Source organism: Rhododendron vialii, chromosome 4a, assembly GCF_030253575.1.
Source record: "Rhododendron vialii isolate Sample 1 chromosome 4a, ASM3025357v1".
NCBI lineage: Eukaryota > Viridiplantae > Streptophyta > Magnoliopsida > Ericales > Ericaceae > Rhododendron > Rhododendron vialii.
In genome coordinates, this window is record NC_080560.1 from 16,263,586 (window position 1) to 16,335,674 (window position 72,089).

Consider the following 72,089-nt stretch of genomic DNA (forward strand, 5'->3'; position numbering starts at 1 on the left):
TTTATATTTGGACATTGATTTACCTGAGTTTGGATGTTGTGATATGAAAGGATTTGGGCTTACTAAATCTAAGTGAACAGGTGGCTCTGAACAGAGCTTAATGGAAAAATAGGATTTATGTAGCCGAGCCTAATTGACTAAGACACAAGGCACAGTTTGGTTTGGTTAGGTTTGGTTTGGTATTTGGACATCCATTTAGTTACAGAGTTTGTTTATTCAAATTAGTACTTTATTAAGTGTCTCTAGGTTTATTCAAATTAGTACTTTATTAGTACCACGTGAAATTCGCAATACAGACACATCAAAGCCTTGGTTACAACTTACAACAAAACATGGATTTTTGTAAAGACTGTTTTGATGGCTGAATGGAAGGAGATCTGAAATAAGGGGAGGGCAGATTCCATTGCTCGAAGAAGTTGATAAAGAAGATGGAAAGGAGCTATGAACAGTATATATTGAACAACTAAATCCAGAGAATGAGAGACATGTAAAAGTCTATACTCACCGTAAGCAACATTCAAATGAGAAAGGAGAATTTCTAAAGGAAATTAAGTCATTAGTAGGCACATATTATAGAACAATAAAGACATGATTAAACAAAATCACGACAAACAAGCTCTACATCAGGGGCTGATAACCTTCGGGACAATTGGAGTCCACCTCCAAAAACACTAATTCACGAACGTACTTGGTCCATGTCGTGCTTGTAAATCCTAAATAAAGAACAGGGAGATAAATTTCCCAGACACAATATGTTTGTGGCAGTTGATAACTCAAAGATCTATAAATTGGAACTTGTCTTGGAATATTATCCGATCAGAAGCCTATTGAAAAGTTTAGAGTGAGAATGTTCCAAGAACATGGAAAGAACATAAATTTTCTGAGAACGTGAAAAAAACATAGAATTGAACCTCTTATTTCAGATAAGGCCATGGCCGATAAGGAAACTTGGTCATAAACTGATTGTGCAATGATGAGCACCATAAAACAACTTGTTAGAAAAAAGGGAAACCGTATGGTTGCCAATTCCTCTAGAAACTAACCATGTAAAAAAATCCTTACGTAAAATACTCTTCAACTCGCTTCAATGCTAATTTATCAATATCATTGACCCCAAATATTGAATATCACCTGCATGAATTTGAGTTGACCATGATATAACTTCACTCAACACACCCCAAAACCTAAGTTTGAGAAATTTATGCTCAGGTTTCAATTAAAATTCTCGAGAAGAGTAATTAACCCGTGCAAGTATGAGGAAGACTCAACGATCTCGGAGGGAGTTACTTGCATTATCACCATCTTATGGGAATTATATCCTGGGAGGCCGAAGGCCTTATCCACGGCCCATGGGCTCATACAAATATCTAACATATAACATGTATATAAAAACACACAACCATAGTTCCATACACAACATGAGGTGAAATTGGAATTCCAAACCAACAAAGATTTAAAAGATTATCAATTTATCAGGCAAGTTGTACTAAAACTTCGATTTTACACCAACATCAAGTTGAGACCCAGTTGAACAATCCACACTCCAGTAGAGAAAGGAAGATGCATTATTACCAACGTATTAAATAATTTGAAACTCAAATCATCAAGGCACTCAACTATTCAGATCATGAACACCAACCTAGTTTTTGTATATGGATTGGACAGAAGGAAAAATTAAAAATCAAAAACTAACCAGAGAATTTACAAGGAGAAACCAGAGCATGGGCTTAATTGAATGCACAAATCTCTCCAAATCAACCAACATGAAAAGGACCTATACCACCGGATCGGAGGGAGATAGCGATCTCATCTGCCACAGACAAGCATGATGTGACCCACCCAATTAGGGCCACCAACACCATTCTAGCCACGAAAAGGGTCATACCCAACAGCACTGCCATGGCCTACTATCTTCTTCTCCCAATCTTCGAATTCCTTTGTCTGACAGCGAAAGTGATCAAGACCCAGCAGGGGTTTTTGGGTTCAAACGAAACCCTTTTGAGGATCAAGGCTCAGTTTTCAATTTGGATACACGAATGGGTATGAAAAACAAAAAAGCCGAAAGGATGTGTACAAAAGTACAAAATGGGTAGAGCATATCTTTCTTGGAGTAATCGGTGACTGGGTTTCGTTAGTTAACCTTTGTTTGGTACAAGTACTCATCTTCACTGAATGATTGTGCATTTGCCGATCAAAAATAAAATTAATGAACGTCAGATTGCCTTTGGCCTTTATCGGTCCATTTTAAGGTTAGGCCGCCATGTTTGGTAAGTGTATTAGGCGTTTGAGATAAGATTGCTAAGATAAGATTGCTAATTTCATGGGGATTAATAATCCCACACTTTTGCCGAATTAGTAATACCATGGGTAATAGGTATTGCCAATTCTGTTCCAAGCTCCCTCATGCAAAATGACCATCTTGCTAGGGGTGTGCACTAGTCGGACGGGTCGGGTTCGGCCCCAACCCCGACCCGACTGGTTGGGTATCGACTTTTTGGCCTCGAACCTGAATCGAATGAGTAGGAATAACCGTCCGCGTGCCCGATTTTTTTGGTCGGATCGGGTTGGGTCCGACCAAAACCGAAGTAATCTATATGAATTTGTCGTCTTTTAGTCTGGTTTGGTCGGGTCGGGTAAGAAAAACAGCACCTCGAGCCCCCGAACCAAAAACTGATTTTTTTTTCATAAAATGGACCCATACCCGACCGAACAACATGTTCGGCCCCGCCCAAAACCCTTCATGTCGGGTCGGGTCATGGGTTTTTTACGCACCCCTACATCTTGCCCATGGTTTTTTAACTCAATACCAATAATACCCTCCATTACACACCTCACCTACCCATCCAACCAAAACCCTACTTCTATTTTGTATCTCTGTAGCTGCAAAGGAGAGGACACATCCACGGCTGCTGGCGAGTGGCGACGTTCGACTTCATTTCTGCTGACGGCGACACCTTCGACCTCGTTTCTATGTGTTGTTGTTCTCTCTCTTCTTCTTCTTCTTCTTTTTCTCTCCTATTCTTTATTGTTTTCTTTTCTTTTTGGAATTGAAAACCTACAAAAAGTCCTAATTTTCCCACTAATTCAGTAGATAGATCTTTTCCATGGCAACAAGATATGTTCGTTTGTTACCGCTTTTTAACAATAGGAGAAGCACAATAACCAATTCCTACCTCTGTTTTTGCAGGGGTTTTTTTTTGCTCTTTCGAATCATTCGATTCGAGACAAACCTTTTTTCTTCTTTCATTTTTTTTTTCCGATTAGAAAATGGGTTGTTTTGAGAGAGAGAAAAAGCTTGTATCATATTTAAAATTGATAGAGGAATAGGTTTTTGGAAAACATAAAAAGAAGGAAAATGTTCATTATTATTGTCTTTGAAATCAAATTCAGTTTGCTAAGAGAAGGAAAAATAAGTGCATGAAGTTAGAATATATTAACAACTTTGTGTAGTTTGGTTATTCGGCCTAAATGATATTAACATGTGAAATGAATATATGCAAGTAAGTCGTAATTTATGTGTTTTAATTTTGTGCAAACTTAAAATTAATCTTCCTAAATATCTCTTCTTTTTTCTCATTTATTTAGGTTGTTCCACGAGTAAGGAACATGAGGCACATGCAATTTTCATATTTCGAGGACTGGCGCTTTTGCTTTGGGTGTGAATAGGTTGAGAAGAAAAAAGTTTGAAAGAATAAATTGCTACTTATGAACTTTTGTCGCCTACGTAATGTAACTCAAATAAATAATTATATTTATTTGAAAGTTTAATAGGATGTTATCTGTTTTGTTTTTTCATTTTCCTCCTTTTATGGTACTTGAATAAATAATATATGCTTGCTTTATTCCAAATAAATTCACAATGCTGTAGGGATAGTTGTCCAAATAAGTATCTGGAAATTGATTAGATGAAAAAAAATGCAAATTGTTCGAAAATGATTGGAAAATGCACCTTCTTCTTCTTCTTCTTTTTTCAATGCAATTCAATAGACCCTGTTTTCATCCATGGGTATATTTCCTATCCCATGGTATTTCAATCAAACATGGGATTGGGATTGGGATTGGTAATCACAATCCCATGATTTAATCCTTACACAATCAAACACCCACTTAGGATTACACTCGGTATTACTAATCGCTTCTCTTTACTAATCTCATCTCCTTACTAATCATATCTAATCCAACACATTTATCAAACATGGCCAGGAGGCAAAGAGGATTTGGGGTTCCCGACGTTCCGTAGTGCCCTGCTTCTGTCGCAACCCAACCTCTTAGAAAGGTTCACACCCCAAGCGTAGGGCTAGGTCGTTGAAAGCATAATAACCGGTAAGACCGGAATCGTTCCCACAGAGAAATCTTCTTTAGCGAATTTGGATTAGATGTTGCGTAGAGAGTTGTGGTGTTCAAGCGGCCAACTTTGGTTTTTGATTGAATGACGATATTAAAACTTGGAATTAAACTAGATTAGAAATGGTCGAGTCAAAGGGATTGATTTACCCACGACTTAGCCATCAAACGGTTCCTTCATCTAACTCATGAGTGAACCGAAACCGTCCGGATTCCACTAGAAGAATTAAAAGCTGAAGACTACTTATAACTTAACTCAAAGCCCTAATTCAAATTGAACTCATTTAACGCAAGTGAGAGACGAAAAAAGATCGTTCGCGCGCGTAGGATTATCAAGCTCGTAGCACAAGGCGATAAACTTCATTGATCAAAGAAGCCACCAACCCCATGATTAAAGCTAGAAATCATGGGTTTAATTCATTCAAAACCTTGAGATTAAGCTAAAGTTAAGAGAAACCATTTAATGGACTAATCCATAGGGTGAACCTCACCCTATGACCGAACCGATTAACTACTCACTCATAATAAAAAGACTAGAAAGCATGCTAAGAAAGGTAAACGTAATTAACCGATAAAAACGAAAATAAACTTGATTTATATAGAGATCTATACAATAGCTACAACATTAATAAACGAGAATTTAACATAAGACAATTACCTTAAGGAGTTCTTGAAGGAAACACAAACAAAAGCTTGAAAGACTAACAATGGAGTCCTAGGAAGAAAGAAAAGACTTAGGCCTAAAAAAACTAACTAATGGCCTTCTCTTCCATAAATGGCATACAAGACTATTTATAGGCCTTACAAAATCAGCCTTACAATGGACAAAAAGGCCCCCAAAATATCCCAAAAACATACTAGAAGTAGAAACTTTCTATTAATAGAAGGTTGAAATGTTCGGCACAAAAAGCTGCTGGCCGAAGGGCATTGGTACCAATACCTAAAAAATGAGGTATTGGTACCAATCCAACTGTCTTCTAATTCGGCATGATGGTACTAATACCTAAAAAATGAGGTATTGGTACCTTTGTGTGAAAACAGCAGACAGGGTCAGCTTGGGCCATCATGCCTTGTCGTGCCTCGACGGCCTTCCGATGCTTCATTTCATGATCAACGGGACTTGGCGGAGGTATGCCTAGTGGCCTTGGAGTCTCGGATACCCTCGAGGGCCATCCTCGATGCATATGCCTTGCTTAAACCACTTTGGCACGTTCCTTGCCAACCTTGACCTCCGGCCAATCTCCGAGGCTTCTTGTGGCACCGTTAGGCTTCGGTGACAATAAAATGAGTACCGGCGGGCATTTGGACACTTGGTTCATCCCGGAACGTTTATCGGCATCAAAATCGCCTTATTAGCACGTTTTACCTGAAATACACAAAAACGTACCTTACGTGCAATATCGCATAAAAACGACAATATATATGTACAAACACAACATACTAGAGGACTTAAGCACCAAGAATATGCATTATTGGGTGCTTATCATGCCCCGAAGCACTACACTCTTGTAGTGCCTTCGGTTGTAGGGTCTCTACAATTTATAATAGTTTTTTAAATCATTTTTTTCATTTTTTTGCTAGGATTGTTAAGTAAATTATTCATGAAAATAATTAAATTGATTGGATATTGGTGGCCATATAGTCGAATACCATTTATTTTACAAAAAAAAAAAAAATGGAAGGACAATATGATTTGAAGTTCACAATTTTTTTCCTAACCGGAAAGTCTTAAATATTATTTTTGAAAAGTTTAGAAGAAATTAAATAGACATCCTGTTTACAAGACTTATTTAGGTGTCCATCCTAATAAATTCGGATACTTATTTTTCATCCTCAAATTGTCATGTTATCTCATTATACTTATTTCTATATATTACTAATATAATTTAATTTTCTTTAATTACCATGCCCCACCCCCCATTTCACGGAGATGGATTAGTTCAAACCAATTATGTTACTGGGCCACCGTTCTCCCACTTCGGCAACCCTCATCCTCAACATTTTTTCCATCACTGGTAACCACCCATCTCTCTCTGTCTCTCTCTGTCTGTCTCTGGCCGGCCCGAGAGAGAGAGAGAGAGAGAGAGAGAGAGAGAGAGAGAGAGAGAGAGAGAGAGAGAGAGAGAGAGAGAGAGAGAGAGAGAGAGAGAGAGAGAGAGAGAGAGTCTTGTACTGGCAGTTATGACCGCAGCCGCCATGGCCGATCACCTCCACCATCTCCGCACCACCATCTCCGATCAACCTCACCATCGCCGTCAACCCCATAGTCGCTGACCGACACAGCCAAACCCATCATCATTCCGATTTCTCTCTCTTGATCGATGACCACTATCGCCACGAGGTCATTTCGGAAGATCAAGAGCGGTGGTACTGGTGTTGATTTTTGCATCAAGCAAAACAAAAACGAAAAAAAGAGAGAAAAGCTTGTATTGGTAGCCGTGGCCACCACCGCCATGGTCGTCACCATCCTCACCTATGAAAGTGACGGATAGGATTCTTCACAAGGTCGTTTTAGGAGGATTGTTTTCTAGGATCAAGAGGCGGATGCAAGTGGTGTGGGGTTTTGTGTTTGTCGTGTCCCCAGTGACTCCCCATCACCACCGATCAGACCTCTCCCCTTTTATTGGGTAATCAATAAGGATCTCAAATGTTGTAATGTTTGTAGCCGATAAAAAAAATTTGTTATCATGTTTGTTCATAGTATTTGCAAATTCATCATGATCAGTAGTGTTATGCAAATAAGGGTTATCATGTTTGTCACTAGTGTCTGCAAATTGATCATGTTCATTAGTATTATGCAAATAAGGGTAATGTTGGTTTTAGAAATTTGTGTTTGTTTGGGTTTGTTTGAAAGTTATCATGATTTTTGAAGTTTCAATGATCGAACTTCAATCAAGAATCCATTTTTTATTCCATTTGGTTTGTTTGAATTTCATGGTAGATTGGTTTAACATGAAATAAAAATATTTCATGATAGTACATTTGAATACGTGGTATTAATTTTTTTTCGAAATATGTCATTATAATTAATGATAGATTATTATAGTTTTAACCTAATTGTATCATGTTTGTAATCTCATTATCATGTTCAGGATACTCTAGGTTTATTTGTTTGAAAGTTATCATGATTTCTGTTTTTTAATAGTTTGATATTTTACGACTTGGTACTATTTATTTATTTTTTTTTTTTTTAGATTTTAGAAAATAAAAATTTGAGAGAAAAGATTAGGAGAGATAAAGAATTTGAAATTAGGTGAGAGAAATGTTTGAAAGGTTGGAGAGAGAATTGTGATAATTAGAAAAGATAAGGAGAGAGAGAGATTTGGAAGATTAGGAGAGAGAAATGGTAGTTTAGGATTTATTTGAATTTGAGGATGGAAAGATAAGTTTTTAAACCCATTAGGATGAAGACTTAAATATCTAAATTGGGGAGGACCCCTATTTAAGCTCCCAAAAATTTAAGGTAATAGTATTTGTGACGGAGTCAAAATTGTAAGGTAATATTATTTTAAAGTAAAATTACTCTAAGGTAAATTGAGAAAGAATAATGGCTAGGGCTTGATTATAAGACGAGGGAAACTTTGGATATATCATAAAAAGGTAGGGGTAATTCGATTTTTTCATCTTTGGAGAAAATCAGAACACAAAATGAGAATAGAAAAACTCTTCTATTATGTGATTTTAACAAACATTCCCACCTAAGGTTCCCAAACACCTTTTATGCCAAAATGCAAAAGGGAGAATCCGTAATCTTGCCCCAAATAGCCCCAATTGTTTTCTTAAGTTGTGGATTATAGATTATATAGGTTTTTGAATTACAAAAAAAATCTGTAAAAAGCGTTTGAATGATAAGTGGAGAATACATTTTGCAGAAGAATTATATGAGTGAAAGTATAATCAAGGAACTCGGTTTCTCTGCAGTCAACTGCAGAAAAGACCGTGTAGTTCAATCTGAACCGTTCATCTTAAAAATCAAGGGTAATTTTCAAAAAACCCCCTCCATCTACCTCCAAAAATCAATGACCCCCCTTCATCTACCAATTGAAACAAGGACCCTCCTCCATCTTTTTTCAATTTGAATTGTCCCACATTTTAACAATTCTGTTAACAAAATTAACAGGAAAGAATATTTCACATTTTAACTCCCTTAAATGCCCCTCTCCCCCATTATTCTTTTTTGGGTAAAGGAAATATATCTATTCTCATATATCTACATATCACAATCTTCTTCCTCCATGTCTCTCCCCTTCCCCCACGTCTTCTAATGCAATCTGTTTCATTTTCAGACACGCTCGTCCGGGCCACGCCAACTCCGGTTCGAACCAGGTAAACCGAAAACAGAGTATGGGTTCAGTTGGATGAATTTTGATGCATAAGTCCAAAACCGAAAAAATACTGTACATGCAACTAAACTATAATAAAACACTCTACATGCAATTGTTTTCATGTCCAGTCACGACCAAAACCGAAAAACAGGGGATAGCTACGGTAGTTTGGTTCTTGATGCATGGGGTTTGATTTTTTACTATTCTAAACATTAAACAACATACTAGGGACTAAATATACTTAGGGGACGTCAGGATAGGGATTATTCTACCTTGAATTTTGTAACGACTCGGAATTTTAATAAATAAAAATTTTGTTATATATTGAAATTTCTTTTTAATTACTTGGTATTACTTTTAAAAATTCTATTTTAATCCCTATAATCCGTCATAATTAAATTTAAGCCCTTTAAAATTATATTTCTTGACTAGAAATCTTACATGGCAAGTAGAATTAGCTTTCAACCGATTAGTTGGAGAAACCGAACTACCAATTCACCTAGTTACAATCTCCTAACTCTAGAGAAATCTTTTTGACCATCTTTGAGCCTTGTGAACCCCTCCCAACCCTAATTGAACCATTAAACCATTAGAAGTAATCATTATATCCATGACTAGTCATTTCAAGGCCATACCTATCATCATTTCCTCTCTACCCATTGGATAATAATTGTTAGGAAAATTTTTATCCCTTGGATAATGGACATTAGATTGCCAGTGAATATGTGATTTGATAAGACAAATCATGGACCATAGAAAGCAATCATTTTGCTTCCAAAAGAAGCAAATTTAGCCTTGCCATGCATGCAACCCTAAGACTAATAGCTTTAAAACTAAATTGCCCACCAAAGTCATTTTCCTAGATTCTCCAAGTACAATATGTGCTTTATATATATATATATATATATATACAAATTCAATCAGGTAAGGGCGCCCTTACCTTGTTAAGGTAAGGACCTCCCATTTTCCGATCGAATTTCGATGATCCGAGCCGCTCAATGTGTTTAGAACGTGATTTTAAGGGTACTCGCAAGAAATCGGCAAAAAAAATGACCGGGAAGGGCTTTATCCGAGCAGTTTTTGTATGTTTTTTATCGAACGGTTCAAATAAAAACTGTTCGAATGAAGCCCTTCCTAATATTTTTTTTTGCTGATTTCTCGCGGGTACCCTTAAAATCACGTTCTGAACACATTGAGCGGCTCGGATCATCGAAATTCGATCGGGAAAAGGGAGAAAAAGGGAAGCCCTTACCTTGTTAAGGTAAGGGCGCCCTTACCTGAAGGGGACTGTATATATATATATATATATATATATAGGTTTATACACCTTATAGCCTAATATAAGCATGCGTATATATGTCTATATATCCATATATGCACTTTCTAGGAAAATTGTTGACCAATGGGTAATACAATGCACTTGAAAGCCTTACCATAATCATTTCTCTTTTCATTGACTTAGTAAGCTAGACCATTTAGCACTCAAGTGTACTTATATATATATGCATAGAGAGAGAGAGAGAGAGAGAGAGAGAGAGAGAGTGGGAGAGAGAGAGTGAGGTGTGTGTTGTGTTTTGGACACTCTTACAAGCTACCTATTAACCTTAAGCCTAAATGATACTTTACAACCCATTTTTAGGCTTCCTTGAACACAATCCTAGCCATCATTTTATTCTTTCTTGCAAGCAAGCCATCTTAGGACATGACAAGACTAAAAACCCTTCATGATCACCTAGGCTATGGCCTAAAATGGACATGACAAGAGAGGGAAGGCTAGGGTTTGATTAAAGTCTTGATTTGACAAAACAATGGAACAAAAAAATGAGAGAAAGAGGGAGAGAGGGAGGCCGGCTAGAGGGAGGGAGAGGGAGTCCAAAACTTTGCTATAAATAGCACCCCACCCTTGCCTTGAACTCATACCTACAAATCCTCCAACTTCTCTCTAGAAATCTTTGTGTTCTTACCTTGTTCTTCTTGTTCTTGAGTTCTTCAAGAAACTCATCCTAGGCCGCCCCCAAACCACCACTCGACCACCCTTTCAATCCAAAAAGTTTAGTAGCTTAGTCAAGATCTAGTTTCGAGAGAAACCTTTCTCTTTCAAAACTACCAGAAGCTTACCGTAGGAAGTTACTCCGTCCGATAACCAACCCACTTTCCGTAGCCATCCTACCGCCAAAGAAGAACGGTAGAATCTTCTTATCCCCTATCTCTAAGTATACATAGAATGTCCTTACTTTCTAGTTCTAAGTATAATGTAGAATATCCCTGACCGTTTTCTCTAAGTATAATAAGTTGTTTATCACTTATAAAGTTTGGAATGCATAATGGTTAACAAATTTATTTTGCTAATGGAAGTATGAGCATGTCGGAATAACTAACTTTTACTCGAATAAACATATGTTGTTTTGAACTTCCCACAAAGGAGGAAAGAACGGCTTTCGAAAGATAAGACCTTATTGTGTGATAGAAGTATTCGTATTTTGATCTTTAGGATGGCCATGAGCGTGTATATATGAATTGTTTGTATTACTTATTTTGTTATAAAGCATACGTGATTTTCACTCCAAAGGCGTCCGTACATGTGGCGTTATGCTTTAAGTGGTGATTTGAGCATAAATAGTAATATAGAGTTGGATGATCTTGCTAGTTTAGTTTCAAGATTACAATGAATGATTTATGTTTACTTATGTAAAAAGTCCTACCGCGGAGTCGTTGCATGATATGAGACACGAAAATCGAGAAAGTAGAAACATGACACTTAGAGTGTGGTTAATGACAAGATGTGTTTTGGACAAGAGAAACAGTTTGAAAACCGCAATGTGGTCGGACATGGTAGCCCATTGTATGATGTGTGTGCCAATGAGAACCTGGTGCGGCGGAACCATTGTGAGGATACTTGGGAGACCGGAACGGCGGAACTGAGGTTGGGTGTATAACTTGGTTATCCGCGGAGAGGAGCCAATGCAAGTTTTGTGTGCCAATGGGAACCCGGTGCAACAGAACCATTATGAGGATACTCGGGAGACCAGAACGGCGGAACCGAGGTTGGGTGTGTAAAAATGATTTTTGAAATGATGATTTGATTTATGAAGTGGGGGAAAATGGTGACATAGTCTACGAGAAGTTGCGTATGAGAAACTCAGAAAATCATGAACACCAACGTTAGATTGGATAGTTAATGTGGACGTGTTATTGTTAGCTGCTTTGTCAAATATACATGTATTATGTGGAAAACGTTAATTTTATGATTTATTGTTCATAAGTTAAGGGTTAGTGGGTATGGATTATTCTATTGAGCTTTTGCAGCTCATGGTGTTACTTTTGATGATCCTGACATATTATATTGGTGGCGACGCTGGTATAATATGTCAGACCTTATAGATGAATAAGGTGAACTCTACACTTTGGAAGCTTTTGGAGCCGAGGAGCCGACTAGGATGGAGGAACGGACGGAGCAGTAGATAGGAACCGTAATTTCCCTTCCATGTTTGAATAAAAGTACTCTTGTAAGAGTTATGTTGTAATATCGAGTCAGACTCTATTTAAGTTTCAATGAAAACGTTTATTTAACGTTTCCAAAATTATGGGCGTTAAAAATTCGATCAGAAATTACGGTGAACGGTTTAGGTAAATTTTCGGCAATCGGAGAAGACGACCGGAACGGGAGACTTCGGGGATGACTCGGGATGAGTGGGGAACGGTTCCGAGATGCTCAAGGTCGTGCTAGAAGGTTGGAAGCTTCAATTCGGATGGTGAGGTAGTGTAGGTGAGAAACCCGTTTTCACTCTCTTTCTAAAACTCCATTGGAGGATCTTGGAGCTTCTCTCATTTTTCTTTCTTTCCCACTGATTTTCCAGTGGGGGTGGGGGTGTTAGTGTGTAGAAATTTTCGGATTGAAGAAGGGGTTGTATTAGGAGGGTGGAGAGAGAGGAGGTGAATTGGAGAGGAAGTAATATAATGGAGGCACATGGCCCGCTGACAAAAGTCAAGAGGAGTATGGGAGCTGCAAAAATGGCAGAGGCCAAAGGGGGGAGTTTTCCCACCCAAGGATTTTAGGACCTTTTAGGGTTAATGAGGGTAATATGGACCTTTTATGTTTTCCATTAACCAAATCTGTTAAAATGTGGGGCATTGTAAACTGAAAAAAAATGGAGGAGGATCCTTGTTTCAATTGGTAAATTGAGGGGGTAATTAATTTTTTGTGGTAGATGGAGGGGGTTTTTTGAAAATTAAAAATAAATGGTTCAGATTTGTTGAATTTGTTACCGGTTATAAATTAAAAACAAATCTGGACATTTAAAACCTTTATCCAACATCTGCGATTACTTGGATCGCACCTCTGCAGTCTAAAACTGGACTGCAGACAAGCCAAATGTAATCAAAATCCAAAAAGTTCATCCACAAACGATTGTTTGAATTTTGAATTTTGCAATTCGTTTTAGAAACTGCATTTTTGTAGAATTCATTTCATTATCAACTCCCAAATAACCGAAATAAAAAAGAATGTAAAGAATTAGGCTTATCTACGGTATGTGTTTGGAAGTTTGGATTGCATAGAGTAGTTTGTGTAATCTCATAAATTTAATATCCTTAATGGTTAGATATTGGGCGCTGCTATTCGCAGCCCTTTATTTTCTCCCATAGTTTGTTAAAAATTTTCAATTATACTTGACAGTTAGTTACCGAAATTGAGATATATTTTCAGCATCCAATTACCGAAATACAATATTTTTTTCAACAATTATTTACTGAAAATGTATGTTCGGCAGTTGTTTAACGAAAGTTGAACATATTTTTGATATGTAGTTACCGAAATATAATCTTGTTTTCAACGGCTATTTACCGAAATGTTATGTATGATTTTCAACAACCATTTACCGAAATGTAGTGGGTTCTGAAAGAAAATAAAGGATTGCGAATAGCAGCGCCCTAGATATTTTGTTGAAGAGAATAAATTTTACACGGACCCTCCGTGTACACGGGAGGGTCCGCCCAACCAATTAAAAGTAAACAACTCAGCTTTTCTCAGCTTTGCAAGGACAGTCGGCAATTTTTTTTTCCATTTAGGATCCTATAGAGCAGAAACTCGATTATGAAAGCTTTAGAGACAAAATTTAACTACGACACTTTAGAATAATATGATCAGAATGACAAGATTTTGTACCGGTTCAAACGGATTAAAAATTGGAGCACTTAACTTTTTAACCATATTTTTTAATATAGAAATAGTCGACAAAAATTAAGTACTCAAATTTTTAATCCATTTGAATCAGTGCGAAAATCTTACTATTCTGATCATATTATTCTAAGGGAACATAATTAAGTTTTATCTCTAAGGCTCTCATAATTAAGTATAATAGTGTTTGTCCGTGCCTACGGCACTATCCACACCGGCCCGTGCCTACGGCACTACTCACCCCAATTGGAATTGAAATACCCTTTGAATCTTGATAGTAGCTCAAAACATTATTTCAATTTTTAGATAGCTACAAATTGCTGGAATTAACCTCTTTTTTTTGAACGGCGAAGAAATTTTTTTTTATTGACATGAAATAAGTGAATACGCAAATAGTGTAGTGAAGAAATTAGCAACTCACAAAATTATGAAGAACGTCGTTCAAAAAGGGGAAAAAAAACCCACAAAGTCACTACAGCTCTACAAAACAGAAGAGAGTATTTAACAAACACATGGTAGGCAATAGAAAATACCTCTCCAGATTTTGGAAGAAGTTTATACAAAATAGAAGAAAGCATTTTAACAAACACATGGTGGGCAACAAAAAATACCTCTCCCAATTTGATTTCTCTTGAGGGGTTTGGCTGTCGATGAGGAGTGGACGGTCCCAGTGCTCGCCAGTCCAAGGGAGGAACCCCTTCCTCGAAGACAATCAACCCGTAAGGGAGGAAAGGTCTCGTAGAAAGGAAGTAAGGAGAATTGCTTTCCCCCCTTCTTTTGTGTCACAGAGAGAGAGAGAGATGTGAAATTTGAATTCCGATTCTTTTTTCCTCTAAGACAACAAATGTCATTTATGTAAATGATGAGCAAATGTGGATACTTTTATAAAATGTGAAAAAATGCATCTCAACCCTTGGATTAAACAAATCTAAGCCGTTGCAACAATTTGTCCCCACACTCTTCTGTTTTATAATAGAGATGCTTTTTTGTTTGGAACTCTATAAAGCAAGAACTTGATTATGAGAGCCATAGAGACAAGAATTAATTATGACTTTTTAAAATAATATTATCAAAATAATAATATCTTCGCATTGGTTCAAAAAGATTGAAAACTGGAGCACTTAACTTTTTAACTATATTTTTAATATATAAACAATTTAAAAAAATTAAGCGCTCCAGTTTTCAATCCTTTTGAACCAATGCGAAGATCTTATTATTTTGATAATATTATTTTAAAAAGTCATAATTAATTCTTGTTTCTATGACTTTCATAATCAAGTTCCTGCTTTATAGAGTTCCAAACAAAAGAGCATATACTTAATTATGAGAGCCTTAGAAATAAAAGTTAATTATGTTCCTTTAGAATAATATGATCAGAATAATAAGATTTTCGCACTGATTCAAATGGATTAAAAATTGGAGTACTTAATTTTTGTCGATTATTTCTATATTAAAAAATATGGTTAAAAAGTTAAGTGTTTCAATTTTCAATCCGTTTGAACCGGTACAAAATCATGTCATTCTGATCATATTATTCTAAAGTGTCATAGTTAAATTTTGTCTCTAAAGCTTTCATAATCGAGTTTCTGCTCTATAGGATCCTAAATGGAAAAAAAAATTGCCGGCTGTCCTTGCAAAGCTGAGAAAAACTGAGTTGTTTACTTTTAATTGGTTGGGCGGACCCTCCCGTGTACACGGAGGGTCCGTGTAAAATTTATTCTCTTTGTTGAAAGACTTTTTTCGAGAGCCTTTTTAAAATTTAAACTATTGATTATTGAGATTGACGGTCGAGAAGGCCAATTGCAGAGAGAAGCTGAATCCAAATGTAAATACAGAAAAATGATCCACATCCATTTTCCCGCCTGTTCATTTCACTTCGATTTCGAAATCAAAGCACAGAAAACTCTTCACCCATCTCTTCACTTCTCTCTCTCTTTCTCTCTCTCTCCATGGCTCCACCCTTCATCTTCCCCCCAACCCTCCACGCCCTCGAAGCCGACCACGACGACGGCCGCCTCTCCACCCAGAACCCCACCGATGTCTCCTCCCTCCGCCCCTCCCAACTCGAAGACTTCGTCAAAGGTACACTGCTACTCTCTCCTCCTCTCCACTCCCCCAATTTCCCCTAAATTCACAACAACAAAAAAAACCCTAATTCCCCACTTTGTCCTCTTTCACTCAAAAAATACAGGCCTCTCGTTCGACCTTTCGGACAAAGAGCTCTTCTGCATCGAAGAGCAAGACGTGTTCGACCGCGCCTACTCGGTCGTCAAGGGCTTTGCTGCTCTCCCTCCCGCTTGTAAATTCAATCTCGTCGAGAGCCTCCGGTCGAACCTCAGTGTCCTTCTCCCGAACGTTGATTCGCTATCGAGGAATTCTCGGGCTTTGGAGGAGGAGGAGGCCCCGGTTGTTGATCGAGTCGCTTCGCACAGAAATACGTTCAAAATCTACACATTTTTTCTTATCCATGTTGTGCTTATTGAGGAGTCTAACATTAGTTCCAATAATAGTTCCAAGGTAGTCTGTTCTTCGGGTTCAATTCCTCAATACCGAAATTCCTTTGTACCGGTGCATTTTTGGCTGTTGGATCGCATAAAAGTTTTAAAACATTAAATATTCTCATACAATCTAACGACCCAAAATACATTGGGTACACCAATTTATCGGTAGAGAGGACTTGAGGTGCTGTTTTTCAGGTGCTTTGGATTGTGAGAAAGGAAGAGAAAAGAAAAGATTGTGGCTTCTCACTCGTTTCACCTTTTAGTGAGAAAAAAAATGGACCAAGAAAAATCTTTTGTGCTTTGTTCTTTATCTTTCAAACGTTTGTATTTTCCTTTCATTTCTTTTCCCACCGTATCCTCACAATCCAAAGAAGCTATATGGTTTTGTGCACATGTATTTGCTAGTATTTGTTGCCGTTGTTTGGTTATTTTTTTGTAGGAATTTAATGACATGGATGGTTAATGGTTAACTAGAATGAAGCTGGAAGAGAATACTCATTTCTTTAGAATGCTCATTGGGATGTTTGGTTCAATTATAAATGATGTAATGGTCATTAGACTCATTACGAATGAAATCACCATTCACTAGTTTAGGTGAATGACGATTCTCATGGGAGGCCAAGGAATGGCGTGTAGTCCAAGTGCATTGCATGTCTGTTAATCCAAGTGCATTGCATGCGTAGATGGAATTTGAATTGACTATAGATATCTCTTTTATGATATTAGGTGGCGGCAACTAGTCAGAAGAAACAAGGATATATCTAAGCAGTCGTACTGTACCCGTGTGACATACTTATCCTCCTCGTGTAGTCCTAGATACGTGTATAACGTATCTGACACCTTCCAATCTAACCTTAATTTGCAACATAATTTTTTATATTTTTGATGTATTGGTACTTGATACTCTAGGTCCCATATCCAAACTTCCATATATGTGAAATAATGGAACCTCTTTCATAGTATTAGGTCTATAGTCTTCCAATACTTTCCTTACTCTTTTGAATTATGTACGTATAAAACGTAGTGGTCTTGACTCCTGAAGTTATTCCTATCATCTAAAGAATTAGAAATTTCATGGTTTAGTTGCATTCTTGAGATCGATTGTAATAAAATGGTAAAAATTTAATAATGTTATAGTTGTTTGAGTAGCCCATTTTTATATATTTCATACTATCGCATTCTAGTTGATTCTCTGATCATGACGTGCTGTATCCTATATGCATCTCATGCTTCTTAAGCTAAAATGCTTGTTGCCAATGTTTGACGGTTTTGGTATAAATTTATGAGGCTAATGCTGGGTTTCTTCTACATTTGTTTGAGTTGAGTTCGTTCCTGTATGTGCATAGCTGAAATTTGCCTGATTTTTGATGAGTTGTTTATGATCTTAGGTGGTGGCAAGTAGTCGGAAGAAACCGCTCACAAATTCATGGAATTGGGAATCCCAAAGGGGTCGAATACTAAACTTGATTGCCAATTCGTTAGAGATCAACCTATCCTTGCTCTTTGGATCATCAGACCCGGATGAAAATTATCTGTCTTTCATTGTCAAGTGAGTTGTTTTCATGCACTTCCATTAAGTTCGGATCATCTGTTATCTTTCAACTCGCATTGTAACTCAACTTTTCTCATTGGTTTCTTGTAGAAATGCTTTCTCAATGTTTGAGAATGGGAGTCTGCTAAAAGACTCAGAAACAAAAGAGGGTTTGTGTCGTATAATTGGGACTTGTGCCACCAAATATCACTATACAGCACAATCATGTGCTTCAATTTTGCACCTCATTCACAAATACGACTTTGTGATCACCCACTTGGCTGATGCGGTTGCCGGGGCTGAGAAAAAGTATGCTGATGGAAGCCTGGCCATCTCCCTTATCAGAGAAATTGGAAGGGCTAACCCGAAAGACTATGTGAAGGACACTGTTGGGGCTGAAAACATTGGGCGTTTTCTGGTGGAGCTTGCCGATAGGCTGCCAAAGTTGCTCTCAGCTAATATTGGTATTTTGGTCCCACACTTCGGTGGGGAATCATATAAGATAAGGAATGCTCTTGTTGGGGTATTAGGGAAGTTGGTTGGAAAGGCTTTCAAGGATGTTGAGGGTGAAGTGAGTTCCAAATGCATTCGTCTTCGAACTAAGCAAGCAATGTTGGAAATTTTGGTCGAACGGTGCCGAGATGTTTCGGCTTACACCAGGAGTCGTGTTCTTCAAGTCTGGGCCGAACTATGTGAAGAACATTCCATATCCATTGGGTTGTGGAATGAGGTTGCAGCAGTGGCTGCTGGAAGGTTAGAGGACAAGAGTGCAATTGTTAGAAAATTTGCATTAAATTTACTGATAATGATGTTGCAGCATAATCCTTTCGGTCCACAACTTAGAATAGCTTCTTTTGAAGCAACATTGGAGCAGTACAAGAAGAAGTTAAGCGATCTTGAACCAAATGCTACTTCAGAGAGTGTTTTGGATGGAGTTACATCAGATAATGATACTTCAAATGGAGATGGCGAGGTTGATAATGCAGATGCTGAAGTGGTGTCCAAGGAGCAGCATGAGAGTTTAGCTGATAGCTGCTTGCCTCAGGAGGATAGTTCGGTTCCAGATCTTGGGAATCTGGAGCAGACTAGGACCTTGGTTGCTTCGCTGGAGTCAGGCTTGAAATTTTCAAAATGTGTATCTGCCACTATGCCAACTCTAGTTCAACTGATGGCTTCGTCTTCAGCAACTGACGTTGAAAATACCATTCTCCTATTAATGAGGTGCAAGCAGTTCCAAATTGATGGGTCAGAAGCCTGCCTCCGCAAAATGTTGCCTCTGGTAAGACGTTACTTCTAATTGTATGTTAGGAGTTCAAAAGCTAGTCAACATTCTACCATGCAAGTGATTTTGTCTTTCCTCCATGTTGTTTGCTTACTTTTGAATCTTAGGAGATGTTTCATCCCATGAAAGGTGAGTTATGCATATTTGTTTCTGCCAACAGGTATTTTCACAAGACAAATCGATTTATGAAGCTGTGGAGGATGCATTCATCACGATATATGTTGTAAGGAAGAGCCCCACAGAAACTGCAAAAAATCTTTTATATCTTGCTATAGATTCCAACATTGGGGATCTTGCAGCTCTGGAGTTTATAGTGGGTGCATTGGTATCCAAAGGTGATATAACCACAAGCATGGTATGTCTCGTTTCTCGTCATTGAATAATCTCTCACAATTTGTGAGTTAGTTTAAAGTGTATAGTTGAGCAAATTCAGATCAGGAAAAGAATTCCTTTTTTTCCAAATTATCATGCTGCTGCATGCTTGGGGCCTAATTAGCCCAGCTCTTGCCAAGATAGCGCACGGTTGCAAAAGAACTGAGATGAACCAAATTTTGATTCTTTGAGTTGGCTAGAAGTACTTAGGGTCTGGGCCAAGCTTGAGTTGATTTGAGTTTGTGATAGGTTTTCCTGGGTAGAAAAACAAGAGGGCAAACCCTGGATCTATGCTACAACTGATATATGGCTCAACTTAACAGAACAGAAATTTAAAGAAACAAATAAAAACAAAAACAAATATTAGATGTGAGTAATGAAGACAACAAGGAAGGGATGAACTACACCATACTGAAATACTTTCATCTTCTTTGACGAGAGATGAACTAGAGAGAAGGTAGAGTTTGAATTCCTGATACAAGATGAGATGATGTCTCGTGAATTGATCCATGGGCTCCTTTAAGTTGTCAAGTTGTATGCTAAACTCAATCTCAATTCGTCTCTTAAATTTACTTTCTGCTGGGCTCGATCTTTTGCAACCCTAGAAAAGACTGCAGTATCTTGAAACCTTTTTTCCTTTCTCAGGATCCAGGTGCAATAAGTTACAGAAAGAAACCAACCCCACACTTTCATCAGACCTCTCCATTTTGGGTGAAGATAGGATCTGATGAACATGAAATGAAGAAAAACCTTTGATTGCAGAGAAAATGGTTCAGAAGTAACGTAATAATGAAAAAATGCTTACCTCTATTACGCATGCTTCAGGAATGATTGTCAACAATAAAGTTCTTTGCGGAGAATATTACCTTGAAATATTTGAGGAGAATGATGGTTCTTGTTTTACTGCGGTTAAACTTTATTCATTTTGAAATCAACAAAACTTGGCTGAGCTACAGCCATGGAAAAAATTGTTTGTTACTTTATGCAAATAAATAAGACACCAATATTACTCCTGTAGTTAGCTTTAGTACATCCTGCCATAGTGCCATTGATAAGGAGTGGAGCAGGCTGTATACTGTGGTAGTTGTAGAAAATGGACGTATGTGACGCTTATCAATTTTTTGGAGACATAAGGATAAGAAAGCACTTAACAGAGAAAAATCACAAGAAAAAACATGCTGTTAAGCTTGCCTGTTGTAGACATTATACAAGGGTTTTAGACGTATTTAGTGGAGATCATGTTCAGAAAAATGAATTTGGATTGGGTGAATGCATTACATAATTGAAGGTTTTCCGGAAACCCACAATTGTAGTTGCGGTGCTTGTGAGAACTGCTGATGAGAAGGTTGGACTGTTATGAATCCCAGTTTGATGTGGGAACATTTGTCTGCCCTTGGGTTGCCCTCTGCCCTCTACTTAGAATGGAGCTGCATGCTATTTTTCTTTATATCTCAACTGTCATTTCAGCTTTTTATGAATATCATATGTTAGTCCTTGATTTCTGTCTTTTCTTTCTTTGTTTTACTTTTTCCCATGATCTCATGGGTAAAATCCCTTTTTGTTTATGCAGATATCCGCATTATGGGATTTCTTTTGCTTCAATATTAGTGGAACCACTGCAGAGCAAAGCCGGGGTGCTCTATCTGTTTTGTGCATGGCAGCAAAATCATCTACTGCGGTTCTTGGTTCCCACTTACAGGACATCATAGATATTGGGTTTGGTCGTTGGGCAAAAGTGGACCCTTTGCTTGCTAGAACAGCATGCCTTGCACTTCAGAGATTGTCTGAAGAGGACAAGAAAAAACTATTATCAAGCAATGGCAGCCGGGTTTTTGGTATTTTAGAAAGTTTAATAACTGGCTTCTGGCTTCCACAGAACATATGGTATGCTGCTGCCGATAAAGCAATAGCAGCAATATATGCAATCCATCCAACACCTGAAACCTTAGCCGCTGATTTGGTGAAGAAATCTCTTACTTCTGTATTTAATTGTTCTGGTGGAGATGAGTTGCAAAATGACATTTCCAGTGGTAACACCAATTTCCTTACCACAGTACAAGTCACAAATCTTAGTAGATATCTATTTGTTACGAGCCAAGTTGCCATGTACCAATTGCTATATATTGAAACTTGTGTGCGGAAGATTCAAAAAGAGAGAGCAAAGAAACAAAAATCGGATTCTGAGGGCCAGAATGTTCAAAACAGTTGCACAATGTCTGTTGATTCCCCAAAGGTGAGATATGCTTTCAACAATACTTTAATAGAGATAGCATAGGGCTTTTATATTTTTTGCCTTTTCATTCAGTGAGTATTATTTCTTGCTTTAATATACATCCCTTTGGGTTTCGAAGGACAATGGCATCAATGCTGAGTTAGGTGTTGCAGCCTCTGAAGATACAATGCTTGATACCCTGTCAGAAAGAACAGAGAAAGAAATTGTTTCTGGTGGTTCCACTGGGAGGAACTTGATTGGACATTGCGCATATTTCTTGTCGAAACTTTGCAGAAATTTTAGTTTGATGCAGAAGGTGATTGCTTCAGTTCCTTCTCTATCTTCTTTATGTATCTAAAGTGTCTTTTGGATATCTTTTGTACCTGAAAATAATTCCAAAACAGGTAATAATTTCGTGTGAATTGAACCTTCAACACCCACGCTGAGTAATCCATTCAGAAACCGGCTAGAATCAGTAGGAATAACAAAGCCTACTCAAAGAAATCAATAATAAGTCTACCAGTTTGTTGTTTGGAATGCTAAGTGAATGGAAAAACAAAATTTTGATTAGGTACCTTGCTAGATATGATAGATTGAGCCCTTATTGTATCTCGATTCTTGTATATTGTGAGATGATTGGCCTGAGCTTATAAATGATGATTGTGAAATAACACGTGTATATGTCATAAACCTATTTCGCTTGTTAGCAAAAATCAGGCGAGAAACACTTGTTTAGATTTTGTTTATCAGAATGTGTTATTACTTAATTATATCGCCTTTATAGTACTGTCCGATGAACAACTGTATTTGTTTGTTGTCCAAATTTATTGACGAACTATTTAGCGTGATCCTTTTATTTGCTCTAGTATCCTGAGCTACAGGCACCTGGAATGCTAGCTCTGTGTCGGTTCATGATTATAGATGCAGAATTTTGGTAAGATCTGTCTCTGTTTATAGACTTCTTGGTGTGTCCGCACCTGTGTGTAGCAGTAACGACAGCTAACAGTCAATTGGTTTCCAGTGAAGCAAATCTCCAGCTTCTCTTCACTGTCGTGGAAAGCGCTCCATCAGAAACTGTTCGTTCCAATTGCACGTTCGCTCTTGGAGATCTAGCAGTTCGTTTTCCTAATCTGGTGGAACCATGGACAGAGAATGTATATGCTCGTCTACGGGATGCTTCTGTTTCTGTTAGGAAGAATGCTGTATTGGTTCTTTCTCATCTAATTTTAAATGACATGATGAAGGTTAAGCTCGCTTATCACTCCTCAATCTTTGTCATTTTTTTTCTTGATTGTTAAAGGTCAGATTATTACAATTTGTTAATAGGTGAAAGGATACATAAATGAAATGGCAATGCGCCTAGAAGACGAAGAAGAAAGGATCTCGAATCTAGCCAAACTTTTCTTTCATGAGTTGTCAAAGAAAGGTACATTAGCTCCCTTCTTGCTTACTATGTTCTTGATACTATTATGTGATGTGTATCTGTATTGGTTCGCATGAAATGGTCCTTAACTTGCTTTTGCATTCCTACAGGACACAACCCTGTATATAATTTACTACCTGATATTCTTGGCAAGTTATCCAATGAGAACTTGAAGAGAGAGTCTTTCTGCAACATTATGCAGTTTTTAATTGGTTCCATCAAGCGGGTATTTGAATTTTTCCTTAATCTTAGTGATAAGCTTCTATTCTTAGGTGCGATTGTACATTAATTTCTTTCGAATGTTCTTTAGGACAAACAAATGGAAGCTCTAGTCGAGAAGCTTTGCAATAGATTCTGTGGGGTTACAGGTATGAATATTTTAGAATGTTAGTATGTTACAATTATCTTCCATTGCTGAATTCTGCTCCCCTTGGTGTTGTGTCATCATTTAGCATAGTTGTATACTACGATCATAGGTAATATTAGATCAAGCATCATATCTTCAGTCTACGTTTTTGTGTTGAACAACTATATACTTGGAGCAAATCTAGTATAATCGACTGCAGTGTCACAAATTGGCAGAACAGCATCAAAAGAATTACACATGCATCATTCTCTATGAAATCCTCGCTTCATGATTTGTCTAGACAAATGTCAGATGTCAATTGAGGCAGATCACACTTGACAATTGCAGCTATGCCTCCTATGTACTATGAAATAGTACGAATCCATGTGCTGCCTAAAAAGCTTTGGATTGCAGGTACTTGCCCCATCATAATTTGGTCTGTCCAAGTATGACCCTGTTAGGGCAACGACAGCTCTCCTGAGTATATCATAATTCTTATTAGATGCTTTATGGAAATGTTTCTTAGTGATTGAAAAACTAGCAACGTTTCAATCAGCTTGCTGCCTTGCACGTAGATCAAAATTCCAGTCTATGATGCAGGCTTGGCAACTTTTTTTCCCGTGGAAAGTATCGAAGGGTTTAAATCAATTATTGAGATGAGGTTGTAAGTCTCCTGTAGTCAAGATACATATTTATTAAGGAGAAAAAGATCGTTTTAAGTTTTGAAGTGGAGAGGCTTCTGCACATTTTGCAATTACAAGGACAACAGGGGGTTCTATCCTGTTGAGCTGCTTCATCATTTAGACACATATTTGATATAAAACATAGCTACAGAAAGTTGCTCTTACATACGTGTTTTATGTTCCTCATAGATCTGCATTTCTTCTCTGCCCCTCTAATATTTTCTTTACTTTTGTTATACATATAAGTGGGTTACATACTCTTAGTTGTTTTCCGGTTTCAGTTGTGAAGAATAGAAAGAAAGTTCTTGATCACTGTGGGTTGTTTTTTGGTTCAGATGTTAGGCAATGGGAATACATTTCTTATTGCCTTTCTCAGCTGGCATTCACTGAAAAGGGTATGAAGAAGCTGATGGAGTCATTTAAATCATATGAACATATCCTGTCTGAGGATTCTGTGATGGATAATTTCAGGAATATTGTTAACAAGGTATTTAATTATTTTGTGCTTTGGCATTCACTGAGGTTAGTTATATGTTCGTTTCAATGCTTTGACACACTCTATTATTTCATGTCATCTTATGTCAGACAAAGAAGTTTGCCAAACCAGAACTGAAATCATGTATTGACGAGTTTGAGGAGAAACTTGTTAAGTTTCACTTGGAGAAGAAGGAACAAGAACGTACTGCCCAAAATGCGCAAACTCATCAACAAAAACTTAGTAGCTTAGAAAGTTTTGTGGTCGTTAAAAATGGAGAGGAAAGTGCAGAATCTGAAATTTCTCAAGGTCGGTGCACAAAATCCATCTTTTAATCATCATTTGAGCATTTTTTTTCCTGTTATTCATTTTCAATGTAGAATAAGGCATATATTGCATAGTGACTTGCGCAACTCCAAGATTTAAGCTTCTCTCTAGCCCTAGGTGAATTGTTCCAAATGAAATAGTCTCTTGGGGGATCCCATAGATCATTTATCATGTGGCCTTACAGGAGGCCTTAACATCTGGAATTTGTTAAAGAACGGATAACAAGCTTAATCGCACGAGACTGTAAATTTAGTCACGGATGGGATGTGGCTATGCCCAAAGGGAAACTGAATTTGCAGGTCTTTCTGCAAAGTTTGTTGAAGGTTACAGGATGTTTTTGTCCCATAAACTTGTATAGAGATTGCATTTCATGCATTTAATATTCTGCTGCTGTATCGGCTTTACTTGAAGATGAAGCAGATTCTGAAGTCACTGATCCATTAATGGAAGGGGCAGCCCAGTCATCGAGTGATGTATCAAAGTCCAAAGTTGAGTTGGATGAACATTCTCAGGCTTCCAGTGTGGTGACAGAATCGGAGACATTTCAGGAGGAAGTTCAATCCCCTACAATACATCCACGAGGTAGATTAAGCTCTTAGGTCCTTTCTTTGTACAAGTAGGCATTTTGTTGCCTGTATTGAATCTCCTACCATTCATCTAAGAAGACACTTCTATAACATAAATATACTTGTTTGTTGCTGTATATGTGAATCTCCAGTGATGCTTTTCCTTTTGTAGGAACCTCTAAATCATCAAAAGCCAAGAAATCCAGCATGAAAGTTCAAACGGGTGATACTTCGGCCTCTGCTAGAAGAACTATTAAGTCAAAACAAAGGTGAAATTTTCTTGCCTCCTATATGTACTATTTTAGCCGTTTAAATTAACATTTGTGGCCATTCTGGATGCGCTTGAAGTCTTTGTGTTTCCCTCGAAAAGAATCTTTTACTCAAGGCATCAGCTCTTATCAGTTCAGAAGTTATACTTGCACAGATATTTTGACGTGGAACAATTTTTTTTGTAGAAACGTGTTAAAAGACTTTATTTTTACATGATTTTCTTTAGATGCGTCCAGTGCCAGGCTTCAAGGGTGAAGGCTGGACCCGTATCACAAAGCGTTGCCATATGCTAAAGATTTTCTTAAAGCAAGTTTGAGCTTACCATAAGGTGGCTTGGAATAATCTTCTTAATTGTGTTTAGTTTACTGAATTTGTCATAATGAAATGGTGAGATTGGAATCTACAAGCCGTTGGCCGACTCCTCTGCCTTCGATGCAGTGGAACCCACATAAACAGTTGACCCTTGTAAAAAAAACCAAGAGGTTGATAAATTTTAATGTAGGGTGAATATAATTGCACTCATTGCTAGGGCTGGCTCCGACATTTGGGTTGCCCGAGCTCAGCTCCAAACTTGGTTGCTCGCTTATTATTAAATACTAAAAATTAAAATATATATATAAGTAAAAAAATACAAAATTAAGGTTATATTGTGCTTTTAGTTTAAATTACATCAAAAAAATAAAAAAAATCCCGGGTTATAGTGCTTTATGATTAGCACAATCCGATTTTTTGTTTTTGTTTTTTAAAAAATATCTTCTTATTAAGCAAATTCTTCAAATCAAACTACAAGAAAATTGACCTATATTGACATGCAAAAATTGTCATTAAACTATAATATTAGTTACAAAAAAAAAATTATCGTCACTAAAATATCATTACTAAAAAATTATTTAGTGACAAACATAAATTTTTTACTATAGTCTTAGGCTCTGTGTGGACTTGTAAAAAGAAGTGGAAAATTTTTAAAAATTTCCTTTCCTTGTTTGGTTTTTAAAGAAAAAGAGGAAAATTTTTAAATCTCAATTCAACTTTCTTCCAGGTTTTCTCTAATTTTCTTCTCAATTATTTCTATCCTTTCCCAAGGTTCGAAACAAAACTTTAGTTTCAGTTAGAAGGTTAAAAAAATTCCCATTGTTCGCAGCAAAAGTTGAACCTGTATTCAAAGCCTTTTAAGCATGTGGGAGTCGAACCTCATAAAGCAAAAAGAGAAAATCGCTTCTTGCGAGAGTCGAACCTATGTCTATTAGTTCCCAGCACATGCTGATGACCAACAGCACTGACGATTCCTTTCTGGAATGTCTTTGTCAAACAATATACTCCTTCTGTTCCTAAATAAGTGTTCGGCGTGCAAATATAAGCCTTTAAAAAGTTGCATTTGTATTGTTAAAAAAATTAATTTTTTTTAACAAATCAATATATAGCAATGAATTCTATTAGATTGTGAAAAAAATTTAAATTTTTTAATGAAAAACATGCATCTTTTGTAAGTTTTAGATTTGCTTGTCAGACACTTATTTAGGAACGGAAAGAGTATAAAATATATACTATAAACAAAAAAAATTTGGTTGCCCTAGTGCGGGGGTTGCCCAAGCCCAAGGGCTTGCAGGGCTTACTGGCCAGCCCTGCTCGTTTGGTTTCGGAGGGAGTTTGTTCCTCTGCAACAACAATTGTTAACATTGGTGTTAAGGATTTTGACCTTAATTTTTTTTTTTTTGTGATGCAGGTAGAAGTGGGGTCTAATGTTACCAAATTGATTTTGGCTTTGTTTCTCTCTCTAAGCAAAGGACGAAGCATCCTCTGTCGAGTTGAGTTGTATGCAAGTTGTCTGTTGTTAGGAAAATGGCTTTTTTTTCCTCCCCTTTTTCTTGTTCCTTTCTTTTTACTCCTTTTCTTTAGGTCTTGCATTATTACGTGCATAAATCTATTGAAAGGATGCGGATCAAAAAAAAAAAAAAAATCTATTGAAAGGATGAATACTTACGTAGTATGGCTGATTGGGATGAATATTTAATTCATCCATGCGTAGTGACAGTTGCATTGTACATGACAGGTTATTACTAACATTGAGAATTCTGTCAGTTGTGACTTTTGAACACATGAACGGATCAGATAACCATTGTACTGTAAATATTATCTTAAGGTTGGCTCTAGTTTAGGCCAGTTTAGGATTCTCTCCGGTCCCTTTAATGGACTAGACTGTTACTTCACAAACATTGGATAAGTACCCACTTTTGGCGAGATAAATCTGTTTTGAAGCTACATTAAACAATATCCGATTAACATGAATTTTAAGTGTAATGTTTTTTACAAGGTTTAAAATATATCATGATCTCGATCATCAAAATAGACCTGGGAATGACCTGGAAGTGGCCTGGATAGGACCTGAAGAATGAAGAGGATCCTGTTCCTTTCAATTAAAGCCCATACCAGAAGAATGAAGTGGATGTGATTAATGAGAATCCAAAAAAGATTAGGAACTCTGAATTCTAATAATTGCAAAGATCCACTTCTCAAACATAGCAGATTAGGAAAAGGCAGCCTACAAAGTACATTCCCTATAGCACCATTATCACAGATCCTTAATAAATGTCGTTGAATATGAAAACTCTCCAATAACAGAATTGCAGATAGAGACTCCTCCCACACCGCAAATGGCAACAAAAAAATGGTGCACGAAACACTATTTGACAAAAACAAATATCCACGAAGAAACGGTGCATCCTCTTGATTACATTTGTGAGCATGGTGCATAGAATGCATAAAGTGTTTATGTATAATAGTTCACCCACAACCAGAAATGGTGTTCAGAATTTCTTCATTCATCAACACATCCTCTGGTTTGAAAAGGAAAACATAATCAAAATATTGCACCATTCCTAGTATCAATCACTTTCACCACAACTATACCTGGAAATCATTGTCATACTTCACAAATGTGTTCTTGTAGCAAATCACGAACTCTTTCCTAAAAGCAAACCTAATGTCATCCATTATCAAACTACACCTAAGCACAATCCAATCAATAGCTTACACAAGTTTAATTCTGGAGCCTCTCCACTTCTCTGACGCTATATACAGGACTCCCATTAACGGGGTGCATTTGGGCCTGCAGCCAGGAAAACACAAACGATGTCAGGCAGGGTTTGGAAACAACAGAACTAGGAATAAGATTTTTAGCAGTGAAGAATTGTTTCCAATGAACATCGGAATTCAATGTGATCTGGTCAGTAAGTTTGTCTTAAAACAAGTCCCAAATAAATTACATTCTCTCAATTTACCGTTGTTTTCATTAAAATTATCTGTCCATCAAATACCATAATTTGAAAAGAATTTATTCTTCCAAAAATTATACAGTTACAAGGCATTGCTGGCAATACAAGATACAAAATAGTACTCCCTCCATCCCAAATTGTTAGTCCGGTCCGCAAAACGATAACTTAAAAGTAATGCAATTTTTTAAAGAATTTTTTTTTCCACAAATTAAAACAACTCATTGATATCTAGAAAGTCGTTAAAAAACTTCTGAATTTTTCTTGCAAAAATTGAACATTTTTAAGATTCCGTTTTGCAAACGGGCAAACATTTTGGGACGGAGAGAGTAACTCTTAGGAGTACAAAACTTGTATTGGAGTTATCAGTAAGACAGTAACAGTCGGACATTAGAAGAAAAATAATAGTGATAACGAGCATGCTTAACCAACCGATATTAGATGCATATTGATATTACTAGAAGACTGCGATTCAATTTGAAAATGAACCAGCCACATCGACATTTACTCGAGGGATTAGTTGGGGATTTACCCTTGTCATCAAAAAAGAAAATAAAACGCAAATAATCTACTATACATTTTGGAAAAGAAACCAGATCCTGTTCATGAAAGGAGGAGATGCAGAATTCATTCAAACACAACTCTTCATTAGTTATTGAATTATACGGAACATAAAAAAATACCACCGAGTAACTCAACTCAATCACTGCCAAAATCTTCATAACTCAAGCCTTCTGATATCGTGTCCAACCTCTTATTGTCTCCTGACGGTCCAGGACACAAATATCAGTCACGCTTTCTGTGAATAACTACAAGTACAAACTTATGAAGCCCTCACCTTGGTATTCACCCCTGACATGAGGATCCAAGAAGCTGTCCGTATCTGCGGCTAGGAAGGGTGACCTGGAGTAGTCCAATATATCTGGATAAACGGAAACGAGAGAGAGAGAGAGAGAGAGAGAGAGAGAGAGATGGTTAATACTAAGCACAACACAAGTCTGCTAATTCAAATGGTACAGCACAAACACATCCTATCAGTTGGCTCAAAATTTTCAAAGCACGGAAAGGTATTCACTCGCTGAGTCAATGACCAAATCATCGGTTAAATAACAGGACACTTCCTATCAGCTTTGACCGAGTCAACAATAGGACACGAGTTTAAAGCACAGAAAGGTAATTAACAGAAGAGCAATTTATTCTATCAGTGGGCAAAAAAATTTCAAAAATGACAAGAGAAGAAGAAAGAAAATGAAGAAAAGGAAAGAAAGAAAAAAAAAGTACAGGTGTATCATAGGGAAGCGTAACGATTTTCCATTTACTTAAATCCAACACTCAACTTGGCCCGAACAAGCTCTCATTAAGTGACAAAAAATACGCACAGATTAAAAAACCATGAGCGCGCACACGAGAGAGAGAGAGAGAGAGAGAGAGAGAGAGAGAGAGAGAGAGTACCTGAACTATTTGAGAAGTCAGCAGTCAAGTCTGAAAGGCTGAAGTTTCGAGGAATCTGCCCCAAAAATCCAAATGAGGTACCGTCGGCATCCAGAAGCGATTCATTCAGGGGATGTGAATTTGACTCTACACTACTAAAAGATGAAACAGACGGATCGCCAATTACAGGACGCGTTTCAAGGACATTGCCACCATTACCAAACATGTATCGGGAACTCCCTCCATAACCAGCTTCCGATTTGATCATTCCCCCATTCATTCCTTGCATCATTCCCACATTTGAGTTCTGAGCCAACATCATGCTTGGTGAAACATCAATCCTTCTGGCATGAGCGGACATATCAACAGCATTTTGCATGCAAGGGTGCAACGATGACCCACCATTAGCGTAAGCATTAGGCAAACTTGATCCCATATGCTGGCCCATGTTCTCTGACTTCAGACCAGGTCCAGTATGATCCAGCGTATAGCCAGCTGAGTTCTGGTGCACTGACAGAGGTTGATGCCAAGTGAGAAACAGAAGAGTAGAAATTCCTATTGCGAAAGCAGAAACGTAAACCAGATACAAGTAGAATATATAATACATACTAACTAAGACACTCCTGTAATTCAAGAAATACTTCAGAGTTGCAAAATTTAATAGGCTGGCAGAAGCTCTGAGTAATGTGTAAATGAAGATAATCAAAATTGGTGTTTGCACCCACTAAAAAATAAATAAATTATTTTTCACGACACTGGATGTTCCTAAAGTACCAATTTAACTCGAAACAAACAGTTAGCCTTCAACCTTCCAGTGTATACCAACGTACAAACTTTCTCATCCAAGACATGAATGTCCAAATTTATACACAAAATGCCTGTGAAACTATGTTTTCCCAGAAACATGTATCCATTGGCAGAATGATTAAAAGGTGTCTTACGGTAAGAAGCATCAGTGATACAAAACGGATTGGTTTATGCATGCAATATAATATTAAGTTGTATTTCAATACAAGAAAATCAGAGAAACATAACAAATAACCTTTACACATTCCTTCCTTAAAGTGATTCAGTGCAGGCTATGTGTAACTTAGGTAAGACAGCAGTATGATGCAATTGAACTGAAAGCTTTTGCGACCTAATATAAATCAATGAGACTTAGATGTATCAACTGTTGCCAATCAGCTGGCAGGTTGCAAGAAGTTGTTTTCTCAATTGAATATGTATACTATGGGTTGCTAACAGAACAAAATTTTCCTCTGTAACCACTATCAGGGAGGAAACTACCAAATTCATTTAGCTATTGGTATCGATTACAAACCTAACTATTCATTTCTGTCTTTTTACAACAACACCCTTCACACTAAATCCTCCAAAAGACAAGGATAGCTATATATGTCAGGGTCTTCAGATAACCAAAATCCTAAGGGCAAAAAATTGTTACATGGTGGGATGTGAGATCCATTAGAAATAGGTGTGGAAGCAACTCCAGCTGATATATGATGCATCAGCTCAACTTGTCTCTCAAGCAGCCGGTTGAATAGCGTTATTTGGTCCTTCACTATCAACCGAAGATGGTATGCCTTGAAAAATTCCCGATTTTCTTCTTCAAGCTTTTGCCAAACTGGAGACAAGAAACATGTTATATTTCTCAAGAGAATAAGCACAAACATAAATTATTGGTCACTTAATGGCTAAAAAGTTGAACTCTTTGCAAATTCCTCTTCCCTCTCACTGTACATGGCCCAGAAATTCATCCATGCATTAAAGACTAAGTGTGGTATAGTTTTGTCAAAACAACCATGGCAATAAGTTGGCAATTGATGCACCCAAAGCAATAAATTAAGTCATCAAACTCCAACCATGTTCCTAATGTACATAATTCCCAGCTATGATTCTCCAAAGGATATATCTTACTGGAACAGTACTTTCCTTAGAGAAATAGCAAGACTCTAGCGATTAGAGAAGATTCCATGCAATTCATTAATGAGGCATTCAAGAAGAGTTAAAATACCATTCAGTGGACCGAGACGCAGTTTATACTCACTCAAACTGTCTGGAGGTTTCCCGCAATCCATAACCGTTTGCAGCGTGGTGCATTCTAAAGTTTGGGAGTGTCTTGGTAAAAGACTACTGGACTACAACAAGGTTCTGTCATAAATTCCAAATGGGTGAGGAGCATCAGATGGGTGGTTGGGGAAGGGAAGACGAGAATATTTGGAGATACAAACCTTCCTAAACAAAATATTAGGATAGGGGGATATGTTTCAAAAAGTTACGTATGGGTAGAGAACACATCCAGAATAGAAGTTACCTGTATAGCCTGGTGTGCAACATTCTCAATTAACTTGTTGCAAATTACTTAGAAGGAACTTGAAACAAAATGTGCCTAAAAAATATGGAATTCTTATTTCCCATCCATGTGAAAGGTTAGAAATGCTTCTTTCCTAGATAACGTGAGATTCTTTTTCTTTAAATATCGTAAGCTACATTCAATGCTTGGGATTCCCGACCCATTTCGTTTCCAAAGGTAAATCCCTCGGCAAATCCAGAACCAAATAGAGCCTTAGGGATGTTACGGGGAAAAATAAATTTGAGCCTAGGCTAAATCACTTCCCAATGCAGAACATTTTGTGTGGTGTGAGTTCACTATTGATAGGGGGTATATGTGCAAACAACATAGAGAACAATATAGGAGGTATATGGGCCATTGACTAGAGAGCTTTAGGAGTTGATTCTTTGCTTGAATTCAGTGGCTATATCCTCCGGTGACGAGGAGGATAAATTTCGTAGTTCACGTGGAGATGGAGTGGGGAAGGGAAGAAGAAGATTATGTTTTTGGCTCATTTGAACCTTACGTGGCTCAACTATTTTTTCCCTTTTGGGGAAAAGAGAAGGGGTGGGGGAGTAGAAAAATAATACTCCCCTACAATTAGATTCTACTCTCCCTGCAATCTTTCTGTTCTTTCCCCTGTCTTGAATACACTAGGCACATCAATCCCGGATATTGCAAGAGAACCATTAAACGAAAAGAGGACTATACTACATGCAACAGTAGTCAGGTCATACTATATGACTTTCCCTTTGATGGTAAGTTAAGGAGACTCAAAATTGGCTTTATAAACAGGATGAGACGAAAGCAGCTGGGCACCTCCTAGGGCACTGTTACCTCACATTAGACAGATAGCTGGTTTAATGTGACAAGCCACCACAGCCCCAAAGAAAGCCCCAAAGTTAAAGAGAAAAAGGGAAAAACAACGTGATGCATGGCAATCACCGAACAATAAAAAGTAATTGACTTGAAACTAATCACTGATGCCACGCTTACAGCTGAAATCACAAATGAAATAAATGGACATGACAAACTAATAACGAGCTTACCCAGTTCAGTAAAACCAGGCTCTATTTTTGCCTGAACCAAGAGAGTATCCACAACTTCTTTTGGGCTCATGTAGAGTTGTAGACATCGCTCTATAAGATTTTGGACCTGAAATCATCCAGAGACAGATCAGAAAAGCCTACATATAAGAATGGACAGATATCCACAAATGAGGTATAAAACTGCCATATTGAAAAAAGGAAAAGAAAAAAAAGGCATGACAAGATCTAGTTAACCTTCTTGAACTATCAAGCATTTTAGTCCTACACCCTAGCACCCTAGTTGCAAGAGAACATGAATTCAACCATTATTATAGTTTGAGGGTACTGTTCATAGTGCCCACATCATCAGCCTAAGTCCAACTTTCAAATAAGTTCACCTTATTGCTGAACCTCCTGAAATCCTAAATCCCCATAGTTTGCCACCCATCCGCCCTTTGAAGACCAATTTCAAATCGGTCCCAAATGCAATATATCAGTCCCAAATATGAAGAGAGTAGAGTCCCCTACTCTTGTTGCACCATAAATGCTATGAAACATGCTAGTTACACAATATAACTGCTTCATTCTTTCTCTGAATATTCACTACGTGTATGCTTCTCAGATCATCAACCAACATAATTTGTCACTTTAGAAGTATGCAGGATATATGAACAGTGATCTCTCAGTTACTGAGACTAGGAATCTCAGATATCTGATCAATGAGGTACTTGTGTCTCTAAGAAGACTGTACATCATATGAAGCTTGGCATAGGAACTTAAAATGCACTTGAACATTGGTGACTTGTATTTTTTTTTATCCGCAAAAAACGCCTTAAAGGCATCGGTGATTTGTATTTGCTTGCATGCATTTGATGCATGTCTTTTTGCGGCCTTAAAGGCATCGATGATTTGTATTTGCTAGCATGCATTTGATGCATGTCTAAGTTATAAAGCTGTAGCGCTGTTCAACAATAGTCTTCATGGAGGAATATGAACTCACAATCTTGACATGGATATAACAAACAATCTAGAAACATTGATTTTGACAAGATGAGCCAAAAATATCATGATACAAACCCTATTCCATTTTTTTGGCCAGACAAAATCATCGCATAAGCAGGTGGTCTGTTCAAGGTGGTCTCTGTACACCGGAATCTAAGGTCGACACTGCCAACGCTACATGGTTGCAATCCAATGAGTTTAAGTACCCTTATTTTCTAAAAAGGAGGTCAAACTCAAGTTGTATGAGCTAACAAAAGATGCTAGTCATTCCAGCTTAATATCTGGTTTGTTAAATCCCATCAAAACTTATTGTACATCTATCAGAGATATCATTGTTATATGTGGTACTTCAAACAATAAACTTGTATTGGGGGACCTTACTAGTTTGATTTTTTTTTTTGGTTATGATGTTCACTAAATACTTGTGACCTTCCATGGCAACCTTCAGCCTAGCAAGTGACATGCTTGGTGAAAATGTTTCCTGGATCCACAAAACAAAAGAATTCTAGAGACTCGAAGACATTGATTATGTAACGCATATGTTTATGGGTGAGTGTGCATTTGCCATTTCTTCAAATCGGCTGCTCTATCAGTGACTCATTTTCCATATCTTCATAAAAGAAGAGATGTACAAGAATTTTTTTTGACATCACCTCTTCACATATGCGCAACCATAAAACCACCATGACAGTCATGATAACCAAAGAGCTTACCAGTTGTATGTCTTCTCGAGAAACCTTTCTGACCTCTCCAGTAGACATTTACCCAAGTACTTGAGAAATAAACTTATGGAAGTCCAGCTTTCATGCTAAAATAAGGCACCGATGGAATATTTGCACCAGCATTTGCTGATGAAGATTAGAACAAGTAATATGTATGACCTGAAACATCACAAGCATAGGCCTACTTAGCCATTTCATGATGTGAGAAAACAGTGCAAGGGGAACTTCAACAAAGGCCTAATTCATTGTTCACGAATAAAACATGTGGCACAGAGATTGGGAATAATAAACAATCACCACATCGAAAGTATTGTATTTCTTAATGCATCATTGGCTGTAAAGATTCCACACTATTATTACCCGGGAAGTTTTCACCCTCACGATAAATTGCACAAAGACTGTTAATTGCTCAATACAAAGGTTTCCAGTTTACGGACCAAAAGGAACAAATAGAATTAAGCAATTCCAACGCCACTAAGGTAAAGCCTGACAAGTAAGTCGCATCAGATTTAATAGTCCACATCATAGTTTCCAAACGGGGAATCATTTTACTCTCTGATAAATTGTGATCAAATTCGGATAAGGATTCGATGGTAATATAACGACGCAGAAAAAAAATGTCTAACCATTTAGATACTACAATAGCAAGAAATTAATAAAAACCTTATTTAGAATTGTAACGTTTTTGAAAGATGCTTCTATGGTGAGAGATGTAGATACATATGTTCCAATCTTGAATTGAACTCCACCCTAATACATAATAGCTAGTTCTTGAGGTGAAGGTAAATCCACAATTACAAACTGCACATTACTTTTGTACCTACATGGTATGGGACTTCGCGTTACATCCTCGTGTTTGTATTTGAACTCAACCCCAACTGTTAGGTTTTGAGCTGTGAAGTGTCCTCATGTTTTACCTAATATGACCTTGATTTCTTAAAGATGCAGTAATACTTCCCGTGCCCCCTACCTAGCCCTTGGTGCTCTCGACTCTAATACCATGTCACGCAATCTAGGATACATCATAGATCTCAAACCCAAAAGTTACTCACTTACTCTTTGAGGTCATGATCTCTTCACAATTATAACATGATCTATAATAATCTATAACACAACTTATTATCCTAAGGTGACAATTCAATAGGTACATGAACCTCTGTAAAAAAACAGGTACCAGGAATCAAGATTCATCACAGAAGTACAAAAAAAAAAATCTCAAGGTTTGAAATTCAAACACTACGTATTCTTTACTTGCTTCAAATGTTTCGATTGTAGCAATTGAACATTTACAAATTTTATTAGCCCATATTAAGCTATATAAAAGAGCAAGACCCAATTTTATCAAGGTTAGGGTTTCATTTCAATATCAATATTTCACAACCAAAAATAAAAACAAAAAACTCAAACAAAAAAAATATAAAAGACCCAAACTTTACCAAGATCACACCAATCAGAAGCCATGATAAGCACAAGAAATGAAAAACACAACCCTAGAACTCATCTCTACACACACCAGATCACGAACCAAACTCCACAACAACATACATGAATTTCTTTTATATGCGCCACAAAATTCGCACGACAGCTGGCAAAAAAAAACAGACTCGGAACAGAATCGTTTCGAATTGATCCTTTTTTTCCCTTTTACCTGGTGGTGATCGAGAGACGCCGCGTGGGGAGCTTCGATTCCGCCGGAGAGGGAGGAGAGAGGGAGAGAGAAAGAGAAAGAGAGAGAGCGCGCGAAGAGGAGAGAGAAGCAGTGGATTTCCTTTATTTTCTCTCCTTTTTTTGTATCAGGAGTATTTGTATCGCGAGTGGGTTTCGTTCGCCTATCTTTTTGGATTGTTTTTCGCGTTTTCGAGTATTTTTGGAAAAGCAGGAGACGTCTTTTTTTGGGAGAAGAATCGAGGGGGCGACACGTGTGCGTCTTGGGAGGAGGGAAGTGGGACCGGCTACCGGATAGATCGGGACTATCTATCTATCTGTACCTTCTCTGATTTTTTTAATTGAATTGGATACGAGTAATAATTACTGTACTTGGCAGCCGTCAATTTAATTGGTCAAAACCAGCTTGTGTTTTGTTACGGCTGATCCCGTTATTCTCTAGAGTCCAAAATCATTTTGGACTCCTGGAGAAGTACTACTGCTGTGTTCGGAATTACTCAGATACATGCCGGTTAACATGAATCGGACGGTTTCGAATGTAATTGTATTTGGTGTTGTTTTTTTAAAAACAGCGGCGGCTTCATGAATTTATAATAAGATGTTTAAAGATTACTTTAACTCAACCAGCTGTATCAACCAACAATTTATACACAAAATTTCGTATATTAGTTTGAGTAGTGCAATTAAAAAAATATATAGTAGAACACATATATATTTTATGTTGTTCTCAACAAAAATTTGTATTTTGTGCCAAACTAGATTAAATCGGTATATGGATTCACTGATATTCTTTATGGGAAAAATGTGGTGAATAATTTCATACAGATCTGTTTTGGGAATATGCTCTTGTTTTTGGAGATATAGCGTCGACCGTCGTTCATGGAAAAGACAGAGCACGACACTAATATCAATAAATTATTTTTTTTTCTTCCTATTTGTCTAATTTTTGTCATTAAGAGTTTGAACCTTATTTTGGACTAACGTAGTAAGTGTTCAATTATTATTTACTTGAATTCATGAGTGTTCATAATACAAGACTAAGTGTTCAAACAGAGCCTGAAATAAAATTTCTCAATTTCTCAGTGTTATTTCTTGTTTTGAATACCCACCCTAATACATAGAGCCGCCAACACCCACCCTAATACATAGAGCCGCCAGTGTTTTAAAGCTGCATGGGTAAACTTCTTATTTTTAGATCTCCAACTGTGAGTCAAATTCGCGTGGAGTTTGGTGTTGTGATTTAAAGCTGCATGGGTGGACTTCCTATTTTTAGAATGAACCGTGCTACTGGTACAGACAATCTGTGCACAGATTGTGCACAGATTTTGTGGTGGGGCCCACCACGGGTCCCACACAAATAATCCGAGTCGTTCATTAAATGTAAAATATTTTTTCAAGAGACCCCGTAAAAAATCAGCTTAATCTAATACCTATAAGTACTCGATCCAATTATCTAAATTTTCATTCAGATTTCCGGGTAATGAAAAGTTAGATGATTAGATCAAGCACCTATAGATATTGGATTGAGCTGATTTTTTATAAAACCCCTTGAAAAAATGTTTTACATTTAATGAACGGCTCGGATCATTTGTGTGGGACCCATGGTGGGCCCCACCATAAAATCTGTGCACAATCTGTGCACAGATTGTATGTACCAGTAGACTTTCTGTTTTAGAATATCCAAGTGGGAGTATTATGCAAGTCATTTTTATGAATGAACTAGTGCTAGTTCGTACCTACGGCACTACGCATCTCAGTTGGAAGGGAATAACAGTTGTGTGATTTAGGTGAAAATCATGGGCACTTAACCGGGGAGTGGGAGGATGCACTACAGCCTTTGGATCAAGTGAATCTAAGCCGTTCCAACAACTTGTCCTCACACTCTTCTGTTTTATAATAGAGATAGAGAAAAGATCGCACTGTGTTGTGTTGTGACTAGTTATGAATGGAGAGCTGCTACTGGTACAGCAGTACACAAACAAATAGCATGTACAATGTGCTTTTGTACCCGTCTCAGGTCCAACAAAAATCATCAGAGCCGCTCATTTTGTTTAATATATTTTGTTTAAGGTTTCCGTATAAAATCAGCTTCATCTGACATCGATATAGGCATTTACAAAACATCCAAAATTGCTTCAAAATTTAGGCTAAATTTTGAAGCGATTTTGGACGTTTCGTATATGCACTTATCGATGTCGGATGGAGTTAATTTTTTACGGGGTCCTTAAACAAAATGTATTGAAATAAATAAGCGGTTTCGATTATCTTTGTTAGACCCGAGACGGGCCCAAAAACACGTTGTATGCGCTGTCAGTGCATGTATTGTTGTACTAGTAGCATTTTCGTTATGAATATGTGTTGCTTTTTACGAGTTATTATAGCAAGTCACAAGAATTTATACCATACGGTTTAATTCCTTTTTCTTTTTCTTTTTTTAATTTCTATAGGCATGATCATTTCACCTGGCTCCCTCCAACAAAACGATCTTGGGATATGACCACAATTGATAAACTAGATAGTCCCGTTTGGGCAGCTGAAATCTTTCCATAAATTAATTCTACTAAAACAATTCAAATTGTTAGATTTGTCTCATATTGCTCATCTAAATTACCCAAGCTTGATTAATAAATTCTAGAGGCTACTCTACTTATTGCCAATTGGTTATAGGTTGGAACCTTTTAAAAAATCTAATATGGTATTAGAGTTAGGTCTTGGATGGTCTCACCTCGCGTGGGAAAATCCCTATCATCTCTATCGCTCGAGTCAGTCAGTCAACTATTGGTCTCCTGGTCTATCACCTCCACATGCATCCGGGCTGCACGTGAGAGGAGTGTTAGACTTGTCTCATATCGCTCATCTAAATTACCTAAGCTTAGTTAATAAATTTTAAAAGCTACTCCATCTATTATCAATTGGTTATAGATTGAAACCGTCTAAGAAATCTAATACAAATGAAATTTTATCGGGAGTGAGCTCAAATAATGTGTAGTTTAAAAAAACTCAGTTCACGAAAACGCAATGATAGTTTGAATCTCAAAAGGTGAACTGATGGTTAATTTCCATTGTTCACTCCGCTTTGATGTCGGTGCCTCCAAGTCTTATAGGTCGAGTAATTACCTGGTCCTAACTCTGGTGTGGATGATCTGTTTTGTTTGGATTAGAGAGGAGATTAGTCGAGTTGTGCTTAAGTTAGCTCATACATTTCTGACCGGCGAAAAATAAAAAAACATGAGTATTAGTGTAATAGGTTAGGGGAAAATGACGGCCCAGAATGTATTTTGATAATTAATATTCGTCAATAATATTTTCAACATGTTCTTGATAGGTATTAATTATTAAATCACGTCATTGACCGTCATTTTTCCATAGGTTAGAGTAGCACAAGGGTAAGCTACTGAATCATCTTCACCCGTAGAAACAACTCAAGAGGATAGACTACTTGAGTAGTTACGACCAATTTATGTGCACAATGGACTTGAAAATGGGCCAACTTTTTTTTATTTTCGTCACGTCAAAATGGGCCAACAGAGAATATGAAAAAGAGACCTTTTTAAAACAACTGATGGCTTGGATTTGGGCTTAAATTATCAAACCTTTGAATCAAATCCATTGGATCATCTCTTCATACAAAGGTCGATCATATCACATATGAATCGAAGATCAAACAGAAACATATGATTCTTATTACAAACTGAAAATTTTGGATCCGGACATGCTGCCAATCACCCCGGTGACAGCGGGTGTTGAGCAACATCCGGCTGTTTATTTCAGCTCGAACGGTTCATATTGAATCTGAGCGCATATAGATTTGAATTGTTCATTATTCAATCAAGATCCGAATCATCGATTGCGAGATGAAAGGCTCAATTGGCGGCTCGGCACCCGCTTGGCAGGGGGTGCTTGGTAGCATCCCCATTTCGAAAAATTCACACAATAAAACAAATAATTTGAGATAATTTTGGTTCAATTTTTTCGACTATATTTATTGTTTTTCACTTACAGCTTGCTTTTAGTTCGAGGCAGAAATTTGAAAACCCTCCGTAAAAGCCCTTTGCAAGTATATACTGCCTGTTCATTAAAAAAATGGCAGTTAAACAAAAAAAGGGAAATTAAAAAAGCTGGGTCCAAATTAAAAGACAAATTCATAAAAGTGTAATTATTCTATAAAAGAATAAATTTAGTACGTAGAAAATGGGGATTCCACGCATTTAATTTCTTCCTTTCTATCACGGGGACAGAAGAAAAACAAAAAAGAAAAGGTAGGACCCATCCTATTGGTGGCAGATATGAAAGTCCTCGTGACTTTTTTGTTAATTAAGACTTTGTTTGGAAAAAAAAAAATTCCGATATTTTTTGAACAGACACTATAAACATATTTGTTTTATTGTTTTTATTTATAAAATACATAATCAATTCCACTATTTACGAAAATTTAAGAAACACAAAAAATGCGTTTTCATTTGTTTTGAAAACACTTTATGCAACCGAAAAACTATTATGGTCACCAAACATATTTTTTTATATTTTAATAAATAAACAAAAACTCATTTTTTGTTTTTCATAAACGAAAAACAGGACAGAAAACTGACAACTTTACCAAACAGAGCCTGAGTGACTTAAGGCCCCGTTCTAATAAGGTTTTTATTTTTTAAATACTTATTTTCTTTTTTACGAGACAGGTAAGTCAAAAGAACTTTTAAACTTACCGGATAATTCTTACAAGGAAATTAGGCGGAGAAACAACTCAAGTAACGGTAACAAGAACCTTTGGTACGGATCGTATAATCCTTCAAAATGCTACATGCTCCCTTCTCAATCTTCACACTGCGCTCGCTCTTCGAGTACTTGCTCTCGCAAATATTTGGGAAAATGATGGCCAATGACGTGTTTTGATAATTAATACTTGCCAAGGACATACTGAGAATATTTGTTAATACTGAAAATGTCCTTAGGGGAGTATTAATTATCAAAACACGTCCTGACCATCATTTTCCCCAAATATTAATAGTTTTTGATATTTTTCAAGGACACTTTCACACTCGCGCTTGCTCTTCTGCTCGCGTACGCGCATGCTAATTATGTAACTCAGCGAACACTATAAAATAAATTTAACTTTTTTCCGTATGTTTGGTTATATATATTTGGACATTTAATCCCCATCATTGAATCTATTGCATGGAATAATTTCTATTTTATTTTGAAAGAAGATTGCGAGGGAACAAGTTTATTATTGAACCCCAAAACAATCTCTATAATAGGGTTAAAAGTCAAATGAATGAATGATCCGAGGCTGGGATGCAACTGACATTGTTTATTAAAATTAAGAACATTACACGCGCAAATCTTGGAATATTTTCTCCCAATAATAAGAAAGTACTTGTCGCCAACATTTTGATAAACACAATCAGTGATATGCTACAGCAAGTGATTTCAAAACTCTGTTTTTAAAAATAAATTAAATTAAATTACTAAATGGAGAATTTTTTATTTTCTTTTTGGGTATAAAATACGTACAACTAAAGATGCCAAAAAAGGGAAAGGGGACATGCTTAGCTTGCAACAGGAAACAAAAACAAAAAAATGTTAGCTGGATGACGGAGAAGGGAAACGATGGGCAAAGGACTAGTGCCGCGGATTTGAGTTGATGGGCAGTAGTCAACCTTCCATAGCAATCCGATGCATGGTTTTGGAGTGATTACTATTGAATAACTTCATGAGTTTAAGGGATAGAAAGGGAGGGAGAATTAAAACTATCTAAAAAAAAAAAGGGTGAAAACACTATTTTTTTACCTCTAAAAATGGTCAATGTTGAAACCGGTAGCATTTTGTTATTAGCAAAATAATTTTTGCACTCCATTTTTAATGACATGCACTCTTTTTTGTCGAAATTCATGCAATTTTGTAACTTCATTTGAATAAAAACGAAAAAAGGAATGCATGTCGATAAAAGAAGAGTGCAAAAATCATTCCCCTATTAACAATTGTTCAACCTTTTTTTTTTGGTAACTAACAATTGTCCAACTTGTTGAAAGCAAAAACCCAAAATAAAAACGGAAAACTGAAAACAAAAAAAAGGAACCAAACAGGACCCAATGTTTGTCTAAACACAAGTGTTGTTCAACAACCGGTGATTATATTTCCACTACACAGTCTTTTCCTTTCCCTCCTCTCATTTTCTTCTAATCTAAGCAAACAAAATTGGAATGGAATACTATTTTCATGTAAAATGTGTACAGACCTCTCATCTCATCATAATGATAAAGACCTTTTCTTAATTTCTCTCTCTACATCCTCCTTAATCTTGTAATAACAACATCACCCAACACATAAAAAGTGAAAAAAAGAGAGTTTATCATAATCTATTTCAAATTAATTTGAAGGGAAAAAGTTAAAAAAAAAAAAAAAATCAATTTCCAGGACTAATTAGAGGCCACAGTTAGGCCACCGCCAAATCTGGGCCTTGTTCTATCAGGTGAAAGACCTTCTTCCATAGCCTTCCTCTTGTTATTGTTGGATTGTTGTTGTTGTTGTGGTTGTGGCTGAACATCTTCCTCTGGATTTTCTTGATTATCTTGATTCTCCTTGCATTTGGTTTTCATCATATGAGGCTTAAGTTTATTCACATCACAAAGCCTCACTGGTTTGAGGAAGAATTCTTCTGCCCCTTCTTCTAAGCATCTGTTATAATTTGATCAAAACAATTAATACCCACAAATCAGTTTCACCCCAAACAAACAAAATTAAAGGGAAATAAATCCCAATTAATATTTCTGCAATTCCATATGCAAATTAAATTAAATTTCAGTCTCTTGCCTGTTTATTCTTGAAGGAACATTCTCAGATGACATGATTACTACTGGTATGTTTCTCAGAGATGAAGATTCCTGCAACAAATGGAGGTGCATTTAATTCATCAGATCTGTTTATTTCTGTTGAAAATATACTAAATTCTATTATATCTAGAGCAGCAGATTTTATTTTTGAAAACAAAAGAGGACCTTTCCCAATATGGGACATGATTTTCTTCTGGGGATATTTGCAATAGATTCTCATTGATCTGAAATGAACGGTGAGAAAAGGACCCAATATTCAATTTGGTAGTTTGGCAATTTGGTTGGGCAAGGTTCATCAGGTACATATTTCCAGGAAAGGAAAATGATGGGAGGTTGGAAAGATCTGGGAGGAGGAGAGAGAGTATGCTAATACAGAGGAAGAAGACAAAGGAATACTTGTATAAAGTTGAAGGGTACCTTCACTTTCTTGAGCAAATCATAACCAGTCATTCCAGGCATACAGTAGTCTGTAATTATCAGATTCACCTCCACTTCCTGCTAATCCCACAAAATCAGAAGAAAAATTTTAAACACAAGAAAAAAGAAATAGAAATCACTTGAATTGTCATGGAAACTAGAGATACCCAAGAGAGAAAAGAAAAGAAAAGAAGGCTAAACCATCATATATACCTGATGATTGTTTGGAGAGAAAGAAAGTTGATTTGGGTCCCTGTGCTTATCTTCATTCAAGCCAAGAAATTCTAAGGCCTTGCTACCGGAATCCACTGTAGTAACTGCCATGAGGAAGAAAAAAAACCCAATACCCATTGAGGATGAGTATCCATACTTTTGGAAAAAAAAACAAACATGAAAATCATGTGAAAAATGACCTGGGTAATTGTGTTTGGATGCCAAGAAAGTTTAATTACCTTGATACGATGAGGTCTTGAGGAGCCTCTCGATGAGTTTTCTGTCTATGATGCTATCATCAACAGCCAGGACATGAAACTGAGACTCTGTGGCCAAACCCATTTGCTCCAAATCCAAGATCCAACTCCAAAATCAGAGAGAAACAAGAACAAGCAGATGAGAAAGGGAAGATGGAAGATATATATGAAAGGATTCTCTTTTGCTTTCTTTTGTCCTTCAGCAGAAACTTTCACTTGTTTTTCTCTTCCTTCGGTTTTTTCTTCCTTTTTTGGTGTGCCTGGTTGGTTGGGAGGTTTCTATGAAATGGGAAGGCAAGATGAGCTGCTTCCTATATTGATATAAGACCCACCAAAATGCCCAACCCCACACAGCAGATCTGACCAGATTTCATCCAAAGATCTTCCCCCAATTTTTCTTTGCTGAGTTGATTTTTTGAATTACAAGGCAAGCAATGCAAAGTAAAAAATCAAATCAAATAAAGAAACAAAGGTGGAATCGATTAATAAAGTATGCACAAATCTACAAGACTGCAACACGGGGATTATTGTATTGATTCTTACGGTTGGGGTTTTATTTATATAGAGAAAGAGAGGAAGCATATAAAAGAAGAAAATTTGGTTAAGAGAGCATTTTGCTCCCTTGGGTTTTCACTAATGTTGCACATTGCACCCATTTCTTCTCCATGTGTCAGTTAGCATCCACATTTTTTGTGAAGTGTATTGGTCTTTCAGCCTATTTGATGTTCAATAAAAGGTTGTGTGGCCCAGGGATGAAGCTATAATTTTTAGAATAAATTACGGGCTAGTCCAAAAACTGCTCCTTAATTTTCATTAAGGAGTATGACCTATTTTTATTTATTTGCAAGTCTAGGTAGGAAAATGTGGGCTTCTCCTTGATAGTGCATTTTTAAATTGAGCTGAAATTCATGAGAATAGGGGCCAACTGGCCCATAATTTATCCTGATTTCTATAGAGGGGCCGCAACTCAAGCATGAAATCTAAAGAATAGTATTCTATAAGAAGAACGTAGCCATTTTCTATTCATACTTGGCAAAACATACTCAAACACATTAAAGGAAGTAATTATTTTCCACTACATCTTAACCCACTACCAACGAAAGTAAAATTCAACATTTTTTATATGACTATTTAATGTATGTGTATCATATACTATACATGGGGTAATTCGAGCAAGGTTGGAGTGACCTGGGCCCTTTACCTCCATAACTGGTGCGACTTCTTTTCAAGAGATTGCATAGGCATATTTATGTCGCTTAAACTCCGGAGTATCATGAAAGGCCAACCAACTATTATCATCATATGAGGTTATTGGTTTCTATGGTTTATTTTCAAGTATAAGGTAGTCTGGACTACTATATGTTCATCCATCTTGGGGTGTTAGGATTCTTCCTTGTTGCTTCGTTCGTTATTTCCTTCCCTCGATTTCTTGGTTGACTTCTTGCTAGCCATGTAACCATGTGGGCTCGAGCTGCATATGATTGTCGGGTTTAAGGTGTCAACCTTGCTGGAATGTTTCCCCCTCGTTGTGATGCATTTTGCTCTTGTCCTTTTAATCTCTTGTATGTGTTCCATCTGATTAATAAAATCTCTTTTTTCTCTGTTCGAAAAAAAAATCTGCCGATTAATCGAACCAAAAACAGGATGGATGGTCAACATTAACACTAGACTTCAAGTGTAAAGGTTGACTAATACCATTGAGAGTGAAGGGTGTAAAGCGAGATTTTGTTAAAACCATAGGGGCCACAAGTATAATATTCCCAAAGTTTGGAGATGAAAGCAAAAGGAAGGGGGAGGTCCGGGGTGATTATGGGGTCTTGAAAGGGGTGGTGGTGGGGCACCAAAATCCTCTCAAGAGATACAGGTGAGGTCAGCAGGGGTGCCCTTTTTCCCTGGTGTGAAATCATGTGCACTTACCATATCTTGAGCAGGTGGGGAGTGGTGCAAAGAGATGGCAATTTCTTTTGATTCCCTTTCGAGATTTGTTTCCTATGGGGGCCATGCCCCATTCAATGTCCTGTCAAATGCGGTATGTGTATGCATGTACCCCATTGATCCACCCATACATGATCACACAGGTCGGGTTTGGTTAAAAAGTTAACCAAATCCGACTGGACCCGGAAACCTATTTTCTTCACTGTTCCACATTTCTAACAAACCTATTTTCACTTTTTCCTATCTGCAAGAGTGTGAATTCTTTTGACTTGATCTTTGGTTAAGCACTTGGTTTTATAGTATACGATATGATGCTCTTGATTTGAGAAGATAATACGATATTCGTACCATCCTATTGTAGATAGGAAAAAAATTAAGATGAGAGGCAAGAAAACCGTAGGTACAAAGAATATTTTGAATGTTGCAATGCCAAATCATCATATAACTAGCGTTCGGAGCACAAGTCCGAATATAACTAGCGTTCGGAGCACAAGTCCGTGCGTGAGAGGAAAAACACACACCATTAATTGAAGCAAATAAAATGGTGGCGAATGGGTAGTTATAAATGATGATGCTTGGTTACTGGAATGATAATTGACGCATCTATCCCGAAACCCTCAAAATGAATTTTGAAATTAATTTGTGGGTGATTTTAGAATTAATCAATTGGTGATTTTGGAATTAATAGTGTGAGTCAGCCTCAGTTTTTAGTCCATACCAAAAGTTTCTCTCCCTTTGTAAATAGGATAGAAGAATAGATGACCATATAATAAACATTAATAATTAAGTTGAATGAAATTAAATTGGAACCAGATGGGTATTTTTGGTGGTTTCCTTGAACATCTCCACTGATAAGCTTGTGGTGAACACAACCTCCACTGGGCATTTGTAGAGTGAATTGCGGGATAAACGGTAAGATTGCCCGAAAAATTAATTCCAACTCGTTTCATATCATATACAGTAGATAATCAAATGGGCAAACTATCAAATAATTGAATTCAAATTCCAATTTTCCTCGAAGTTTGACTTGCCAGATTTGAGGAAATATTGTCGAGAGGACAAGTGGTAGCGGTCGTCACCACTATGTTTTTAAATTTTTTTCCGGGTACTAGATTAAATAAGTAGGAATTTTTATTTACTGATGACATAGTGTAGGTAGACCGCCACTTAAGTCCTCTTGATTGATTCTTCCATTGAATCAAAAGATTTTACCTTATCCAAACTTCTGATTTGAAAAAAGAAGAAGTCAATAGCTATCCCCTAGTACAGCTTGATAATATTGTCCAAATATTCTAGTTGCTAAATAGTAGTAGTAGTACTCATTTTGGTACAAACCCATATTTCTCAAATCTTACCATCTTACTTGCCTTTTTCTTTGCTACCTAACATTTTCCTGTTTTTACGGAGGAACTTTTTTTTTTTTTTTTTGTGGGGTATGATTTTCAAACTTTCCAAATTGTTAAGTGAAAATGAACTCATATTGATTTTTGCGCTTTCCAAATTATTAAGCGAAAATTCACTCATATTGACTTTTGCACTTTACGAATTATTAACTTTTGAGGAGTGTAGTTAACAATTGGGGAGTGTGAAGATCTTTCTCTTTTTTTTTCTTCTCTTGTGGAGTACAAATTACTTCGGAAAAATTTCAAAATGGCACCTGAACTTTGCACCAAATGTCACAGAGGCACCTGAACTTAAGTTTATTTTAATTAAATACCTGTACTAACAAAATCTCTAAATTTAGACACCTGAACTTAAGTTTATTTCAATTAAACACCTGTACTAACAAAATCTCCAAATTTAGACCTCCGCCGTTATATTTTGTCCCAAAAATTGCTGACATGGCATCTCCAACCCGTTTAAGTTGTCCTATTGCACATGTTTCTAACAAGGGACGATGCACCCAAGCGAAACCCATAGGCAAATTTCATCGTCCTCTGTTGAAAACAGTGCAACGGGGCAACTTAAACAGGTTGGAGATGCCATGTCAGCAATTTTTGGGACGAAATATAACAGCAGGGGTCTAAATTTGGGAATTTTGTTAGTACAGGTGTTTAATTGAAATAAACTTAAGTTCAGGTGCCTCTGTAACATTTGGTGCAAAGTTCAGGTGCCATTTTGAGATTTTCCCAATTACTTCAGCCTCTTCTTTTTGGCGGTGGAAACAGGGGACATGCTCTGGCATAAGATTGCAAATTATATGCACATAATCAGTTTCACATGCATGTGATTAAACTTAAACTTTCTAATTTTTTTTGTTCCTTCCATGGTTCTTTCTATATCTTTTAGCACTTCAGCATGCACAGATCTCGGAACTGACCCTCTCATGAATAGTGGGTTTGTGTCCGAGTCATATGTGAGCATAGTCTTTTTCATTTTTACACACTCCAAAAAAACAAAGAAAAGTGATTTTGGAATTACACTGATTTTGGAGTGTCTGCATTATTTTTTGAAGTGCTAATATCATTTTCTTTTTTTTAATGCTTCATCCGTCCCATCATCAGTGGCGGAGCTAGAATTTCGGCCTGAAGAGGGTGATTTAAGAGAAGTACTTTCATGTGAAAATTTACTCAATATATCGTGTATCTTTTATAGTACAATAGTATATTTTACATGATATTCTCTTGTTTGTCGACAGTTGCAATGGTGCTTATTCTCGTTTACAAAAGAAATTGATTTTTTTTACATGACATTGTAAAATAACTTCAATCTGACTAGAATAAATAAAAAATATTTAACAATATTCAGAGATTGATATACAAATTATGTAACGTATAATCACATTACACATAATTATAATTTCTCCGTATTGCGTCCCAATTTATTTTTTTTGGAAGTTCATGCAACTTTTTAATTGCTTTTAACTTTTAATTTATAAGGTTTTAAGTATTTTTAAATTTTTATTTAATCGAATTAAATGAGATCTATCAAACAAGCCATAGCACTCACAAAAAGTATTAGTATCAATGATAATCTAATAAATTATTTATTATATTAGATTAGGATGATCGAGGGATGGAAAATTGGGACAAAGGGAGTACTCCATTAGAAAGGGAAAGGATTTTGGTAGAAAGGCCATCTATAGCTTAAGCTAGTAAATCAAGTCAAGGGTTTGTCCAAGTGGATATGAGAAAGTAATAAGGTTTCGTTTCGCTAAGGGAAATAAGTATATTTTTTGAATTAAAAGCGATGGAATGTGAGAGAATGACTTGTCTTGCAAAACGGAAAATAAGTACTTAAAACATAAGAATCTTAACCTTGGAATTAGTCGAAGTGCAGCAAACTGACCCGACATCTTGTTAAAAAAAAGTTAATCAAAACAGTGTTTTAATTGTGAGGATGACTCTACATTTGTGATCGAAAAGATACTTTAGAAGAGAAAGTGCATGAAATGGAACTGCAATTAAAGTCAGAATTGGTGGATTAAAAAAAAGTAAAAATTGGAAGGTGATAAATTGTTGTCATTGTTTTTGATGGAAAAAGTAGTGGTTGCAGTAGAATGGAAATGAGAATTGTGTTGTTGAAATCCTATCATGAATTTTCTACATGCGATGGGAAAGGAAAAGTTGGTGAAGTAAAAGTGAGGAAATTTTAGTCCGGTCAAGATTGCTTTGCTGACTTTCAAATTATGTTTTAGATTGAGATCTTTGCTTTTCCTTTCCCTAAAAAACTGTCGTTGGGATCATGGATTCGATGAAAATTGATCATGAAGGGAAAGGAAAAAGGAAAAAGGAAAAAGGAAAAAGCGAAGGATCACGCCCCCCCACCACACACGAGTTTTGTAATGCACCAAATAAACTACGGAGTACTCATAGGGTGTCTGACCAATGCGACCGACTGTTTGAGATATTACTATCGCAATTTGAACCGTTCATTTTGTTAAATTTGCGGGGTACGTAATTTGTACAGCAAATAATGTGACATCTATAACTACCTAATTTAGGTAGATCATTTACCTTACAATTCAACTCTCTGAATCAGACGAGGATCTTTTGTATGAAGAATAGAACCCAACAAACTTTGTAAAATGAACTGTTCAAATCCAAGAGATGATACCTCCAGGGTCCCACAGAAGAACATTACAACACCATAGTGCCTCAATGCACTAGAGAGACCCCCTCCCCTTTCCCTTCCCACCCAAAAAAGAAGGTGAAGGAAGCAATTTGGTACTGTAGTATTTTGAGTTATCATTTTGCCCTTCTTTTAAATACTCCTGCATATTTTCATAAATTCATGGAAGGCCGACCTTTTATGTATTTTTATGGACATAAAATAAAAAGATAAATCGGCTTCATAAATAAAATTACTAGCCAGCATTAAATGCATCACTAGAGTATTTTGAAAGTACTTTTCCACAATCCGAGAATATATTGTATAACTGATAGTGAAGGTCAAGTTCCGCTAAAGGTATTTTTGGGTTGTTTCTTGTTTTGTACTTATTCAAATTTTTTTCGTGTTTGTTAGTTTGCGCTTAATTTTTGTGGATTACTGATTCGTCTTGTCAAGATATCGAAAAATTAAAAAAATTGGACTTTAATCCAAATATTTTTGAAAATATCCAAAGAAAACCTGGCTCGACTTTTTCAATGAAATCGATGTACTCTCTCCATCCCGAGTTGTTGGTCCATTTTCATTATTTGGGACCTCTTACAAAATTGTCTATATATTTCAATTTATAATATTTTTTATATGCAATATGGATCTTATTTGATAGATCTCAATTATATCTAAAATATGATTTTTCGAAATTATGTAAAACATTATAGATTTTGAGGTATAGAATTTTTTTTAAAAGACACGTATGTCAAAATTGGACAAACAAACTGGAACGGTGGGAGTAATGTTTCTACGTACATTTGTAAGACCTTAATTCAATGAAATCAATTTGATTTGACCCTCTAGAAATGCAGTAACAAGGCACTTGCATGCCCTTTGTCAAGACATGAATCAGAACTCTGCTTCATTGATGAAAAAAAGGAAAAAAAACGTTGAACATGGAAAAGATTGATGGAAAAGAAACCTGCAAAGAGCTGGTCCACATAATAAAAGATTCTACAAAAAGGTGGCCATGGTACGTAATTTTGTCACTCCATGCATGTTTCTGAAAATAAATCTAAACGATTTTTAATTTGATTTTCTGTCGGTTTTATACTGAGGTACTTCCCGGGACGTCGCATTTGAACCACGAAAGAAATTGAAGGCCTGCAGAACCAGATTTATAAATCGGTATGTGCGACAAAACGGTACGTGACAATATTCAAACAGTAAAGATATTTTGGTACCGACCACCACCATACATATATATGTGAATTGCGAAAATGGGGTGTTTGGATCGAGCATCTTACACATATCGAACGCCGTTGATTTCTGCGTTTGTAGGCCCCTCGGTTTTTTTTTAATCGAATTTTTAGACTACTCAGATCGGCTATCCGGTAGCCGGAGTGTATCTTGCGAGACCGTCGATACGATTTCGGAACGGTAATGGTCGGTTTGCATACCACTACTCATATTCAAAATCTTGGTTTAAGCTCTTTCCTGTATTGACTACTTATAGAATTTAAAACCTTCGCCCAAACACTTATCGTATATTCACTACTTGTAAATATACTATCATGTTTTCCAAAGTGGAAAGCAAACTCTACCTTGTTAGCCACAGATAACTAATTTTTAAAATCTGACAGCAAAAATGATCGATCCTAAAAAATGGTCCTAACAATGTCAAATGGAGCCAAATAATATGAAATTTCTTTTAATTGACTAGGCTTCGTTCCAGAAACCTTCTTAAAAAATAAGCAGCTTATTTCACATTTTCAAACTAAAAAATAATACAAATGAAAAATAATTTTTTAGTTTTTTTTTGCATCGTATAAAAGATCTCATCAAGATCTTTCAAAAAGATCCATATTGCATATTTTTAGATTTTAATAAGCCCATAATTTTTGAACTTGAAATTGCCTTTTTAAAAAATAAGTAGCTTATTTTGGTTCTGAAACGGGGCCTAAAGTCTTACACTAAAGATGTCTTGAACACTCAAATGGAGATGCTCAATGTGGATTCAATGGTTTCTTACTCTTGTATTTTCTCTCTCAAAAAATTTGCTTCGCCACAACCTAACTATGAAAAAAGGTTGAATTACCCCAAGCGTATGGTTAGGTCGTTGTCAGCATAATATCCGGAAGTCCGGAATTATTCCCACAGAGAACTTCGAATAGCTTGATTAGGATTTGTAGATGTAAGAGTTTGTGGCGTTTAGGCGGCTAACTTTTGGTTTTGCTTTAAAAGGTGGATAATACACTTATGAAAAAGACTAGAAAATGAGTTTGAGCTAAGAATTAAAGACGGCAAGGCAATGGAGTTACTAACGCCCGTAACTTAAGTTATCTAACCATTCTTAACGAAAACTCAGTTGAATCACACGGCTGTGGGCTCCCCGACCGGCGAGACCGAAGAGTCGCCACCAGGATTTTTAAGATGGATGCTCCGAGAAACCGAGAGTTTGTTTGAGAGGAAAATACTTTTGGTTTAGTGAAAACGTTGAGACTTTAGGTTCGGGAGCCATGTTACGAATGAGGAAGGTTTTATTGAAAAGCACCCCGCTCGCTCGGTCTCTACTTAACATTTTAAATGGGAGATTTAATATCATTTGAAAAACTTAACTTTGATTAAAACATGTACGAGAAAGAGACACAAGATTAAATATAACACATCGACGTGCTTGGGTGCACACTGTATAGTATGAAATAGATGAGTAATGTACAGAAAGTGAAATAAAAGCGTTACAACAGTCTGCCAATATCATGTGAAACGCCGCACAACGACTCAGATACATCTCACGGTGTGACTAAAACACCGTGCGATGTAGCTGTCTACACATTCTAGAATCAGTTCGCTTTTACATGGCAAATAAACCCTAGGCCCGCAAAATAGTTTTTTTTTATATTTTTCGAATCTCTAAAAAATAATTTACGAGACCATTTTGTTTATCTTATCATGTAAAACAATGTTAAAAGCTTTTTGGAATGTTGAAAGATTTAATAAAGTAAAAAAAATGACATTTAACATGAAATTTGACTCTGGAATGTACCCGCACAGAAAAGCAGTAAACAGACTAAACAGAATAACGTAAGAATGAATATGTACAAGAAATAAAATACTGCACGGTGTAACACACTACGCCGTGCGGAGTTGTAAAACGTCGTACGATGCATCGTATTCGGTACATAAACTATTTTTTTGTGCTTTTTGAATATAAAGCTTATTTGAGACCCAAACTCGGTATAGAAAGATCAAGAAGGGTCTCGATCGGCTCCCCTCAAAACTAAACGTGGTTTAGCTCAAGAAATTTGTTTATACCTTTTGACCGAGATTTGGATGTGCTTGAAAGTGGAAGAGTGGATGTTGATTTGGATTGAGTTTTGAGAGACTTGTGAGCAAATGAGCGTAGAGAGAGAAAGAGAGAAAAATCAGTTTGAGACTAATTTTGTAATAGCCCAACTTATGGGTTGATGTAGAGAGAGAAAGAGATGTATGTGGGTGTAAAGGGTTGTAGAGAGAGAATCAATGGTCTTTCTCAACTAGAAGGGGGGTGTATTTATAGGTAAGAGGGCCAAGGATGATCAACATAAAGAAGAGAGGTGGCTTCTAGGCCGAATAAATTTTATTCTCTGCACTTGTAGACGTGGCCGATAACTTTCTGCAACTGTAAGAACTTTTTCCTAAACGCCGCATGATATAATCAGAAATACCGTGCTGTATATTGAAGTTTTGTGCGGCAGAGTAATTTTTTGAAATGCTGCGTGGTGTTTCTGAAATGCCGCGTTGCGTTTTGAAATGTCGCGCAGTATTTAGAGACAGCACAACACACTGAACTTCGCGGGGGCGTCCCGGACACTCCCGAATTCGGATTTGAGTGCGGTTCGAAGCGTTGGAATCTTGTTGAGTCCTCTTTCTAACTCAATTGGTTTCACTCAAAGACATTTTATACATTGAAATGTGTGCCCATTTTACCCTCAATGTATCATGAAAAAAATTGTTTTTAACCAAGTAAACACATTTTTCTCTTTGCAATTGAATCGGGGGCCACCCTATATGTTTGGGAAGGGATTTTCTTGAGGTTTAGAGAAGGAGTGACAAAGGAGCAATAATCCAAGCCTTAAAGGTATATTTTTTCTTATTTCATTATCGAAGAACTTAAAGATTATTCGAAGGCCCAAATTGGGGTGTTTACAACGGCATAAGCTATCAACTGGAAGATTTAGCTATGAAACCATTAAAGCCTAGAAGTGTAGTATGGAAAACGATTGAGCTCTTTCATTCTTTTGGCAAACAAGAACCAAGACATCGCTTCGAAACCATGTGAGCAAGCACATGATCACCGAAGATTAACATCAGCAAGTTTTGTTACATAAAGGTGAACCCTTCTCATTTTACAAGCGAAACTTCAAGTCTCGAGTTGAGAAAGGCAAGATTAACCTAAGTCATGAAGTATTATTCACCCCATAGGCGAGCCTAATCAACTACTCACACATAATCAAAGTGCTAAGCATAGCAAGAAATTTAGTCATAAGATTTAACCGATAAACTTTAAAATAAACTTGATTTTATAGAAGGTACAAAGCATACAAACAACTTTAATACTCGAGAATTTAACGTAACGTAAATACCTTGGATTGTTTTTGAGAAATTACAACTAAAAGCTTGAAAAGCTATGGAGGAACTTGGGAATAAAAAAGACTTAAAGTAGAAGTGTATCTAGGTGCTTTTTACAATGAGAGGGAGAGCCCTATATATATACAAGGGCTTTCTCTCTCTACAAAAGTCAGCAAAAATCCCAAAAAGCTACCTATTAAAAGAAACTTTCCTTATATATACACAATGGCTTTCTCTCTCCACAAAAGTCAGCAAAAATCCCAAAAAGGTACCTATTAAAAGAAACTTTCCATAAGTGAAAAGTTTGAAAAAGCAACAAATCTGTAGGAGACAAAAGTTATCGATACCATAGGCTAAGGTATCGATAACTTCATTCAAATTCTTCCCCGGAGAAAAGAGTTATCGATAACTCAAAACAAACATTATCGATACCCTTGCTTCTGGACAACTTCTGGACAAAAGGAGGCAAATGTTATCGATACCCTACAGATTGTTATCGATAACCACGCCAAAAATTGCAGATTTCAGGCTGATGCTTTGCCTCCTTGCCAAGGAACCTCCGGGCATCTTCCGGGGCATCATCACTTGGCTTTTTGGACTTGGTGGCACAAAACCTTGTGGCCTCGGGTACTTGGTTATCCTGCAGGGCTATCCTTGGGGTCAAAATGTGCCTTATTGGCATGTTTCACCTACAAAGCTCAACGAAATACCTCACGTGCAAAATCAAGTAAAAACGATAATTCAAACGTAAATATCCTACAAATTACGGGACTAGAGCACCAAATATTAGCAATATTGGGTGCTTATCAAAATTCAAGAAAATTAATGAAGAAGAAAAATATGAAGAAAAAAAACCAGGAGGAAAAAACGAGAACATAAGAAAGAAAATGAGTTTTGTGTGGTTGCATCATCTTGGTGGGTCTGTTGGGGTCCTTCTTGTGAGGCTAGTTGGATGGTGGTGCTGGTGGTTCGGGCGGTGATGTCTCTAGTGTTTTGTGCAGCAGCAGTTAGGAAGCGTAGTTAGGGTTTGTGTGTTGGATCTGCCGGGCGGGTCCTTTCTGGGCCCGTTTGTTTTTGTTTAGGCTTATATGTATATTTGGGTTTCGGGTTGTGCTTGCTTGCTTGTTTTTAGGGCTCCCGTGTTAGATCTCAGGTGTTTGGACTTCGGCTCTATAATGACCCTGGTTTTTGGTAAATAAAAATTTCGTTAAATATTTGATTTTATTTTAATTACTTGGATTGCTTTTGAAATTCCTTTTTAATTTTTAATAATCCGTCATAATTAGATTTGAGACTTATAAAATTATATCTTTTCGCACCAAATAATCTAGTCATTTTCTAAAGACAAGTATGCTTATAGAAGCACTTGTATATTTTTCTAATTAGTGAAATAAAATCTTTAAATTATATTTCTTGGCTAGAAATTTTACTTGGCAAGTAGAATTAGCTTCCAACCAATTGGTTAGAGAAATCGAGTTACCAGTTAACCTAGTTACATCCTCCTAACCTTAGATGGACCTTTTTGACCATTTTTGAGCATTGTGAACCTTTCCAACCCTAGACTAGAAAATCATTATATCTACCAAGTGTACTTTTATTTTATTTTATTTATTTTTTTATTTCTTCTCTTTCTTTACCCTTGGGTGAATAATTGCTAGGAAAAATTTTATCCATTGGGTAATAAAAGTAAGTCAATTCTCTAGATTTTCTAAGTACTTATATATCTAGATATATGTACCTTATAAGATATTTCTAGGTACACAAATAACCTTATATATTGGTACATGTACCTTATAAAGATATTTTTCCTTGATTTGCTAAGTACACCTATATATTTATATATAAGAATATATACCTCATAGCCATTATTATATTTCTAGGGAATCCTAGACTATACTCCTAACCTTTGCCCATTGGATAATAAATACTAGGGGAATTTTTACCCATGGATAATAGAAAGCCTAGACTTGCCATTGATCTTGAAAGCTATTGTACTAAGACTTTTAGGTACACATATATGTTTATATATAGATATATGTACTTCTTAGCTTATTATATTTCTAAGAATCTTGACCATATCTTCTCCAGATTGACACTTGAAAGCCTTACTCTTTCCTAGACTAGATCACATAGTACTTAAAGTGTACTTATACATAGGTATATATATATATATATATATATATATATATATACACACACACACACACACACACACACACACACACACACTTACCAACCCAATCTTTGAACCATCTTTTTCTTCGCCATCAAATCTTCCTAAAATCTACCCAAAGTATAAAATCTAGTCTTCTAGTGATGGTTACTTGTACACTACCTTTCAACCTACCCACCAAGCCATGCTTTGACATGACAAAAGAAGAAAAAAAAATCAAAGATAGGGGAGAGAGAGAGAGAGAGAGAGAGAGAGAGAGAGAGAGAGAGAGAGAGAGAGAGAGAGAGAGAGAGCCCTTGGCCTATAAATAACAAGCTCACTTCAAGTCATTCTCACACCTTCACTCTTTGCTCTCACTTCTCTCTAGAATTTCTAAACTTTCTTAGTTCCAAAGTTCAAGTTTCTTTACGTTTCTTGAAGTTCTTGAGAGCTACCACCAAACCACCTCCAAAAACCACCCATAGATCTTTAAAGTAGCCTAGTTTAGTTAGCAAAGTTGTTTCTAGGAAGAGAAAATCCATCTCTCTTCCTTTCGAAGCACTTCAGAGCCGTTACGCCGCCGATTCACAAAACCGACGACCTATTCTCAAAACCGACCAACCGCCAAGAAGAAAGGTAGAATCCCTTGTCCACTAACTCTACGTATAACGTAGAACCGTATGTTGAAAGTATAAGTAGATTTTTCCTTACTCATTAATCCTAATATAGAAAATTGTATGATCATGTAGATTATCCGTCCTCATTATCTCTAAGTATAATATCCCTAACCGTTTTCTTTAAGTATATAAGGTTATCTATCACCTATAAGGTTTGGAATGCATGATTGTTAACAAACTTATTTTTGCTAATGGAAGTATGAGTATGTTGGAATAATCGACTTTTACTCTAATAAACATATGTTGTTTTGAACTCTCCACAAAGGAAGAAAGAACGATTTTTGAAAGATAAGACTTTATCGTTTGGTAGAAGTATTCGTATTTTGATCTTTAGGATAGCTATGAGCATGTATACATGAATTGTTTGCATTACTTGTCTTGTTGTAAAGCATAAGTGATTTTCACTCCAAAGGCGTCCATACATGCGGCGTTATGTTTTAAGTTGTAGTTTGAGCATGATGATTAATATAGAGTTGGATGATCATGCTAGTTTGGTTTCAAAATTACAATGAATGATTTATGATTGCGTATGAGAAAAGTCCTACCGCGGAGTCGTTGCATGAAAACGAGACACATAAATCGAGAAAATAGAAACATGGCACTTAGGGTGTGTTAATGACAAGACATGTTTTGAAACCGCAATGTGGTTGGACTTGGTAGCCCATTGTGTGTATGGAAATTGCGATGTGGCCGGACTAGGTAGCCCATCGTATGGATTGCGAAAACTATAAGTGGCCGAATTTGGTAGCCCATTGTGTGTATGAAAACTGCGATGTGGCCGAACTTGGTAGCCCATTGTGTGGATTGTGAAAATCGCAATGTGGCCGGACTTGGTAGCCCATTGCGAAGATTGCCAACGGGGCCGGACGTGGTAGCTTCATTGGTAATGTGGCTTGGTTATCTGCGGAGAGGAGCCAATGCAAGTTTTGTGTGCCAATGAAAACTTGGTGCGGTGGAACTATTGTGAGGATACTCGGAAGACCGGAACGGCGGAACCGAGGTTGGGTGTGTTAAAACGATTTTGAAAATGTTGATCTGAAAAATGAAAAGTGAATAATGGAGACACGGTTTACGAGATATCGCGTAGGAGAAACTCAGAAATCACGGACACTAACGTTAGTTGAATAGTGAATGTGGATGTGTCATTGTTAATTATTTTGTTAAATGCGCATGTACTATGTGGATCTCACTGATTCTATGCCCTATTATGTGTAAGTTATGCGTTAGTGGGTATGGGATTGTTCTGCTGAGCTTTCGTAGCTCACGGTGTTACCTTTGGTGACCATGACATATTATACTGATGGCGACGCTGGTATAATATGTCAGACTTTGTAGATGAACGGGGAGAACTTTACATCTTGGAGACTTTCGGAGCTGGCTAGGATGGAGGAGTAGGTGGAGCAGTAGATAAGAATCCTAGTTTCCCCTCATTTTGTTGAATAAAAGTACTCTTGTGAGAATTATGATGTAATATTGAGCCATACTCTATTTAGATTTTCAATGAAAATGTTTATTTAACGTTTCCAAAATTCGGGGCATTACAGGCTCATTTAGTGTATTATCTAACTTTTAGTTGGATTTCCCTTTTTCCTCTAAATATTTTTAATAAAAAAATTTGCCAATCAAAAAAAGAAAAAAGAAGAGAATGAGTTTTGCAGAGAACTGTAACATGTTGACCTAATTTGAACTTCAATAGGTTAGTTGTTACGCAAGGTGCGATGCTCCTCTACGAGAAAGAAATAAGTATTTGTCATTAAGGAGATCCATCGAAAGGTTTGAATCCCACGGAAGTCAAAGAATTCAAACCTTGGAAGCACTAACGGGTTTTTCCAGTCATTAATTTCAAGGCTCCAGATTTAATCAAGGTGTGCACAAACTGACTCGGGCAGGAGGTTAATTATAAAAAAATAAACCCACTACTATCAATGTTTAAAGAAAAAAGAAAAGAAGAAACTAACCAATTAATTACACATACCAAGGAAATTAGGAAAAGGGGAAGGGGAAAAAAAAAAAAATCGTTTGGTTCAATATTTTTGCGTACAAATATACAGATGGTCCGGTGTGTTGCTTTTGTTTGTAGCAAAGATTCCCCCGACACACCATAATATCGGGTACAACCAGCTGTCACACGTAGTCCGCACTACTCACTCAGGATAGTCGGATAGGATATACTGTACAAAGATGCTACTCGCACAACAATTCAAACACAACAACTTACACAACCTCTCATATATATGTGGGGCCCACACATAGTAGGTAAGAAATTGTGTAAGTTGTTGTGTTTGAATTGTTGTGTGAGTATCATTTTTGAATTACAACCAAACCAAAGTTGCTTTTGTTTTGTATTCAAATACAAGGTGGCTTATACTAGTATCTCTTCTGCCCACCCTCCACCATACATGCATACACAAATGGAGCTCAATGATCATTTCTTTCTATAACTTAGGTGTCTGAATCAACTCACACACATTCCACCTAATTCTCGGGAACCAACATGTCACTTACTTGCAGGAGTTTCGATAAAAGACAGAGCAAGACTTTGTATGGACGTCCTATCTCAAAAGAGCTGATAACACATGAGAGATTTCGAATCTGATGAGACCTAAGAAGGAAACAAACCCCCATATAATTAAGTTTCAGGCATTGATCATTAGGACAACTCCTTGGTACTTAGTATTAGTTTTACATGTAATTCATAGAAATAAGAAATATATTTACATGGAATGGTAACAGTACCAAACCAATTAACAAATATGTAGAGCAGTGCCAAGCATCTCCCAGTAGAGCGGTGCTGAGCGGCCGATCTAGCCGCTCATATCGGCAATTGACTGTTCTGATCTTATTCGAGCAAAGGACGGTTCAGATTTGTATGCGCTCAATTTGACTTGAGCCGTTCGTGCTAAGATAAACGGCCGGATCAGCCGCTCTGCACCTGCTCGGCAGAGAGCTACTCTGCAACATTCTTGGGTCTCAGAGAGGAAGATAGACTAGAACTCGTAACAATATCACGCGAAACGTAAGTACTATCACACACTTAATAAAGTGGTGATCCGTCATCCATATATGGTAAAACTTGCTAACATTTTTTTCTTCCAAATTAGAACTCTTAAGTCACGATCGAAATCGATTAATTTGACAAATAACTTTTTTGTTCATCTCATAGAACAAGTCCAATGTAAATTTGTCCGAGGTGAGTTTCCGGGATTTTTTTTTTTTTGTCATTCGTTAATCATAATCTACTCTAGCTCGAAAAAAAATATAGAAAAAAAAAAAAACAACACAAAACTGCTGCATGATTAAACTTGGGTCCTGTTTTTACCCATTTGGTTGAAGAATTATAGGGGAGGCGTACGTACCCTTTATTTGACCCAATTAATAATGGACCACCCTTTTAGGGGTTGCTGCTGCATGAGTTATTCAATTGATGGAGTGCAACAACTTGGTCCCAATCTTCTCTTGTAGTAAAGATCCTCAGCAAATCATCCAGCATGGCAGGACAACATTAATGTTCGATTTTATTATTATACACTAAGGTGGGTTCTCGTAAACTTATTTTTTTCTTCGTTTTGTGTGGTTTGTTTGTCTTTTTTGAATTTTCGTTATATTTGAGTTACCTTTTTTGGATGAATCATCCGTCTCGACGAGAGGTGTCTAAAAAGTAAAAAATTATGAAAAAAAACAAAAAAAGGTTTACCAATTATGTCTAAGGTGTTGTCTTAGATTAACTTTTTTCAGCATCGGTCCATATTTTTATACTTTTAACTTCAAACATCTCTCTATTTCTTACTCAAACATTCATACATTTTTCAAGATTGAGTATCCAAAAAAATAGAACAAAAGTTGTTTAACAAACTATCAAAGTGGAACCGATGTGTTTTCAAATCTCGAAAATTATTGCCGAGCAAAAAAAAAAAAAAATCTCGAAAATCATTTAAGATTGATTGATTCTAAACTAAATTGTCTCACAATTTCTCTTTTTAATATATACAATCACTTGTCTCCTGAAATCGAACATTAATTCAAGCCCATTCAATCAAGCAATATCAAGCTGATTCAATCAAAGAACAATACGAAAAACAAAAAGAGTCGTGGAGTTCGTAAGTCGTGAAAAATGACGGATATGTATGAATTATGTGGAAGTATTTTTTAAGGCGTTTTTCAAAAAGCAGAAAGAACAAATGGCATGGAACCTCAAAAAAGGTAATATTTGGTTTTAGAAAAACTAAAGTAAAGGAAAAAAAATTATTTACATTTTCTGTACCTGTTCTGTTTCCCTCTTCTTCTTTTGGTTTTTTTGCAGGATATATTTTTTAAGATATATTTTGTTTTTTGATGGAGAACTTTAAGTTGTTGGTTCTATAACTTTCCTATTAACTAAACACTAAGAAAGTTACAGGAAGCTAATTTTTCATGTTTTCCCATAATTTCAATGCAAATGAACGGGTTAATTAAAGAACCTACTCTAGCCTATATGTATACACGCTAAGGATCAAGTTAGGACGCCCTGATTTAGTGTTAGGTCCGAACTTTTGCTCTAAGCTATTAGATTGTCTTTTCAATGGTCCGGATCCGCGGACAATCTGTTCGTGCGAACCGATCTGTTCACGCAAACAGATTTTCCGCGGATCCGGACCATTGAAAACACAATCCAACGGCTGAGATTGTGGTCCAGACCTTACAAAAAATCTAGACATCCTGACTGGATCCGAACTATATATATATATATATATATATATATATATATATATATATATATATATATATATATATATATATATATAAAATGCGGACCTCTCCATTTCTCCCATTTTTCGATCGAATTTCGATAATCCGAGCCATTTAATGTGATCAGAACATGATTGTAAAGGTATTTGCCAGAAATTAGCAAAAAAAATGACCTAGAAGGGCTTCATTCGAATAGTATTTCATTGAACGGTTCAGTAAAAAACTGCTCAAATCAAGCCCATCTTGGTCATTTGTTTTGCCGATTTCTGGCAGGTACTCTTAAAATCATGTTCTGAAAACATTGAGCGATTCGGATCATAGAAATTCGATCAGGAAAGGGGGTATGCATTTTAAGAGGTCCTCATTTGAAACTTTCTGTATATATGTATGCATATATAAATAAAAAGGATTTAAGGCCATATATATAAATAAAATTTTTGATCATGGTTACTATGACCTACCAATGCTTGAAACATATTCACAGTTGTTGATGGACCTATGAATCCATTTCAGGATCTTGTTGTTTTATTGTTATGATTGCAATTATTTCTAAAGACAATTGGTGGAAATTCGGTGGTCGGCTCTTGCAAAACAATCGTATTCGGAAAGTATGTAGTACTGTCTGCAGGAAATGATTCATAACATGTGAGGGTAGGAGATCGAAACAAATTTATAAATATCCATGCATATATATTCTGGAGATAAAGGAAATAAATGCTCTCCGGTAACTGCCTCCGGCCTACAGATGCTGTAGCTTTCTTACAAGTAAGGGTTCCATAAAAAATTCCTGACCAATATGAGTCTATTGTGAGGTGCATAAATTGTTAGACTGTCAAGCACGTACGTGCGGTCCCTAGAGAGAATCCCGTCCCAAAGAAATGGAGTAATAATAAAGAGAAATAAAGCAAGTTAGTTATAAATTTTTCGAAAAAGATAACAAAAAAAATTTCAAAGATTTATAAAAAATTTTGCTTATAAAAAAATAATAAGGAGAAATAAAGCAAACATCAACTGCAAGCTATTTAAATTATCACCATGCATCGATCCGAACTTAGGGAAAGATATCGCAGAATATTTGTCCGTATATATTTGAGAAGAAAAATGTTAAAAGTGAAAATGTTTTCATTAGTTCATGTAAGAAGACAATAAAAATGTACACAAGTACATCATTTATATTGGAAAATTTTTAAAAAAATGAGATTTTCAAGGGAAGTGAAAACAAAAAACCAAAAATTGCATTTTCAGCCGTAACCAAAGAAAATATAAAATGTTTCCTACTTATCGATTCTGTTTAATTTACGTTCTTCCTATTCTCCTAACTCAACCAATAAAAAGCAAATGAAAATAAGCCTTTTATACTTCATTTTCGTTCCCCCAACAAATCCAAATCATTCCAATTTTATCGGATCTCCGAAGGGACACAAAGCCAAATGAATAGGATTCTAATTTAAGGTCGGGAAGTACATGATCATCCCAATTTTTCTCATTGTTCTTATACATATAATAATGTCCTCCATCATCATTTTTACCAATTAATTACAATTCGTTAAGTAAATCAAGCTGCACTTGAGATTGACCTAATGGTCAAGGCGTGGATGTAGATTTTTGATTGTGATGTCGGTTTCCGTTTCCTTTTAATCTATACAACTTTGTTTCTTAGATTAATATATAATTTTTTTCTTTTCCTGATTTAAAAAAAATGGTCAAGGTGTGGAAAATCAAGAGTTTGCTTCATCGTAAGTTTTCAAGTTCGAAACCTCCCACGTGCTATCAGATTTCTTGGGCCACTTCTTACGATGCTCTGTCCCGGCTTAAACTAGGCTTCCTGCTAGTGAATTATGGGAATTGGTCTAGTAGGAATTAGTCGAGGTTCCTGTAAAACAGTCCAGACATGCATGCACCTTGAACCATATACAAAAAATTAGAAAAAAAAAACTACATTAGGGTTGTGGACTAGTACTAGCTAGCCAGAATGGAAATGAGTATATATCTGCACAGATGGAAATTTGAAGTTGGAATGAGAGGGCATCTGCTCATCGATCACATGGCTTGTCGACACTCATTGAGGCACCTTTAAATTGACAGGTACAATACTGGTTATAAGCATTAGGGTTTTTTGTTTTGCATGCATGGTCCCCCCCCTTTTCTCATCACTGTCTTAAAGATTTGTTGGTTCAATTGGTCCCCTCTCAAATAGTAGTATCTTGATTTCTCCCTATCCCAAAAGAGGCTCCCCCTACATTAGATTTTAGGGAACAAACTTGCCTTTTTCAATCACCCATTTCCAAAGGCCATTGCTAGGTACTCATCATCAGAAACCAGAGACTTTTTTTTTTTTTTTGGGGGGGGGGAGGGGTTAAATTAGAGAAACTAGAGACACTGTCAATTTCCGTAATGGAAAAAAAAAAAAAAAACCCCAGGATTTACGATTGATCTTTGTGACAAGAGCTACCATGATGAGTTGTGTATATAAGCATCAGTGTTTGAATGAATAATCAATTTATCTATTTTTTTAATCGACAATAACATTTATTAATAACTAGACAAATGGTACATTGAGACAGCGATATAAGCCACAAAGGATGAGGCGAAACATAGGGCTAAAAGAAAGAAAGAACAATACATTCAATGATAAATTGAATGGACCCCATATCAGGATACAGTTCTCACTACAAGAAAAAGCACATTCGGCGACCAAATTCCGTGACTAAAAAAATATTTAGTCGCTGAAATCTAACAATTAGGCAACCAATGGAAAAAAACTTGCCTTTTTCAATAGCCCATTTCCAAAGGCCATAGCTAGGTACTTATGAGAAACTAGCGACTTTTTTTTGGGGGGGGGGTTGGGGGGAGGGGGTTGTGTGTGTGGGTTAAATTAGAGAAACTAGAGAGACTGTAATTTTCCGAAACGAAAAAAAAAAAAAACTGGATTTACGATTGATCTTTGTGACTAAAGCTACCACGATTCTAGAATACCTTCTTAAAAAATAAGTACTTATTTTATATTTTCAAACTCAAAAATACTGTAAATGAAAAATAATTTGTCGATTTTTTTTTGCACCGTTCAAAAGATCTCAATGAGATCTATCAAACAAGATACATATTACTAGAAAAATTATTTACATAAATATATTATTTTTGAGTTTGAAATTATTTTCTTAAAAAATAAGTACAGTACTTATTTTTCGTTTCAGCTGGAACGGGTAAGCATCAATGTTTGAATGCATAATCAGTTTATCTTGTTATACTTTCGTCTCCTTTTTTTCGAAAAGGGATCAGATCCTCTACGGTCCAAGTTTTGGACCGGAAGAAAGAGTCTAAATCCATATCGATTATTTGGATAATCAATGGTTCGGATTTGCTGAGTGACTCTTACCGGAAGAAATAGTCTAAATCCGAACTATTGATTGCAATGATGAATGGTCCAGATTTGGACTGTTTTCTCCAGTCAAAAACTTGGACAGGAGAGAATCCGACTCCTTTTAAAAACCCAAGATTTCAAAATGAAAAGGTTGATCCTAGTGACAACTTTCAACGGCTGGCTAGGGTGCCCCAGTGAGTTATATACTCGTATTAGTGTCTTCTAAGTGATCATGAATATGCTTAAACTAAGTATATACAATTATGCTTATTCGCTTTATTTTCCCACCACACTTCTGCGGAAAAGATAGCTAGGGTCTTGATCTGCTAGGTGCTAGCTAGCTAGTGTCTTCTTCTCTTGTGATATTTCCAACTTCTGCAACTATAAAAATACAATGCACTCAATAAAGATTACACCGCAACCTCGCGGCAGACTTGCACTGTTCCAAAGATATTAATCTAAAGTTCCAATCACTACCTCAAACAAACGCTTTTACTGGCGGTCAAAAACCGCCATTAGAGGCATGAAAAGTGAAAACCACCGATAATTGAAGTATGACCAGCGGTTTTTGTAGAAGTAATATGACCGCGCGCTGTTTATACAATCGTTGGGAAAGAAGGAAAAAAACGCTATTAACGTTGGCCTCTTATTAATGGTAAAAGCTACTCCTACATATTATTAACGGTGATCCTATTACCGCCTCTAAAAAACAACTGTAGTGTTGAGTTTTCGACAACCCTTTGAACGGTATCCAAGCACTGTTTTATAAGAAGAATAATAGTACTATTTATATTACAAATCATTGTTATTAGTAGTTTTTCGGTTTACCGCCGTTAATAACTACCTTTGCTGACGGTTCAACTTACCGTCATTAATATTCACACAATTACTCCCTTTTGCCAGCGGTTCATCATTAGCGCCGGTAGTAGCACCCTTTACTAGTGTTTTTTCTACTGCCGGTTAAAAAACTGGTAAAAAGGCCAATATTTGGCGTAGTGCATAAAACTACAAGCCATATGTAACTATCTATGAATACCATAAAATACGAGACACCTAACAGTGGTAACCATAACGAGGAAATTAATAAGTACTCACCCAGAAGATTACATATATATATATATATATATATATATATATATATATATATATATATATATATATATATATATATATATATATATATATATATATATATTCCCGTTGCCATTGCTTGCACACTTTGCCAATAGATCTTCTTCTATCTTTTTAATTCCCTGCGTTTTCCCCCTGCAGATTCTATATATATATATATATATATCGAGATTATTGGTCAAAATCCATTACTGTATTAATTTTTGAAAGAGAGAAAAATTCCGAATGTCAGCCATTGCAATGACACGAGGGTCTACAAAATTAAAAGAATATTGGGATTGGAGTTTGACATTTTACCTTTTGAACAATACTACTATATATATATAATAAAATAAAAGTCAATGCGCCATGGCTTCTGGCGATTCAACGTCTATGTTACGCATAGCGTAACACTACGGAGACCAGATGGAAAAGGGAACCGACCTGTTGTGGGACCCACTTTGAAGTCTCACGCAAACGATCCAAAACCGTTGACTATTTTTTAACTATTTTTTCGAGTTACCCCTGTAAATTTTCAGGTGATCAATTGGATAAATGTGAGTACGTGATCCACATGTCGAATGTTTCGTCCAGAATTTATGATCCTAAACTTTGAAACAGAAAGTGAACGTTGGATTAAGTACTTGTAGCTAGTTATCCGATTGACATGAAATTTTATAGAAATACTCAAGAAAAAATTTAAACAATAATCAATAGTTTGGGTCATTAACGCGGGACCCTTAAGTCGGCTCCACGATTGGTCGGTTTTCAATCGGTTTCCTTTTCCGTCGGTCCCCGAAGAAGGTCTCATTATGCATATTATTCCTTTTGACTTTGTTCGATGGATATATACAACTTAAAAATCCATCGGAAAATGAAGTCAGAATCAATAGGGCTAATAATTTAATGTCTTGACTTGGTGACAATGAATATAATTAGGTCAGCGTCAACTGAATGTATTTTTTTTAATTTTTTCAAAAGTCAAAAACGGTGGACAGATATTAGGGGCCAGATTAATTCCGTTACGCTGATTCAATCCACCTTCGACGATGTTAATCTCCAAATTAATAAGATTGAGCATGACCACACCGTGTTTGAATATTGAACTTGTGGAAGGCATAAAATTTGTAGGAAGACAAATCAAATAGGTATACACCCATTCACATTGATTAATTGGTTGTTAATTAATAAGCAACAAAAATGGATGGTGAACGTGAATTGTATAGTTAGTTGATCTTCTCGAAGAGATCTTAAAATAAAATGGTTTCGATCATTGAGATGCGTTCGGAAAGGACCCAGAAGGCCAAAACGGCTTGCATTAGATCCATCGGCTTCATTTGATGGACTATAGAGGATCCAACACTTGTCTTTAAGCCCAAACCCCTCTTTTCCGATTTTCTAAGGTGGCAATTCCTCATTTGATCTCTCATATTTAACGTCGAATGGGACAAACAATCCTATTTGAAGATCCGATCCATTTATTTTCGATTTAGACCTTGATGTACAAATCATTCATATAAAAAAATCAGATTAATTGAATGTTAGTCAAAGCTCGATCGAATCACCGTCCATTTGTTCTTAAGACAAATATGAATCGTCCAAATAAGTACCAATGTTTGATCAACCTGATTTTCGGCATGAATGATTTACACACAGAGAACTACAAAACGAACGCGGATAAAAAAAAAAAAAAAACTACAAAACGAACTACTTAGATATTCAAATGAAACCGCCGCGAATGCCATTTTGCATTGTTATGAAAAAAGATTATGTCTCTTAATTTCCTTTGATATATATTTGATATTTCTATTAATGTTTCTTCCACAAATTCAATATCCAGACATATCGAATGAAATCAAGAGAAAGAGGGAAAGGAAAGTAAACAATTAGAGGTAATAGTTGGATTCATTGCACCTTCCACCAATGTTACTAGTTTCTTTTTATTTATTTATTTATCATCCCAAGGTTATTAGTTGGATAAACAATAAAAGTATTGAGCAGCTGATTACATTTATGATTAAAAAATCCCGGGAGTATTGGATGCATTGAACTCTAAACAAGGTCATTAATTAGTTTATTAGATATGGTTGTACTTTGGTATCTCCTTTGACTCATATACAAATTGATCTAAATAAAAAGGTGTTTGTTTTTCTTTGTATTCTAAGAGGGTGCTTAAACAAATCCTTAATATTCTCGCGCACATAGTGTTGAAAATTATAAAGAAAATGAGGTTTACGCCATCATATTAGTCATCATATTTGTTCCCATCTCTTCGTTTTTTGTCCGAAAAACCGAAACTAAACAATTTGTGTCTCGCTTGATCATTAGTCAATTGAGGGATTTGAAATATCTCTAAAGGGAATGACTAATGGGCATTGATTTGATATTTGGTCCTTGTGGAGCGAAAAGGAGGCTCTGGTGAGCATGCGTGGCTGTCCTTATAATATCCAAACATATATATCGGTTGTAATCAACTTTTTTAGCTTTATGCATGCACAAATAGCAATACATCATACTCAATGTACACAGCTCCCGCTTGTAACTTTAATGTACAATTCGGTTCGGATTGGTCTGGTTCTCTAGGAAACCAATAACCATTTCTAACAATCCTAAAAAGTTCAAAATATTAACAACCAAAACTTAAGTAATACTCCCTCCGTCTCTAAATAAGTGTCCGGCGCACAAAACTAGGTCTTAAAAAAAAACATTTGTTTCGTTAAAAAAATTAATTTTTTTTCACTAATCAATAGATAACAATGAGTTCTATTAGATTGTGAAAAAAAATTAATTTTTTTAATAAAAAATATGCATGTTTTGTAAAGCCTAGTTTTGCGCGTCAGACACTTATTTAGGGACGGAGGGAGTATATGTGTGGAACCTAACCAAAACAAAACCGCATGACTGGTCTGGTTTTACTTTGTTCTGGTTCTATCCAGTTCGCATCTAAACACTTTTTGAAAACAAATAACTCATAAAATAACTGAGAATTTAAAGCACCAAATAACTCACAAAATAATTATAGGAATTTTATTAAGAACCCAAACCCAATTGGAAAATACTGTTTGAAGTAAATGTGCACTGGATGTTAAAAGATTATGTCAAAAAAAAATTGAAATAAACGCACGCTGGATAGTGAAATTTGGACAAATATCTAAATTGGGGATCAAATTGTCAGTTCACTAATACTTTGAGGATTAAAAAGGTAAATAAGTCCCAATTTTCCATCCAAAAATATTGGACCAAATGGGTTGCAATCAAGAAATTGAGGGATGAAATTGATGATTTTAGTAGTTTAGGGATGAAATAGTTGAAACATTTATAGTATAGATGATGAAAACATAAAAAACTCAAAAAATTAAGAACCAATACATGTGTGGAACTAACCATAACCAAATCGCAAGGCTGGTCCGATTTTAGTTTAGTTTTGGTTCTATCTAAACACTTTTTAAAAAAATAATTCATAAGATAATTGAGAATTTAAAGCACCAAACAACTCACAAAATAATTATAGGAATTTTATTAAGATTCCAAACCCAACGGGAAAATACTGGAGTAGGAAAGAATGAAATTGGATATTGGGTGTTGAATACTAAACACTCTAAGAATCCTTAATGGTTCGACTTCCCAAAAATAAAGTACTGTAGTATACAGTATTAAAGACTTTTCTAAGCAATTATGTATTTTCTCTACCAACAATTACATTAAAATACCTGAGGCTAATAAACTTAGGGTGAGTTCGGCCTAACTCGGCAATTGTTGCTTTCACTTAATCTTTACAAGGTAATTAGAAATGTAAAATTATATCATTTTTTTGCATCTCAACGAGAAGAATCTAAAAAGTATTAAAACACATATACTATAAGACAACAAAAAAAGATTCAAAAGATTTGACTTTCTCGGCTTTTGGAGAGAGACGGTTGCAGATCGATCCAGCCCAAAAGGCTGTAGATGTATTGATCCACAACAATTTGGACTCATCAAAATGTTGTGATCATTAGATTTAGAAGAAAAAAGATAATCGATTTTTAATTAGTTTTAAATACTTATTTAATGTATGTAGATTTCTAAGATAAGAGATACAACTGTCATAATATTAGTGAAATTTTTAATGTTCTATATAATCAGATACACTGCACAAGGCACGATGATCCAGGAGTCCAAAAGAAAAGAATTTAATAAAGTACAACTGCTTGAGATCTTCTTTGAGATTATACAAATAAAGTAAACTGTTTTTTTATTTGATATATATATATTACTGTACCTTAAACCAAATAAAATCTCGTTGTTAGGTCACATGTGCATATTTATAATGGACGAATTAATTATGCAAATCCTCTTGATCACAAAGAAAAAAGAAAAGAAAAGAAAATCATTTCGACACATATATCCGAATAGATGTACAGAGCGTGCTATATATTGATACTGTTACATGTACGTCCAAACATTTGTATTCGTAATATGGCACTACAACTTTAACC

The 72,089-nt window shown here is 36.3% G+C and overlaps 4 protein-coding genes across 10 annotated transcripts in view; 1 reads left to right on the plus strand and 3 right to left on the minus strand.

Annotated features, from left to right (window-relative positions):
- Positions 1 to 2,155, minus strand: part of LOC131323529 (uncharacterized) — a 3,641-nt gene extending 1,486 nt beyond the window's left edge. The window contains exon 1 of one of the 2 annotated variants that reach the window (XM_058355371.1): positions 1,694 to 2,155. In XM_058355371.1, coding sequence (XP_058211354.1) covers positions 1,755 to 1,901 — 147 coding nt within the window. In that variant the 5' untranslated portion in view covers positions 1,902 to 2,155 and the 3' untranslated portion in view covers positions 1,694 to 1,754. The remainder of the gene's footprint in view (positions 1 to 1,693) is intronic. The other variant, XM_058355370.1, reaches the window with a different exon arrangement.
- Positions 2,156 to 15,655: 13,500 nt separating this feature from the next.
- LOC131323139 (condensin-1 complex subunit CAP-D2) lies at positions 15,656 to 27,941 on the plus strand. Of its 2 annotated transcripts, none has more exons than XM_058354784.1 (17): positions 15,656 to 15,927; positions 16,037 to 16,362; positions 17,735 to 17,895; positions 17,989 to 19,156; positions 19,320 to 19,514; positions 21,102 to 21,764; positions 21,883 to 22,059; positions 22,610 to 22,677; positions 22,765 to 22,987; positions 23,070 to 23,169; positions 23,277 to 23,392; positions 23,477 to 23,534; positions 24,531 to 24,682; positions 24,781 to 24,979; positions 25,409 to 25,579; positions 25,736 to 25,832; positions 27,557 to 27,941. In XM_058354784.1, the coding sequence occupies exons 1-17, from the start codon at positions 15,795 to 15,797 to the stop codon at positions 27,558 to 27,560; spliced, it is 4,011 nt and encodes a 1,336-aa protein (XP_058210767.1). In that variant the 5' UTR covers positions 15,656 to 15,794; the 3' UTR covers positions 27,561 to 27,941. The 2 variants fall into 2 exon arrangements, with proteins under 2 accessions (XP_058210767.1, XP_058210768.1); XM_058354785.1 differs by having other exon boundaries at positions 16,037 to 16,348; positions 17,733 to 17,895.
- Positions 27,942 to 28,613: 672 nt separating this feature from the next.
- Positions 28,614 to 37,475, minus strand: LOC131322738 (uncharacterized). Of its 4 annotated transcripts, none has more exons than XM_058354164.1 (8): positions 37,266 to 37,475; positions 35,609 to 35,776; positions 33,915 to 34,020; positions 31,978 to 32,157; positions 30,555 to 31,043; positions 29,941 to 30,024; positions 29,801 to 29,866; positions 28,614 to 28,939 (listed from the first exon to the last, which is right to left on the minus strand). In XM_058354164.1, exons 2-7 carry the CDS (start codon positions 35,654 to 35,656, stop codon positions 29,802 to 29,804), a joined length of 972 nt encoding a protein of 323 aa, XP_058210147.1. In that variant the 5' UTR covers positions 35,657 to 35,776; positions 37,266 to 37,475; the 3' UTR covers positions 28,614 to 28,939; position 29,801. The 4 variants fall into 4 exon arrangements, with proteins under 4 accessions (XP_058210147.1, XP_058210149.1, XP_058210148.1 ...); XM_058354166.1 differs by having other exon boundaries at positions 29,796 to 29,866; XM_058354165.1 differs by having other exon boundaries at positions 29,786 to 29,866.
- Positions 37,476 to 43,348: 5,873 nt separating this feature from the next.
- Positions 43,349 to 45,567, minus strand: LOC131323129 (two-component response regulator ARR9-like). 2 transcript variants are annotated; one of them, XM_058354768.1, is made up of 5 exons: positions 44,985 to 45,567; positions 44,746 to 44,849; positions 44,533 to 44,613; positions 44,096 to 44,166; positions 43,349 to 43,960 (listed from the first exon to the last, which is right to left on the minus strand). In XM_058354768.1, exons 1-5 carry the CDS (start codon positions 45,085 to 45,087, stop codon positions 43,702 to 43,704), a joined length of 618 nt encoding a protein of 205 aa, XP_058210751.1. In that variant the 5' UTR covers positions 45,088 to 45,567; the 3' UTR covers positions 43,349 to 43,701. The 2 variants fall into 2 exon arrangements, with proteins under 2 accessions (XP_058210751.1, XP_058210752.1); XM_058354769.1 differs by having other exon boundaries at positions 44,533 to 44,610; positions 44,985 to 45,566.
- Between the last annotated feature and the right edge of the window lie 26,522 nt (positions 45,568 to 72,089).

Bases quoted from the DNA above. Each gene is read 5' to 3' on its own strand.
- LOC131323129 (XM_058354768.1), bottom strand. From the start codon at position 45,087: ATGGGTTTGGCCACAGAGTCTCAGTTTCATGTCCTGGCTGTTGATGAT. The intron at 44,850-44,984 runs GTAATTAAACTT...TCCTCATGGCAG, and splicing joins CAAGACCTCATCGTATCAAG to TTACTACAGTGGATTCCGGT. The intron at 44,167-44,532 runs GTACCCTTCAAC...CATTTGTTGCAG, and splicing joins ATTTGCTCAAGAAAGTGAAG to GAATCTTCATCTCTGAGAAA.
- LOC131323139 (XM_058354784.1), top strand. From the start codon at position 15,795: ATGGCTCCACCCTTCATCTTCCCCCCAACCCTCCACGCCCTCGAAGCC. The intron at 19,157-19,319 runs GTAAGACGTTAC...TTCTGCCAACAG, and splicing joins TCCGCAAAATGTTGCCTCTG to GTATTTTCACAAGACAAATC. The intron at 24,683-24,780 runs GTATTTAATTAT...ATCTTATGTCAG, and splicing joins TCAGGAATATTGTTAACAAG to ACAAAGAAGTTTGCCAAACC.
- LOC131322738 (XM_058354164.1), bottom strand. From the start codon at position 35,656: ATGTCTACTGGAGAGGTCAGAAAGGTTTCTCGAGAAGACATACAACTG. The intron at 34,021-35,608 runs GTAAGCTCTTTG...GGATGATTTCAG, and splicing joins CTCGAGAAGACATACAACTG to GTCCAAAATCTTATAGAGCG. The intron at 29,867-29,940 runs GTGAGGGCTTCA...CTGGACCGTCAG, and splicing joins TGTCAGGGGTGAATACCAAG to GAGACAATAAGAGGTTGGAC.